The sequence below is a fragment of the Sus scrofa genome, chromosome 1 (genome assembly GCF_054392235.1).
Source record: "Sus scrofa isolate SSC_HxYL_T2T_F1_AM1 chromosome 1, Sscrofa_HxYL_maternal_Yorkshire_Landrace_v2.0, whole genome shotgun sequence".
NCBI lineage: Eukaryota > Metazoa > Chordata > Mammalia > Artiodactyla > Suidae > Sus > Sus scrofa.
Genome location: NC_139383.1, coordinates 234,561,458 through 234,633,546, shown reverse-complemented (window position 1 = coordinate 234,633,546; position 72,089 = coordinate 234,561,458). Strand labels below are relative to the sequence as shown.

At 42.6% G+C, this 72,089-nt stretch overlaps 1 protein-coding gene across 1 annotated transcript; it reads left to right on the top strand.

The window, feature by feature from the left end:
- The first annotated feature begins 32,199 nt into the window (after positions 1-32,199).
- On the top strand, positions 32,200-56,286 carry KLF9 (KLF transcription factor 9). The gene is given in 2 exon segments (NM_001011504.1): positions 32,200-32,704; positions 56,057-56,286. Coding segments are annotated over 2 exon segments (735 nt in total).
- Positions 56,287-72,089: the final 15,803 nt, after the last annotated feature.

The following is a 72,089-nucleotide window of genomic DNA, read 5'->3' as shown; positions in this document are numbered from 1 at the left end:
ACCAATGATTGTTATGACCAGTTGACCACAATCTCACAGAATCATAAGGGCCCAATGAGATTTCTTTGCTATAAATTTAATAATGTCAAAAATTGTATGCCAAATTAGAGAGGAAATCCTTACTATCTTTTCTCTCCCTTACTAGAGAAGACTAACAGAGGCTAGAGTCCTCTGACGTCTTTCATTTTTATTTATTATTTTTATTTTTATTTTTTTGTCTTTTTAGGGCCGCACCCATGGCATGTGGAGGTTCCCAGGCTAGGCGTCTAATCCGAGCTGTAGCCATCTTTCATTTTTATGTTGCATAATGAAACTGTTCACCATAGAGAAGCATAAGAATACAATAAACCCAAAACCCTTTTTTCATCCCTCATCTTCAATAATTATCAACTCAAGGCCAATTGTATGTCTTTTCTTGCCTCCCTTACTTCACCATACATTTAACCCTCACCCTGACCCTTTGGATTATTTTAAAACAAATTTCAGACATCACATCATTTCATCTGTAAATACTTTGGGAGGTATCTCCAAAAGATGAGAAATTGAGAACTCTTTTTATTCAGCATAATCATGATGCCATTCTTATGCCTAAATTTTTAAAAAGAATTCCCTAATATCATCAAAGATCCAATCAATGTTTTATTCCCCACTTGTCTCATGATTTGTTGCGGTTTTTGCACAGTGGGTTTGTCCAAATCAGGATCCAAACAAGGCCTACATGTTGCATTTGGTTGATACGTCTCTCAAATCTGTTTTAATTTAATTCTCCCTCCATCTGCCACTCCCTACTTAGCACACCCTGCACCAGAGGTACATTTTGAGGCAATCTTTCCAACCTTAGTAAACATGCTGTTTTCTGATTTCCACTAGTGACTCATCTCTCCTCAGCCACAAATAACAGCACCCTGGACCCCCTTCTTTAAGATATAACTTTAAGAGGTAAGCTTGAACTTGGGTCCATTTTATCAAAGTATCAAAATTTATCAAGGAGAGATCGTCTGATTACACATTACACTGGAGGAGATAGAAGTCAATTTCACACTACAGTTGATATAACACTTTTAAAAAATGCTACTAGTGGGGGAATGTTTCACGAAAGTCAATATTTTGGTCCGTTGATGCTGCCCTTGCCATAACTTTTAAATAATAAATATGAAACGAGAAATTGTTTCAATAGCAGTTCACATCAGTTATATCAGGCAGCCCTTCTTCTAAACCTCCTTAAGATTTTTCTTATTTTCTCTGAAGTGGGTTAAAATGAATAGCTTCACAGGAAAAAATCTCACTGAGGCCTCTTCCCAAGTTTTTCCCAAATGTTGATGCATCTGTGGAGAGTTGGTGTGAAGTGAAAACACAGGGAGTAACTGATACCTGCGAATTTATTTGGGTCACCATGATGCTATTAACTGCAGGGTTTTGACAGGAATGCTGTGAAATTTCCTCCCAAGCCTGGTGTCGCTTAGGACCCAGGAGGAAGCACATTCTCAGGGCCTGTTTACTCTTCAAACTTGTCCCCCTGGGCTTGCACTTCACCTCTGCACTTAACACTTGACCAGACAGAGCTGGGCACTGCAAACTTGGAGGTGTGAGCCTCATTATGGCTTTTCCCATAGTGCATGCCTGGGATTTGTCCAGCCTTGGAACAGGCAAGAGTTCAAAGCAGATGGCACCTTTTCATGACTTGAGTCAATTAACAAGGGATTCTAAGCCGGCCTGGAAGGTCCGGCTGCCAGAAGGGCCCTGGAGCAACAGCTGGAATAAAACTAATAAAAACAACTACAGAGCAATTTGCGAAAATGTCAAGGCCAGCACAAACACACTGACCCTCATAAACCTTGACCTGAACTTGGAGAGGTTGGCCCAGGCTGCCTTCAGGATGGTAGAGGGGGTGGGGGCTGCTGCCTTCTGACCAATTCTGGGGTCTTTCCAAAACTGTCTAATGTCTTGCTCCACCGCCTAACCCTCTCCTGATAAGGCTTACTCCAGTGGACCAGACATCTGGGTGTCTACCGTTTCCTCTGGGTAGACCGTCTCTCCCTCTATGATGAATGAAAGTTTCGAATATGTCAGAGGTGGCTGGAGCTGGCAATTCTAACAGGCTGTTTAAAAACAAACACACACACACACACACCCCAACCAGCAGCTCCTCAAGCCCATAAAGACACTCAGAACCTAAATAAGTAAATGTTAGGATTCCAGGCTTCTTTTCTCTTCTCCTCCCTCCCTTTAAATGGTCCAGGGTGTACTCACCACTGTTTACACAAAAGCAAATGCCTCTCTCAAGATAAATGAACTTTCTGTGAAGTCACAGCTGTATAAGCTGCAAAAAGTTACAGAGGTGATTAATTGATCAAGACCAGAGCTTAGCTTATATAGACACAGGGCAAAGGGCAGGCCAGTTCACAGCTTTGTAACTACTGTAGGTATTGAACCAAATGACTATTTCAGGACCCCTAAAGTCAGTCAGACTAAGGTGAGAAAAAGTTAACCTAAATAGGAAAATGGAAAACAAGGAGATTTGCTTTTATTTCATATTAATTTGCAAATGGGATTTTTTTTATGAGGATAGGGGTTCTCCTGGGGTCAGAGGGTAGGTGGCAGGACAAGAGGACAGTGGCTGAGAGAGAGCATGAAAGGCGCTGCTGGGATCCTGACAGTGTCACACAATTTCCAGCCCAGCATGATGGTCACACCAAAATTTGCATTGTGATCAATCACAGAGATGTGCATTCCAATTTTGTATGCTTTTCAGTATGTGCAGGTGCTTTGCAATTTTATGTATGTGTGTGTGTGTGTGTGTTCACATATACACACGTATGTACTTTGTTTCCAAGATTAATTGTTCTAAATAATATACAGTCTCTAAGAACAGGTTGCAAAATCTTAAAGTATTTTCTTTCTTCTTATGGACTCTCTGTACCTTAAACTGTGTCCCTTGACCACCTGCTTCTGAGTTATCCGGGATGGCTGTTATAGAAGCAGAAAGATATAGGCTTGGGGGAGGCGAGAGAGGCGGGAGAGAAGAGTAGTGGTATCTTTGGAATTAATTATCCAAGCCAGAAAAGCAAGAACCACCCTTTGCGCCTCCCTCTCCTGCACTAGCCACATCCAGCTATCAGATCCATTCTATCACCCGGTACAAAATACAACCCAGCCTCTCCACTGCTGCCTTTCTTCCCTGACCTGCTATGTTTCTTGGTTCCATTTCTTGCTCTCCACCCATTCAACCTCTGCACTGCTTCCAGGACAGTATCTCTAAAACACAAACATGGCTATCATAAAAGACCCCTTTGCTAACCCTCCCACACACACATAACAGCCCAGGTCCTTAGCCAGATCTACAACTGTGCCGATCCACCCTCCTCTTCCCTGGGTGTACCCATGGCTCCTACATCTCCAGCCTGTTCTGCAGTTCACAAAGGCACCGTGTTCTTTTGCACCTCCTTATCTTAGTTGGTTTTGTCTCCTCTGCCTGGAAGACCTATCCACTCCCCTCTTCTCCAAGCAAAGTCCAATGCAGATGTCTCCTTATCTGCCTTCCTTTCCTGCTGCCTGAGACCCTATAAGTTCCTCCCCTGCCATAGTGTCACCACTAGAAATGTTGCCTCTCTTCTTAGGGAGAACTTCCCTACCAGGTTATAAGTACCTAAAGAAAGAGATCCTGCCTTGTTTCTCTTTGAATTCCTAAAACCTTGCCCAGTTTGAGACACATAGTAGGTGCTCAATATGTTCCTTCCACTGAATATAATTGACTCTATCAAAAAAACAATAAAACCTATCACTTGCTTCCTCAGCCTTGGGATCTCTTCCCTAAACTCTTTGCTTTGGGTTTCTCTCCAATCAATGTGAACACTTGATCATTTCTGGCCTACAAAGATGCTGCCACTAATGCAGTCTCTAGCTACTAAACCTCTTCTCATTGGCCAAGCTTGGGCCTGAGCAGCCAACACTGGTGCCAGCAGCTATAACCATGACACACTTCTCCTGCCAACAGCACCCATGATCCAGGGGTAAGATGAGCATGGTGACTGGAAAGCATTTGGTCTCTGCCAGCCTTCGATGGAGACTTTTCTGGTCATCAGAGAAGCAGCAAGCAATAGATAGAATTACCCTCACCTGGCGCAGAGGTGACTGGCGGGATACTTATCTCCTTCTATAACAAACCACCTTTTCTTCCAACTTTGCAATCTAGACTTCTGCCTCCCTTGCCTGGAACTCACCTTCTTGGAGGTTGATCTTCTAGTCTAAGAAGGCTAGAGAATCATCTTAAAATGCTTCGAATTCTGTGGGCAATTGTACTGACTCAGGCTGAGCACAGCATTCATGCTGCTTGGGTACACACATGACTGAAAACTGTGGGATGGGCACTGGGTCCATAAAGTATTATGTTAAAAGATTAGGATAATGGCTAACATTTTGAATTATACATGTTCACGTCAAAAGGACATTGGGTTAACCTCAAAGCATCACAGAAACAACTTAGAGTTCTATAAGTGCTTCATCCCATTTTACACAGTAGGAAACCGAGGCTCATAGAGGGGGAGTGGCTTGCCCATATCACACAGCAGGTGGATGCTAAGCCTTACTCCATTTAAAGTTCTTTAAAGCATCCTTCAATGCTTAAGCTTGAGGATTTACTGGCAAAAACAGAATCCAGGGTGTCCCAACACCTCTGCCTAGTCCATCTTCCTCTGCTCAGTTGCTTTTAAAAGAGTTGCATTTCTGATCCCTGGCCTGTTTTTAAAATATAGAATCCTAGTCCTTATATTGCTGTTTTCCATTTCAGTAAGATGAGCTCAAGAATCTGTTCTGTTTTGTTTTTGTTTTTGTTTTCAAAAAACAAACAAACAGAAAAACTAAAAACCTAATTCCCCTGTTAGGCAAAATTTCTGGACCACCCTGTTAGCAGCCCTTTTTAGGTCTTTTCCAACCTGAGATTCTATGCTTCTGTGTCATATGGAATCCCTCACCTCTGATATACTGACAATCCATCATTCCTAATTTTAAAAAAGAAATATACAATCAGATGTATGGGTTTGCTCTCCAGACTTTCAGGGAAAAAAAAAAAAAAAGCATCCAGACAGAATGTTAAAGGCATTCAAGGTCACCAGCAGACTGCCTCCAACCATAGAAGAGCCCAGGAGTTTTAACTCACTGACCATGAGGTGATGCTGCCCTATAGAATGAGCAGCAAAAAATGAGACCTGTGACCCTAAATGACTCAGCCATTGCCCTGCAAGGTGAAAGTCAATTAATGTCTGTGCCCCATCTCTTCATCCATGACACGAGAGTGATAATGCTTGCCTCCATTTCAGGTGACAGAGATGCTTATAAAACACCAAAAGTATAAAAGTGTTAAGAGAAGACAGACTGACTGTTTTTTTGTTTTTGTTTTTGTTTTTTTGAGTGACTCGCATGCTCTTCCCTTTTAAGTGGCTGTGTCGAGTAAAACTTCCATCTCGATCCGGCATGGTAATAGGAACTCTGAGAAAACTGACATCTTAAACTACTGTTCATATAACTTGGCCTGCGTGGGTGGCCTCACTCAGTGTGGCTACTTCAATTTATAATTTCTTGAAATCAGTCTAACACCAGAATATGACTTCATCAGGTCAGTTTGTTCTGTTAGTCTCCAGTCAAATCCAACACCCAGTCATAGACCTTGCATTATGGAAGGTGCCTCCAAGGTAAAACCTTTCAATTACAAACACTAGACTCAAGGAGCTGGAAACTGAGAGCTGGCTGAAGACCGTTGCTTACTGATCCAAAGAAAGTTCCTGTAAACCAGTGCAAATCCTTGGGAGAACTTCTGTATTAGCCTTCTGCACCATCTTTGTCCCAGCTCCCACTAACCAAAGAGCCAATGGGAAACACTTAGGCTGTTCAATAAAATGTGTTAGCTTGAAAAGCTAAAAGCTTAAGAAAGTCTTGAATAAAATTAAACCTTAGAGTATGGAATTTCAGTGGCTACTATCTTGTGAGATTTAAGACTCTACAATGCTGAAGTTGTTTTGCAATTTATTATGTTCTTCTAATTCTGCTCATGTAATCCTCCTATTCAGAAATTCCTATGGTTTTCCCATTGGTCTGTGGGATGCGAAACTCTCACCGATCTACACATACATGTAGTGGGAAAATGCAGAGAGAACAAGAGTACAAATAGGCAGAAATGTGAAGGAAATAGAAAAATCTGAAAAAAAAGGGGGGAGCACCAGGACAGACCAGAGAGAGCAAAGTGGACACACAGTGAAACAATAAGGTGATATGTAGAAACCAGAGAAGCAAATGCAAAAACAGAGAAGGGGGAGGAAAAAAAGGCAAAGAGGGGAGAATAAGGTATCCACCTTTCAAGGAACCCACATAGATGGTAGATGGAGATGGAAACAGATCTTTGTTCCCAAATGTTCTGAGGTGAGGCAGTAGAAATAGAGGTGGAGAGTGATGTAGTTTTGTTGACTGCAAGGAAAGTAATGTCAGCCTGTGTACTGACCATAGCAACACAGCCCTGGGACAAGAAAGCTACTGACAGAAGGCCTTAGAGTTATTCATTTATTCATTCAACTTGTATGTTTTCTTTTACATATTAGCAATCCCAGCCTTTGAAAAGTTATACCACTTGATTTATTCATTCTTTGATGTAATAAATTTTGCACTGAAAAATTCACTAAATCAATAATGAACAAGAAGTAATATTTCTTCATTGGGGTTTCAAGCAAAAAACCTCCTCACCAATTTTCTTGACACGGGTTTATTACAGAGAATGTTATTGGGAACTGATTTAAGTTATAAGCCGTGTTTTATAAACCCCAAACATTTTGCTTTGTGTACATGGGCCCAAGAAGAGGACCAAAGAGATCACAGAATCTGTGGCTCTTTGCCCTGTATTTTGAAGCACTCACTCTCATGTTTAACTTTTATTTTGCCATAGAGTATTTTTCCGTACTGTAATTTTATTTTTAACCCCGTGTAAGTGCCAAAGTCACCAAAAGGTTGAAAAAATGAATAAGAAAGAAGAAAAAGGAGTATGTATAAATGTTTAATATGTTATCTTTTATGTAACTTTCCAGTTGTTGGTTATTGCTTACTAAATTTTTCATTGCTAAATTGATATATATATATATTTTTTTTTTCTTTATGGCCACACCTGCAGCATATGGACGTTCCCAGGCTACGGGTCAAACTGGAGCTGCAACTGTGCCTATGCCACAGCCACAGCAACATGGCATCCCAGCTGCTTCTGCAACCTGTGCTGCAGCTTGCAGTAATGCCAGATCCATGACCCACTCAACAACTTTCAGAGGGACTGAACCCAAGTCCTCATGGAGACGACATCAGGTCCTTAGCCCACTGAGCAACAAGAACTCCCAATACATTTTTCTTTATCTGTAAAATTGTTTAGAATCTTGTGATGGAATACAAAATTTTTTCCACTAAAAGGAACAGAATTTTGCTTTTTTTTTTTTTCATGTAACAGCTTTTCACATAGAAATTTTAGTACAAATTAAAACCACTGTGTGAGAGATGGGTATACTCTGTTCAGAGCACCCTAAAAGGTACTATAAATCCAAAGATGAACTGAATACAGATCCTGCCTCAAATTCATAATCTGATAAAAGACACTGGTGAGTTAGTGGACAACTTAGAAAGCAGTGAGATTAATATTGTACTAAAGATTCAGGGAGAAAATTTTGTACAACCAGAAGTAGAAGGGTGAACTCTAGGAAAGCCTATGATTTTGAGGTAGGAGATAGTTCTGGGATTTTAGCCCTCTCTCCTTTAGCAAAACAGAAGAGCTTGTATCTTATTCTTTTAGAACTTTGCAAAGTTAACTAGGTTGTTAATCTGAAATTAGGTATTTTAAGGTGAGGAGTTAGTGGCTAATAATTATCCAACTGTCTAGGCAACTCCACTGGACTTCAGACACTGCAGAATCAATCTCCCCAAACCTAATTCTTTATCTTAACTTATAAATCTGTATTTTCCACAGTTGTCTAATCCAGAAACCTAGGAGACCTCCTTAGCCCTTCCCTTGACCTTCTCTACCAAATCTGATTCCCAGGCCTTGTCAGTTTTCCATACTAACTGTATCCAGAACCTGCCTACTTCTCTCCATTCCTTTGCCACCGTCCTATTCCAGGCTACTTCCATCTGTTCCCTGGACTCTCCTTTCCCTTCCTCTAATCTTGGTTCCCTTCAATTCATTCTTTAGACAGCAGACAGGGTGGTATTTCTAAGATACAGATCCTTTTCTCTTTCCTGGCTAGAGACCTGAATGACTTACCATTGTCCTTAGGTTAAAGGCCATGAGGGTATTTGCCGTCATTTAGTATCTGACCCATGCCTTCCTTCCCAGCCTCACCTCTCTTCACTGCTGCCTTTCCATGCTACACTTCTTTTGGTCCCTTATATGCAGCCTGATCTCTCTCTTAAGGACCTTTGCACTTGCTATTACCTCTTCAAACATTCCTCCACCCAATTCCCCTCCTTGCTTGCCTACTCAGCTTAGCTCTCAATCCTTCCCTGATGCTCTGATAAAGTGAAGGACCCCTATTATGTTGTCTTTGTAGCACCCTTTAATGCTCTTGTCACAGCATTAATTACACTGTACTGCAATTGATTATCCTCTCCATTCCCTTCTAGAATGTAGGATTGGGAAGACAGGGGTCATGTGTGTTCTGTTCACCATTATATCCCTCATGCCAAGCCCAATACTGGCATATATAGTATCCCAATCCATTGAAAAATGAATAATGAATAAATGACTTGCTTTGTTTTTGAGTAAGTTTAGAAAATTACTTATGGGCTCCATGCTTTAGCTCAAGTAATGGATTCTTAAGGAGGACATTTCAGGGAGTTCCCTGGTGGCCTAATGAATTAAGGATCCAACATTGTCACAGCTGTAGCTTGGAGCACTGCTGTAGCATGAGCTTGATTCCTGGCCTGGGGACTTCCACATGTTGCAAAAAAGAAAAAAAAAAAGACATTTCAGGAGTTCCCGTCGTGGCGCAGTGGTTAACGAATCCGACTAGGAACCATGAGGTTGCGGGTTCGGTCCCTGCCCTTGCTCAGTGGGTTAACAATCCGGCGTTGCCGTGAGCTGTGGTGTAGGTTGCAGACGCGGCTCGGATCGCGAGTTGCTGTGGCTCTGGTGTAGGCCGGCGGCTACAGCTCCGATTCAACCCCTAGCCTGGGAACCTCCATATGCCGCAGAAGCGGCCCAAAGAAATAGCAAAAAAAAAAAAAAAAAAAAAAAAAAAAAAAAAAAAAAAAAAGACATTTCAGACAACAGCAGATACAGTAGTCCCCAGTATCCAAGGTTTCACTGTTTGTGGTTTCAGTTACCCACTGTAAGCTACCGTCCGAAAATATTAAATGGAAAGTTCCAGAAATATAAACAATTCTGTTTTAAACTGTGTGACATTCTAAGTAGTGTAATGAAATCTTGTGCTGTCTGCTCCATCACAGCTTGTCCATGAATCATGCTTTTGTCTTGAGTATCCTGCCATCTTGGTTATCATACACAGTGTCTTGGTGCTTAAGCTCAAGTCACCCTTATTTTACTTAATAATGGCCACAAAGCACAAGAGTATTGATGCTGGTAATTTGGATATGCCAAAAAATAAGTCATAAAGTGCTTTCTTTAAGCAAAAAGGTGAAAGTTCATGAATTAATAAGGAAAGAAAAAAGTTCTCACTGTGGCTCATTCATTAAGAACCCAACATAATTCGTATCCCATCCTTGTCACCAAAAAAAAACAACCCAACATAGTGTCCATAGGGATGCAAGTTCCATCCCTGGCCTTGCTCACTGGGTCAAAGATCCAGCATTGCCACAAGCTGTGGTGTAGGTCGCAGATGTGGCTTAGATCCGGCATTGCTGTGGCTATGGTGTAGGCCTGTAGCTACAGCTCTGATACAACCTCCTAGCCTAGGAACTTCCATATGCCACAGGTGTGGCCCTAAAAGGACCAAAAAAAACGGGGTGGGGGGGAGTCATATGCTGAGGTAGCTAAGATCTACAGGTGAGAATGAATCTTCTATCTGTGAAATTGTGAAGAAGGAAAAAGAAATGTGTACTAGTTTTGCTATCACACTTCAAACTGCAAAAGTTACAGCCACAGTGCATGGTAAGTGCTTAGTTAAGATGGAAAAGGCATTAAATTTGTATACTAAGGTATTTTGAGAGAGAGAGGCTACATGCACATAAGTTTTATTACAGTATATTGTTATTATTGTTAATCTCTTACTGTGCCTAATTTATAAATTAAATTTTACCCTAGGTATGTATGTATGTACAGGAAAAAAAAAAACAGTATATATATGGTTCAGTACTACTAACAGTTTCAGGTATCCATTGGCGTCTTTGAATGTATCCCCAGAGATGGGGAGATTACTGTATAGGAGAGGTGGTATTATCTGAAAGTATCTTATCCCCAAATGGGCTCTTCTTGGTCCCTAAAGGGCTGAGGCTTTGGTTCTGGATTCCTTGTAAGGTCTCTCTACTTCCTCTCCACATCACCTTGTCACCTCCTTCAATGACATGGCACCCTCTGGCCCTTCGGTAGTGTAACTGCCCTGCTCTGAACACCTCCTCCATTCCCATAGTGTTGCTGGATTATTCAGGGCCATTATGAAGACTGGTGTCTATCTCCAGCAGCATATCCAGGGGCCCTGCACCTGGAAATCAGCCTTCTGAGCCTCACAAAACCCCAGGTGCTGCTGAGTACCTGAATCACCATTTTCTCTGTACCAACAAAGCATAGAAAGAACAATAAAAGATTAATGTAATGGCAGACCAGATGTACAAATACAAAAGCAATTCTGTGAAGAATTTTATGACGGCCAACACATTCCCCAGTCAAATCTGTTTCCTCCTTGAAGGGGTAAGGTAGGAAAATTACCTATCAAAGCTGAGAGAGGGTTATCTAATCTGACTCTGAGTTGAGAGGCCAGAGAACTAGTTCAACAACTTTTCTGCTGTTGCTTTTAGAACTGTTAGAGACTACTTAGGGGTCTCTAACCTATTGCCTATTAGCACCAAAACTAACTTATGGCTTCCCAGGTAACTCTTTACATTACTAAGTTCAAATTGATATAAACTTTGTAGAGTGAAATTAGGCAACACTTAGCAGTCCTGGCATTTTTCTCATCTGCTCTTAGCTCCATTTTTGTCCTTCCGTGCTTTCCTCTGCAGAACCAAATCCCTAATTTGCAGGGTCAGTGCAAAACAGAAATTCAAGACCCTTTGTTCAAAAAAATTTTTTAAGAGTGACAGCATGAGGCTCTTCTGAGGATGGGGCCCTGTGCAACTGCATAGATCAAATGGCCATGAAGCTGGCCTTGCTTCTCTGTATCAGATGAAGCTGGACTCTGCAAAGTATTTTCCAGACCTCTTTGCCATCTTTCTTGTAATTAGGTTCAGTCATTGTGAAGCATTGGTGGGGCAGGAAGGGTGACTGGAAAGCAGAAAGAAAGAAGACATGCGTATCCCTCTCTGCTTCTGGCTCTATTTCAGGAAGCAGTGGAGCATCATTTGGCCCCAACAGCTGTAGTGGTAGTGACTGTTGTTCCTGCATCCTGCAGTCACTCTAGCTTTAGCATCAGTGGTTTCAGTAGCAAGCACAGTCTTCATCTGTGTTAGCAGTGAGCATGTCCTGGGTTCTGGCAACACCACCTCCTCCTGTTTACTCCTATAGTCCCAGGGATAGTAGTGGTTTCTGGTAGTTACTAATCTAGGGGTTACCTCACGTTCCCCTTTTTGCCCCTTCAGCCCTCCAAGAGTAATAATTACTCCTTAAATTAGGTTTCCTGATTGAAATGTTGACCATGGTTTCTGTTTTCCTGATGGGACACTGGTTTAAAAGTAGCTAAATTCTTAAAAGTATATCTACCCTTTGACCCAGCTATTTGGCATCTAAGGATTTATATTAAGGATATAACCATGGAAAGGGAAAAGATTTAGCCCAAGAACTGTTTATTACAGCATTGTCTGTATTAGCAGGACCCTGGAAAAACCTAATTCCCAAATATCCAACAATGCATCCATTAACAATAATGATAGTGGAAAGACATATTAAGAAACAGACTATAGGAAGTTCCCTGATGTTCTTTCTGGTGGTTAGGATTCGGGGCCTTCACCACTGGGTCCTAAGTTTAATCCCTGGTCTGGGAACTGAGATCCCACATCAAGCCGCTGCATGCCATGGTAAAGAAAGAAAAAAAAAAAGAAACAGAATGTAATATAAAATCCAGGAATGGACTCAAATACTTATGGAAATTTAGTATATGACTAAAGAGAAATCTCAAATCAATACATAGGAAAACCAATATGAGGGGTACAGATCAACGTCCCTTGTGATAATAATGTAAAAATCCTTAACAAAGTTTTAGCAAATAAAATCTAGCTTTAATATGAAAAGGATACTAGACCACAACCAAGTGTGGTTTATTCCGGAAATACAAGCTTGATTTAACATTCAAAAATAAATTAATGTAACTCACCATATCAACAGAATTAAGGTTCTCCCAATATGTATATGAACATCTCCATAGATATAGAAAAAGCACTTGTCAAAGTCATGATAAAAATTCTCAACATAGAAATAGAAGGTATTTTCTCAATCTGATAAAGTGTATCAACAACCTACAGTTATCATCATACTTATCATCATGCTGTGGTTTCCTAGGCAACTCTATACACTGCAGAGTAGTTCATAAACTTGTGAAAATCAATTTGGCAACACAAAGACTGCTGGTCCTTTACCTGTTTGCTCTCAGGTAAAATCAAGAACAAGGCAAAGATGTGCATTCCCCTGCTGCAGTCACCATTTTACTAGAGGTTTTAGCAAGTACAATGAGGTAAGAGAAAGAAATAAAAGGCACAAGGCTAAGAAAAGAGGAAGCAAAACTGTCTTTATTCAGAGATGACATGATTGTATCTTTAAAAAATAAAATCAACACATTGGTTGGAATAATTGTATATCATCTGGAAAAAATTTTAATGGAATACACACTTTAGAAATGTTATCAGAAAAAAAAATTAAATCAATGAAATCATAAGGGCACCAGAGGAAGGCATGGACAATGAGTTGAAAATATGAATGTGGAAGGACTTCCAAATTATGAAATAATATCTAGAGTATAAAAAACTATAAATATTAAAACAATAACCAAAAGAAAACCCTCCACTTCTGCATGGCAAAAGCACAATAAGCAAAGTTAGAAGGCATATGACAAATTTGGAAAATTCATATCACAGAAGGGCTAATATCCTAATACAGAAAGACTCAGAGGGAAAAAGCCTACAGTCCAAAAGAAAATGGGCAATAGCTATTGGTTAAAAAGGGAACTATCAGAAGGTCTCAAACATATGAAAAGGTTCTCCACCTCATCTCTTGTAAGAGAATGAAAATTAAAATCACCCTGGAATACCATTTTTACCAATTAGAGTGGTAAAGATCAAACTCATTGATGAGGATGTGGAGAAATAGGCACTTTTATACATCACTAATTTATACTTATATATGTTGCTATACAGAGTTTGTACACATGCATGGTACATGGTACAAACACTAAGGAAAGCAATTTGACATCCATCAATATTACAAATGCATGTAGCTTTTAACCTAGCATTACACTTCAAGAACTTTACCCTATAGGTATATTGCTCCAAAGTGAAAGAAGTTTATTTTAAAAGTACTCCTTTTTTGAAACTCCAAGACCCAAAGTAACATAAATGAGCAGCAGGGGACTTATTAAATAAATTTGTATCAGAATTCTATGGCAGCCCTTAAACGTGAGGAAACTATAGGTATTGACCTGTAGTGACCCTTAAGATATAGTGTTAGTAAAGGAAGATGCAGAACACTGCTATGATACTAGCCATTTGGGTGAAAATGTGGGCAAGATAATTATATTTGCTTGGATATGTATAAAATATCTTGGGAGGACTTACAAAACAAAAATGTGAAATTTAGTTGCTTCTGGAAAGGATAATTAAATAGCTAAAGGACAGGGTAGGAGAAGTGATTTTTTTCATTACATATCCCTTTAAACTTTTTAAATTGAACCATATGAATCTTATTCATAAGTGACCTGATCTCACTTTTATTATTTTTTTAATGTATAGCTGTGCATAAAAGGACAAAACCAATATATACTGAAATATTAACCGTAGTTACCTCTGGGTTTGTGGAATATGATTGATTTTCGTTTCTTTTCTTTGGGTTTATCTGTATTTTTTAACTCACCTACAACAAAAATATTATTTGCTTTGTAACAAGAAATACAGGTTATTAAGGAAGCCCCACAAATGCATGGTTTACCGTTTCAACCAGGCAGCTGCTGCTGTTTAATGATCCTATTACTCTTATTGAGTAAATTCATTTTTCCAGCAGACAGAAGCTGCCATGTGTCAGGCACAGTGCAGGGAGATGTAAATAAGGTGGCTTATTCCAATGACAGGTGTGCCAAACCCTTGCTACTCTCCCCATGGCCTCTGTCACATTCCCCATCATCTCCCATGCACAGACTACCTTGTTTCTACTTCACAAAGAAAGCAGGCGTGAACTCCCAAGGGCTTTCCTCTTTCCACCTCCAAACGTCTCCACATTTCAGCCAGGCTCACATTCTTTCTGCCTCAGAAAAAAAAAAAAGGGAAGATACAGCTTCCCTTTTTCCTCCTGGGCTCTCAAGAATCTCTTCCCTTCTGTACCTTGTTTTATCAGTGATCTCCTCCTTCACATATTTTTAATTTCTGCCTAACCACCACTAGCTCTTGCTCACCAATGAAACATACTCAAGTATTTACAATCTAGGAAAAAATGTTCCGATCATCTTTCCTTCTCTCAATATACCCCTACATCTGCTTTTCCCCTTAACTTCCCAACTTCTGACAAAACCATGCCATTATCTCTGATAATATGTTTACCTATAGTTCACACCTTAGCTTATTAGAATTTGACTAATGTACTACTAATCTACTGAAACATTTTTTCCCTAAATGTGTCTGTTAGGCTGCAAATAACTAAACATCCAACTGGCAATGGCTTAAACACAAACAGTGTTATTTCTCCTCGTAAACAGTCCCAGAAGTAGGTCACTGCTAGCAATTGAGCACTTAACCGATGACAGAGCTCCGGGCTGGTCCCTCAAATGTCCTCTTGGTCTTCTTCTCACAGTCATAATACATCTAAACATCATAGCCTCACACAATTGTGTGAGGGGATCTGAAGGACTCAATGAACAGACTTTCTCCTCCTGTGCTTGCCTTTCAGCCACCTCACCTGCCTTACACCACAGTGGTCAGAACCAAGTCACGTGCCAACCTCCAGAGCAGAGATAGGCCTACTTTTACTGAGATCAAGAGATCTCTGCCAGGAAGGAGAGGGAAGGAGTAGTTTTCATGTAGGAAATGAAGTGTCTGACTCACCAAGCTACCCCATCACCTCTTAATTTTTAGATCTAGGCCTAACACTATATGACCACTGTGGACCACTCCCTTTCTCTTGAAGCCCTCTTCCTCTGGCTCTTGTGACATACCTTTTCTCCTGTCCTTCTCCACTTCTGCATATACACAACATTTTCTCTTTTCCCTTAACATCTGCTCCCTGCACATTCTCATCCATTACCATAATCCCAGTCTTAGCCTAGGCAATTGACATCTCTAAACCCTAAGACTCTTTGGAGATCCAGTCTTGGCTTTCCAGATGCCCAATGGCTACTTCTATCTAAACAGATCAGTTAAGTTCTTTGTGTTGCAAATACCTAACAAAACTGGCTTTTTAAAATAGAGTGCTGGAGTTCCTGTCGTGGCTCAGTGGTTAACAAATCCAACTAGGAACCATGAGGTGGCAGGTTTGATCCCTGGCCTTGCTCAGTAGGTTAAGGATCTGGCATTGCCATGAGCTGTGGTGTAGGTTGCAGATGTGGCTCGGATCCTGCATTGCTGTGGCTCTGGCGTGGGCTGGCAGCTACAGCTCCGGTTGGACCCCTAGCCTTGGAATCTCCATATGCCACAGGAGCGGCCCAAGAAATGGCAAAAAGACAAAAAAAAAAAAAAAAAAAAAAAAAAAAACTAAAATAAACTACACTAAAATAAAATAAAATAAAATAGAGTGCTTATTGGCTCATGTACCATGAAAATCCACAGGTTGTATAAGCTTTAGGGTCAGTTCAGTTCATCAACTCACTGTCACCAAAGACCCCAACTCCTTTCCAACTCTCTGATCTGACTTCTATCTGTCCAGCTCACCCTAAGACTAGCTTCCCTCATGGTCACAGAATACCTGCAGATCTTCCAGATTCTGTCATCATATATTACTACCTGATCCAAAAGGAAAGAGGCAAAAGGAGCTTCTTTTCTAGAAGCCCCCAGAAGAATCTCTAGGCTAAGTGGTCTCAGATCATATCCCTATTCTTAAAGCACAAGAAGATTAAATTCTTTCAATAAGCTTAGTGTAAAGCAAAATGCCCAAGTTCTATATCTTGACATAGAGTTCAGGTCTCTTGGACTGCCTGAGGAGGCACGGGTACCCAAAGAGAAAATGAGGCCTGATCCCAAGAGAAGGGAGAATTGCTAATGTGGCAGCAGTCAGTGTCCACCCAGTGTCCCTCAGGCTCATCCAAGTGTCAAAACCAAGTTACTTACTCCAGTCCCTGCTCCCGTGTCTGAATTTGCTCCTCTAGAGTTTTTTTCTCTCTTAGTTAACAATCCCCACACTCATAAACCTGAGATTTACTCTGGATCCCTCTCAATATCTAGTTGGTTACTAAGTCTGGCTAGTGACATTTTCTGACCCCCTCCCCCATCATTCCCTCATCCCTCATCCCTGGTCCTACTGCTATAGCCTTTGTTCAGGTCCTCATCACCTTTTATAAGGATTTGTACAATCACCTTCCAATTCTTTTCTTGCCTCCAGCTTCTCTCTGCCTCAATCTGTCCTCCGTATTCACCCTACAATGACCTTTCCTGTTGAGGCCTTTCCTAACAGGTTCAGAGAATTAGATGATTCCTGGTGCCCTAAACACATTCTGAATTATCTTGCTCTCACATCTGTGTTCACACTGTTTGCCATGTGCAGGATGCCTTTCTTCTTCTCATCTTTTAATCATCCTTCATGACCCAGCTCAAATATAACTTCTGCCATGAAGCCTTTACTTAGCTGCCCCCAAGGAGAGCTAATTACAGATCCCCTGGAATCCCAGAACTCTTTGTACAACCTATTTTGTGGGAACATACCACGCTGTGTTGTAATTGTTTGGCCATGTCTTCTTCCACCATACTGTGAACTCTTTGGGAAGGTACTCCATAGTAGTCATCAATTTGCTGTACATCAAATATGTCTGCTTAGAATTAATATTATACCACTTCACATCAAATTTAGAAAACATGTCATATATATGTTCACTTACCCTATCTTTTATGCTATAATTATTATATGTAATACACATATATTATAGTGAGCTACACAAGACAATGTTATAAATTTTGCCTTAAACAATATGTAAAGAAATGCTATAAATCTTTTATATTTACCCTCATATTTTCCATTCCTAATTGTCTTTATTCCTTCCTAAAGATCTAAGTCTCCATAAGGTTTCATTTTCCTTCATCCTGAAGAACTTCCTTTAGCACTTTTTTTTTTTTTTTTTTTGCCATGCTCATGGATCGTGGAAGTTCCTGAGTCAGGAATCAAACCCACACCACAGCAGTGACAATGCTGGATCCTTAACTGCTAGGCCACTAGGGAATTCCTTCCTTTAGAATTTGTTTTTGTTTGGGATTTTTTTGGTCACACCTCAGCATGTGGAACTTCCCTGGTCAGGGATCAAACCCATGCCATAGCAGTTGCACTGTTGTATCCTTAACTGCTAGACCATTAAGGAACTTCCCTTTTTTTTTATTTTATTTTTATTTTCCCACTGTACAGCAAGGGGGTCAGGTTATCCTTACATGTATACATTGCAATTACAGTTTTTCCCCCACCCTTTCTTCTGTTGCAACATGAGTATCTAGACATAGTTCTCAATGCTATTCAGCAGGATCTCCTTGTAGGAACTTCCCTTTAGCATTTCTTGTGGTGCACACCTTCTGGTAGCAAATACTCCTGGTTTTCTTTCATCTGAAATAATCTTTATTTTGCCTTCATTTTGAAGGATATTTTCACTTCATAGAGAAATGTGGTTTCACAGGAGTTTTTTCTTTCAGTACCTTAAAGATATCATATATTGTATTCTGGTCTCTATTGCTTCCAATGAGAAGTCAGTGGTATTCAAATCATTATTCCTCTAGATACAATATGACTTTTTTTTCTGGCAGTTTTTATGATTTTGTTTTTAGGTTTCAGGAATTTGATTATAATGTGCTTAGGTGTTATTTTCTTTGTATTAATGCTGCTTAGTATTATTCACTGACCTTTTTGAATATGTCAATTTATGTCTCGTTATTATTTTTTTCAAGTATAATGCCTGTCTCATTCTCTCTCTCTTTCCCTGGGACTCCAAGTACACATGTATCAGTCTGATATTGACCCACAGGTACCTGAGGCTTTTTCCCCATTTTTTTGTGTATTCTGATTGGTTATTTCTATTGATATCATCAAGTTCACTGACTCATTCTATTGTCATCTCCACCTACTATTTTTAAATTTTACAAATTTCCACTTGAAGCTCCCTGGTAGCTCAGCAGGTTAAGGATCCAGCATTGTCACTGCTATGGCTCAGGTCACTACTGTGGCATGGGTTCAATCCCTGGGTGTAGCCTAAATAAATAAATAAATTTACACTTAATTTTTTTGTTTCTATTTCTCTACTGAGATTTCGTATTCATTCCTTACAGGCATATTTTCCTACAAGTATAATAGCTACTTTAAAATCTGTATCTGCAGTAGCAAACATCTGAATTATCCAGGGGTTGATGTCCATTGACTATCTTTTCAGACATGAATGGGCTTGTTCACCTGTCAAATAACTTTGGAACATATCCTGGATATCGTGGATAGCAGATTGTAGAGACTGTGGATTCTGCTATTTTCCTCCAAAGAGTATTGATTTTTAAAAAAGTTTAGGAGTTCCTGTCGTGGCACAGTGGTTAACGAATCCGACTAGGAACCATGAGGTTGCAGGTTAGATCCCTGCCCCTGCTCAGTGGGTTAAGGATCCGGCGTTGCCGTGAGCTGTGGTGTAGGTCGCAGATGCGGCTTGGATCCCGAGTTGCTGTGGCTCTGGTGTAGGCCGGTGGCTACAGCTCCGATTAGACCCCTAGCCTGGGAACCTCCATATGCCACAGGAGTGGCCCAAAGAAATGGCAAAAAGACAAAATAAATAAATAAATAAATAATTAATTAAAAAGTTTAAGTGAACTGTTAACTTGGCTGAAGTCAAACTGCAAAACTCCATTTGAGTGACTGTTCAAATTTCAATTTGCTCATGTTGTCTTACCTGGGCTGCTTGAGGTTTGCCATGTACATGTATAATTTAGCAGTCAGTCAAAAATTTGGGCAGCGTTTATACTCAGAATTTCAGGATTCCATTTTCCTAGCCCTTTCTTTTCTGAAATTTCTTCCTTTACTTTCTAGCACTTGTAGGCACCCCAGAACTTATCCTCTGGCTCTTCAATAAGACTATTGCCTTTCTATCAGTACTTTGACCATTGTAAATAGTACAAAATAGGACCTACACTCAAGCTAAAAGCAAAATAAATAGGAAATTCTCCTCATGCTATGCCCTTCTTTCAAATGCCAACCCCCTTCCACTATCTACCTGCTATTGTTCACTATCCAGAAACCTCAGGTAATTGTTTGCTATATTTTATCCAGTTATAGTTGGTATTTATAGGTGCTTAGTCATACTGGACATGGACCCAACGAATATTTCTAGCTCTCTGCCACTTGGGCATCTAGAAGGATTGTGCTTCTTCTTGTTCCCCTTATGGATAGGATGGTGACATATGAATTGTAAGTAGAAACTGTGACTTGAATAGTGGCTGTTCCATCAACCTGGGTCCTGAATTAATAGAGACCCCAACCAGTGCTTATTCAAAATGTATGATGAACAAGAAACAAATCTCCTGAACCATACTGCCTCTGTTCTACAAGTATGCACAACATCTTCATAAGTATCCAAAATATTCTAGTGCAAGCTAAATACATGGCCATGTCCTTGTCCATCACCCTCAGTCCCTCTTCAGCACAAACGTCTAGCGTAAGGGACGCTCACTCTAGGTGACCCACCTTGCTTCCATACACTCAGGTGACATCTCCTATCAAAATGTGCTCCTCTACAGCAGGCTGCAGCCACAGCTGAAAGAGCTCACTGTTGGCCTTACAGCTTACTCTTATGCTGGGGCCTGAAATGAGTGCTAAAGAACATGCTCTCTAGGAGTTGCCGTCGTGGCGCAGTGGTTAACGAATCCGAGTAGCAACCATGAGGTTGCGGGTTCAGTCCCTGCCCTTGCTCATTGGGTTAATGGATCCGGCGTTGCCGTGAGCTGTGGTGTAGATTGCAGACGCATCTCGGATCCCGCGTTGCTGTGGCGTTGCTGTGGCGTTGCTGTGGCGTTGCTGTGGGTGGCTCTGGCGTAGGCCAGTGGCTACAGCTCCGACTCGACCCCTAGCCTGGGAACCTCCATATGCCGCGGGAGCTGCCCAAAGAAATAGCAAACAGACAAAAAAATTAAAAAAAAAATTTTTTTTTAATTAAAAAAAAAAAAAAAAAAGAACATGGTCTCTAGATTCAGAGTCCTGAGATAAAATTCTATCTTTGCCACCAGGTGAACGCGGATTTGTCATTTATTCTCTCTGTACCTTTTCTAATTTCCTCAACTATAAACTGGGAGTACTAAGACTACACAGAGTATATTTTGGAGTGTCTGGCACATAGCAAGCTTTCAAAAAAATTATAGATGTTTAACTCCTGTTTATTCAACATTCAGCAAAATTTACTGAGAGCTTATTAATCTGCCAGTTCCTGTTCTAGACACTAAGAATACATGAGTGAACAAACAGGTTGTATTTAGTAGGAGATAGACCATAAACAACAAATACAATAAATAAACAAACTATGGAGCATTGCAGAATATGCCAAATGCCAGGGGAAAAGAAAGGTAGAAAAGGACAAGTGTAGGAGTTGCAACTACAAATAGGATAGCCAAGGCAGACCTCTCTTAGAAGGGACATTGGAGCAAAGGCTTGCAGAAGGTGAGACAGTGAGCCATGCAGATATCTTGGAGAAGAGGGTCCAAGTAGAAGAAGGAGCCACTGCAAGTGCTTTAAGGTAGGAATGTGGCTGGAAAGTTTGCGGCTGAGCAAGGTGGGCAGTGTAGCTGGGGTGGAGTAAGGAGGCAGGTGCAAGGAGGAGAGGAGGTCAGAGAGCCACCTTTCAGGCAGTTAGTATGGGTCCTGTCCCCATTGTGAGGACTTTGGCAGTTATTCTAAGATGGGAGTCACAGTGGAGTTTTGAGCAGAGAAGAGATGTGACCTGACATGTATTTTTAAAAGAGCTCTCTGGCAGTTGTGTTGAGAAAAGAAGCCAGGGCAGGGGGGAAGCACTTAGACCACTGAAGTTATCCATGCAAGAGGTAAGGGTGGTAGCAGGAAAGGTGACCAGCAGTGTCAAATTCTGGCTGTATTTGGAAAATGCAGCTAATGGCAGTTCCTAATGAGTTATCTGTGAGTATAAATAAAAGAGAGGAATAAAGAATTACTCCTTGGTTTTGGGCCTGAACAACCTGAAGCACAGGAATGCCTTTCTCTAAGATGGGGACAGCTTGGGAGAAAGACTCAGTAGTTTGATTTATTTTTATTGAAGTATAGTTAATTTACAATGTTGTGTTGTGTTCGTTTCAGGTACACAGCAAAGCAATTCAGTTTGTACATATATACTTTTTCAGATTTTTTTCCATTATATGTTATTACAAAATATTGGGTACAGTTCCCTGTGCTATACTCAGGCATTCACTTTTAATATATTAAATTTGAGATGCCTGATAGATATTCAGGTGGAGATGATGAATAGATGGTTGGATAGTCAAGTGTGACATTCAGGAGAGAGGTCTGGACTGAAGGTAAAACTTGGGAGTCACTGGCACACAGAAAGTATTAACGCTTCAAGGGTGGATAAAGTTACAAAGACAGGGAATGTAAATGTAGAAAAGGGTGAAGGCTAGGGCCCTGGGGCACTCCAACTCTTAGAGAGCCAGGAGAAGAGTTGAAAAGGAGTCCAACAAGAAGACTAAGAAGAAATTAAACTGTTTCTTCCTTGAAACAGTTTCTCTTGGCGACCAGGATTCCATATTTTCCTGTTTTCCTCTTACTTTGCTGCCCAATCTTTCTTAATTTTCTTTGCTTCAAGATGGATGAAATGAAATAATGGTCCAGTAGATTTGATAGGGTGGCGATCATTTGTGACCTTGACAAGAGCAGTCTTGGTGGAGCAATGGGAGTGAAAGTCTGATTGGCATTAATCAAGAGAGAATAGGAGGTATGGACATACAAGGAGCTCTGAAAGTGCTTGCAGCCAAGGAAAAATGGCTAATAGTAATATTGGTGGGGAATATAGGGCTAAAGGGATATGTACACACACATATACATGTAAACAGGAGGGACCACCACTGTGTTTTGTTTTTTTGGTTTTTTGCTTAAGTGAATTATTTAGGAGAGACAATCAATGAGCAGGAGATGAGGACCTAATTTAAGGAGTGGTCATCAAATAGTCAAGAGGGGAAGGGACTGTGGTGCCAAATAGAAGGGCTTACCTTAGATAAGAGCAAGGACACTACACATATGAGACAGGAGAGGAGGCAGGGTCTGAACAGAGAGGCAGGTAGGATGGAAGCCACGGTGGTAGGAAAATGAAGCAGTTCTTCTGAAACTGCTTTTATTTTTCTCAGTAAAAGGAGAAGTAAGGTTTTCAGCTTCCAGAGTGAGGAAGGGGAGAAGTGTTGGATATTTGAGGATAGAAGGTGCGATGTAGTCATTTCAGAGTGTGGGAAAGTAAACTGACCGGGGAAAAGCAGAAGGACAGTGTTGAGAGCCCACTTGAGATTTATGATCATAAATCTAGTGACAACAGTTAGCACTGTTATTTTTGTCCATTGTGTTAAGCTGGCCAAGATCAGGGTTTTGCCAGGCAGGTGGTCCCAAGAACAAGGAAGTGAGTGTATACAAAGGAATGATACAGTGATTGACTCTGAAATCTAAAGTGGGTAGGAGAGATGTGAGACTATAAGGGCAGTGATGAACGGTGGGAAAGTACGTTGGAGATCATATGAGGGGCAAAGAATTGTGCAAATGGCGTTATTAAAAGAAGCTGGAAGAGAAAGAGGTATTGACCAGGGAACAGGATACTTGAAATGAGAAGTTCAGAAGTGGTGTTGTTATTTGCTGATGCAGAGGTCCAGGGTACCCGTGCGACAGGAGGGTAGAGGGAGAAATGAGTACAGTTTAGATACTAGGGTTTCAGGTGCCCCCTTATTCACAGGGATAATACATTCACAGAAAATGTTGACAGGAATGAGATGGGGGTGGGGGACTGTGAATCAAGTATTGGAATATCCAGGGTATCAGGGGGAGAGTTTCACAGGAGAGAGATCTGGCAGAATGCAGCAAAAAGCAAGATATGGTGTAGTCTGATGGTGGCAGGTACTTCGGAGTAGCTTGGGGCTTTAAAGCTGGAGGGCAGAGGGGAAAAATAGTCTCACTTGGGTGGAAGTAATTCTCCAGCTGTAGGTGGATCTGCTCTGCTCTGAATTCCACTCTCTTGCATTTCAATAAGCTCTCTTCCTTCCCTTGGCTCTGAGAGGCCTTCCAGAGTGAGGGATTTATTGGGGGTTATAGGGTCAGAAGGAAACCAGGGAACTGTTGGGACTTTCATTCCCTCTTGTCTGCTACCAAAATACCAAGGCAGTGTTTTGGATATTTAAAAGAACATTTAAGAAGCCCTTGTTTGTTTCTGCCACTGTGCAACATTTGTGCTTCTGAAGGACAGGGAGCTGGTAACCATGGCAGTGGTGTAGAGCAGTGGCGAAGAGGTGGCTTTTAAATGGGGGAACTTCAGGCAGGGAGCACCCCAGAGCTCAACCCTCATGGCCTCGTCAGAGCTCTGTGTTCATTCAGCTTACTTAGGGAGAGAGGTTGAATCCTTCCCCACTGGGAAGCAAGCTTTGAAAGGGAAGGTTTTGCCAGACTCCATATGGAGAGGGTGTGTGCCTGTAAGCAGGTTTCAGGGATCCGCCTGAAAACCTTGGGTCAGCAGGGAAGTTTGGGCACTCTTTCACGAACAGGACAGCCTGTGATGGCAAATGAGGCAGCACTGCGGCATCCTGGATGCCGAAATCTTACACACTGTCAGCTCTCACTGCCCAGCCCTGGACAGGTGGCCACTCACGGGGGTGGCCCAGAGCCCTGGCCAAAAAGGCAGCCAGGCCATCCCCCACAGGATGATATCTTGTGCCAAGGGGGGGAGAGGAAGAGGGAAAAAAGGAGGAAGGGAGGCCTCTTCCACATTCCTTGACAGGGAGCCCCAAGAGCCTTTCCAGGACAAAGAAGTGCCCCAAGTGGATCCAGGGCAAGGCAGGGCAAGGCAGGGCAAGGCAGGCCAGGGCAGGGCAAACCCGGGCCACAGCTCCGGTCCAGGGAAATCTCATGACTGCAGTGTTTTGCTGCAGGTTTCCCAGCTGCTGGGGCGGGTGGAGGCAGCATGGGGTGGTGGGGGTGAGGAGGAGGGAAGTAAACAGGAGACCACAGAGAGAGCCAGTTCCCTGTGTTCAGAGAACACCAGCCGCCTCCGGTCCCCGGTGGGTGGCTGTATGTGTGGAAACGAAACTGGGAGGGGAAGGGAGAGCGGGAAGAGTAAGCAAGGGCTTCTCGGCTGTTATCCACCCACCTCGCCTTTCCTGACCCACCAGCCCACTCCCCTCAGTGGTGAGAGGGAGACGGTTCACAAAGCGCCCACCCCCAAGTATGCGCAGCTGGTTCAGCTGTCGGTGATTCAGACACTGTCTCAGCAGCTTGTCACCCGCGCTCAGGAGGGGAAAGGGGGGGGGGGGCTTGGGAAGGGGAAGGAAGGGTGAGTGGTACTCACCAGCATTGGCCTGGGCATGGGGTGCCGCCTGGGGCTGGGAACAAGGGGTATCTACCTTCCAACACCTACACATTTCTCCGCCGGGTCCCCACGACCACGGGGTAGCAAGGGTGGGATGAGAGCATGGGGTCACATCCTAAGGGGGAACTGAAAACAAGGAAGGCGATGGGAGGGAGGTGGGGGTGTACTGCAGCGGGAAGCAATGCGGTGCGGGGCTGGCGGGGGCCGCAGGGCAGGCGGCTGCCCGCCGCCTGCCCGCGCGGGGTTATGCGAGGTAACCGCGAGCCGGGAGAGGGAGGGAGGCGGCGGGGGCCGCGGGCCGGGGTGTCTGGCGCTCGTTGGACAAAGAGATGATGAAACGTGAGCGCTATATTTACCAAGGGGGTGGAGACTGGGCGGGGGGCGGGGGTAAAAAGGACAAACTGTTCCACAACAACCACAGGAAACACAGCCCATCTGACTCACCGGGAGGGCCGCGCCGACCCCCTCGCAGGCTTAGCCTAGAGGCTGGCGCGGGACTGGAGGGCGCACAGGGTTCCCGACCGACCAAACCAGGCACTACCGCTGGGGGATGGGTTGGCTTATATAAATAAAGGCACCTTAGATCCTAGAGCTGCTTGCGTGTGTGTGGCTTTTGTGGGGCAGGTTAGAGCGCGGAACGGCACGAATGTTTCCTAACCTCGTGGCCCGGCCATCGCGGGAGAGGTTGGCCTGCAAACTCTGCGAGCACGATTCCTGCAAAGTCATCTCCTCCCGCACAGCCCGGCCAGCCGGCCTGCCCCGCCCGCGGCCAACAGTACACGCCTCCCCCGCTTCCCTCTCCCTCGCCTGCCGGAGCCCTGCTCGCGCGCTCAGAGTTGGGGTGCGGTATGGGCTATGTTTAGAAGCTGATGTCATCCGACACCCTACTCCGCAATGTTCCCAGGGGGACCGCAGGGAAGGTTTTCCTCTTCCTCGCGGGCTTGGGTGATGGAAAAGGTGCCTCACCCCCTTGACCCCCCCCCCCCACATACCTATCTTACCCCGAATCAAAAAAAAAAAAAATCACTGCAACCCCGCCAGAGTTATAAAACAGGGTAGTGAGGGCTGTATAAGCACACAGAGGGCACAAACCTTATTTGGGGCTTCGGCCGCGAGGGCCAGTCAACCAGTTCCCCCCTCCCTCCCAGGGGTGCGGGGGCTAATCTCAAGGTTAGCTCACGTGGGCGCGGGCGCCCGGAGCTTCTTGCACGAGTTTGGGGCGGGTTCCTCATCCCCCAATCTAGGGCAGTTTGTTCAACTGCAGTAAAGGGAGCTTGATGTTCCAGCAGGGAAGGGATTTCTGAGAACTGGGACTGTCCTCAGATGAACTCGCCTCCTCCGGCTGCTGCTGCTGCGGCGGCCGCCTGCGGAAGACTTTTTAAAAGGGCGATGCCAGGCCGAAGCGCGCGGCCGGCGAGTGGCTGCGCCGCCCGCCAGTCTGCGGCCCCAGCCGAGCGCCCGCCCCCGAGCTAGGGTGATTCACCGTACGCGGCGCGCGGAGCTCCTCGGAGCGCTGGGGGCTGTGAGCTAAACTTATCCTGCTGCATATGCATGAACGGGTGGCCTTTCTGCTCGGTAGAGGAGAGGCCTGGAGTTTTGCGGAAGGCTGTTAAGTGGAACGAGAGCAAAGTAGGGCGTCGTGCAAGTTTTCGCGCGGCCCGGAGCCCCCCCCTCCCGCCCCCGCTCCAGCCCCTGGGTGTTAATTGTTGTTATGACCAAGGGCGTTTCCCCGATAGGAATCTACCTTGATTGTATTTCAGATTCAGGCGCAACGCCATTGTTGGAAGCCCATTCTCTTCAGCCCCTCCTTCCTCCTCCCCAAACTCGCCACCTTCCCCTGATTCTCCAGCTTTCACTAAAATGAACACTGCTTCTCTCCTCACCCCACATATTCCCAGTACGCCAAAGTGGGATCAGTGAAGCCGAAGGGCCTGGGTCCTGAAAGAAGTCTGGATCCAGCCCAGAGTGAGGTCCGACACGTGATCCCCTACCCCCAGCGGGCCATCTGTTCTCCTTCCTTCCCGCCTGGAGGCTGGCAGCTCTGCCCAGCACCGTCCACGCCTCTCAGCAGGAAAGAGTGACAAAAACCAGCGTTGGCGGAACCCACTACCTACAGAGTGCGATTTTAACCTAAACCTCTCTGGGTCTTGGGCAGGGGTGAGACTGAGCAATGTATATTTTAGATTAAACTCCAGGTGATTAGCTCACCGGGAAGTTGGGGAAATTGCCTGGGGCTCCAGGTGAATTAAAACCTGCCAGGGAGGGGCCTGGGAATGGGCTGCATTTGCCTAGAATCACCTCACTTAGAGCTAGGGTGAAACACTTGCCTAGGAAGAAGGGTGGGATTCTGTGACCCCTTCCCCACCCCAGGCCTCTTCCCACAAACTAACTTGAAGAAAGAAAAATCAGTAAATTAAGGAGTAAAGAATTTAAGGGATTTTGGATGAGTTTATATTTGTGCCTGCTATCCCATTAATTTTTGATTTAAGGTCTTCTGTCTTTCACTGCCTTAAAGAGCCGTGTTTGTAAATGCACAGCAGATGAGGTTATACGGTGTTTAAAAAAACCCAAGTCTTGCCCAGCTTTTTCCCCTAGAATTTGTTTGGAGGGTTGGGGGACCCTTAGACTATTTGGAGTTTGGAAGGGAGTACAAGATGTATTAATCTAATCCCATTAACTCATGGATAAGGAAATAGCTCTAAGAGGTTGCCTGAGGTCATAAAGCCCTGCTCAGGCCCTGGAGGCCAGTTCCCTGCCCCTTGCTGGCCTAATCATCTGCTAAAAATCAGCTCACTGTAGGCACTATCTCTTAGGAGAGGTGATAATGATAATAATTACTTTAAGAGGCACAGAAAATCTGGACTTAGATATTCTAGCTACAGGCCATTGTTCTTGAGAACTTGGATAATAAAGCCAAGGTTTAGGCATAATTTAGGGGGGAACCCATACCTATAAACTGTAAGACTCTACTACAGCTTTGAATGCTTGTGCTTCTCCCAGTTGGTTTGTGTGGATTTGAAATGTGTATTTACAAGGACTAACTTGGGAGAAAACAGACCTCTGATGTATTTATGTGGAGTAATATATACTTTACTGATAAATTATTCATTGTAATTGGGAATGATTCACATTAATCTGGGATAATTTATTTTGCCAGAATTTTAATTGGGACAGCCACATGCTGGCAAAACAGCATAAATTGGTTTTGATCACAAAACTATTATAATATGCATCCCCGAACAGAAAGGAAACCCTGTTGTTGAAAATACAAGAGAAAAATATTCTGATATACGACTTATTACATGTGAGATATCTATCTTTTAACATATAAGCCTCAGTGAGGACAGACTGTCTTTTCATTTTTGTATTCCCCCATGCCTAGCTCATTGACAAACAAATATCTGCAGAATAGAAGAGAAAGGAGAAAGCATTCTGCAATTCCAGAATTGCTGGGTAGGCTCTTACAAAAATAAATAAATAAAGGACATTAGCGGTAGAATAGGCTCTGTTTGTGAATATGTTGTATGTGATAGCAATGAATTATATCACTTCTGTTTAAATGAAACAAAAATCCATAATTCTATACTGATATATATTTGATATATATTAGAGAGATTTAATTATACACATAGACATGAAAGAATAAATAAACGGTATAGAAGCTAAGTGGCAACTATTAACTAAAGAAGGAATAATGTATTTAAATTATAACAGATGCTAAAAATGGAAGTTTGATGAGAAATATAGCTGTAGAAATTATACATGTTTATGTTCACTGATAGATACATTTTGTGTGATAGATACATTTTGTGTGTATTCTCAACTACTTACATAAACAGAGTCTGAGTTGATTGACTATTTCAGTTGATACATTATATACAAATGCAAATAAACATAAGAAACTTAAAAGTCTTAAGTAGCAATTATGTTTGTAAATGTATGAGAGAAATTCATGTGGATGAAATCTCGGTTTAATTTTATTACTTTCTTGTATAACTCTGAAATGAATGAGTTGGAAGAGTTCAGGTTTATGTCCCCTCCAAACACAATTAAAGGGAGTTAGAGAGGGCAGGAAGTAAGGAAAGGGAAAGTCTGTATTGAAAAAAAAAATAAACCTATGATGGTTGACTTATTCAAGTTCCTGGATTACAATCTTAAAGGAAAGACAGAGACATTCCTCCTCTTAGGGTTACCCTGATGATAACTCTAGGGTTATCTGAAGCTGCCTAGGACAGTGCCAGTTACAATGCAAGTCTGTGAGACTGTACAGGCCATGATCGTAGGAGGCCTGGAGATACCCTTCTAATTTCTGTGCTGGACCTTAAAGAGGCAAGCAAGTGTGAAATTTCCAAGTGATCATATATATATCCCTGGATACAGAGTTTGTCCCAGAAAAAAATCATGAAGTAGGGAAACTCCTTTGGGCTTTAGTGAATTCTTTTCTAAAATTAACAGGATTAGAATTCAAGAACTCTAATTCAGCTTCACTTTACATGTAACTACCTTACTACATGTAGGTGATGGTGATGATATTCTTGGTTGACTAGAACTTTCTTTCTTTTCTTTTTTCCCACTTTTAAGGCCATACCCGCAGCATGTGGAGGTTCCCAGGCTAGGGGTTGCGTCAGAGCCACAGATACCCACTTACGCCACAGCCACAGCAACACAGGATACAAGCCATGTCTGTGACCTACACCACAGCTCACAGCAATGCTCACAGTGAGGCCAGGGATCAACCTGGCAACCTCGTTTCCACTGAGCCACAATGGGACCTCCAGCACTTTCTTTCTAAGCTTCCCTTTCCCACGTAATACCCCTTTCTCTTCCCGAAATATCTTTCTTTCCCACTCCAAAAACAAAGTAGAAATAAACTGCACTTGCCTTCATACTAGGAGGGTAAATTTGAGACCCTTCCTTTAGAGACCAGGAACCTGGTGTCACATTCCTGAAGGCTAATAGCCAGCGGGGTTATAGTTGGACCTCCTGGATCTACATCACATAGAAGCAGGTACCTCCCACACCCACTTAGGAAAGTAAACATATTTTTAATCAATTCTGCTGACGGTACACCTCCTGCAAGAGACATTGGCCTTAGCTTCTTTTTCCAGCTATCAAGATGGAAAACAACTCCATCATTTCTTCAGAGGGAGAGGCAGACCTAGTTAATCAGACTCCAAGAGCTGTACTAATTGTTGATCAAGTAATGCCACAATATTCAATGTCTAAAGATCTCTGGCTGGTTCCAGTTTTCTAGAATCTGTTTAGCAAAGTTAATATTTCACAAAACCAAAGAATTCAGTTGTAAAGCCCAAAGAGCTAGGAATCAGATTTATGTTTTCAATGGAGTTCTTTATCTACCTGATAATGCAGACAAGTCACTTCCTTACATCTCAGTCTTCACATCTGTTAAGTGAGGGAAAGGAAACGCCCTAACATCCCCCAGGGGTCTGTGGAAAGGAAATGAGCTAAGAATAATGTTGGTTTTTAAATTATACAGATGAGGGATTTTAGTCTCCATTTATTTGAGGGAGGTTACAATAGTTTCAAAGCAAAATGAAGACAGCTTATTTAGAATAAATTGCACGAGGGAAGGAGAGGAATTAAGAGGTATCACAAAAGTAAAGATGGGGTGTTTCAAAGTAAGGATAGCCAGGCAGTATAAAAACTATGCTTTAAAACAGAACTTTTGTCAGCTCTGCATTTATAAGAGGAATTAGTCATAGTTAATGCATTGGACGGAAAAATCTTCCCCAAAGTATTCTGTATCCCAAAACAGAAAAACAAAACAAAACAAAACCAGATTGATGTTTTCTCATTTGTGTTTATTCTTGAGCAACTTGGCCTGACATATTTAGTTGTTTTTTTTAATTATAAACTCACGATGCACTTATTCATCACCCATGCTTTCCCATACATATCTCAGTTTTACTACTAACAACACAAAGTACAAGGATATGTTCAGTTTCACTACAGCTCTTCGCGTTTACAAGAGTGGAGCGCTTGCCTTCAGAACGCCCTTCTGATTGGCTGAGCCTATGTTAGTGACATCAACCAACTTACTTTTGATTGGAAGGTTGGTTGCTGGGACTGTAGCGTTTGCAGGAAGTCACTTAACTCTTTGAGAGCTGGAAAACAAACTGAAGTTCTCTTTTGTCATTAAGAACAAGCGCAACTGAGTAGGGAAGGTGTGTCCCACAGCTCCGAAAGCTGGATTGTGAGCCAGGAGGTCTGGACCAGCTAAGGGGTTGAGAAGCACTCCAGAAGATGCGCGACTGCTTTTTTGCAACCTCTCGGCTGTTACCCTTTTAAATGTCAGCGTTCGAGGCTGTAGGGGTAGCACGAGGCATCGAAACGGAACAGTCGGATTGGCCGCATGTCTCAGTTCTAGACGCACCTCTCCACCGAAAGGCCGTTCTGACTGGCAGGGGGAGAAAGTAAACAGAGTTGAATCACCCTCCCCACTGGCCAATTGGAGGGGGTTTGGATTGTGACGTGATGGGATTCTGCGAAATTGTTACTGAGCGAGAGAATGCCGGAACGGTGCGGACCGGCAAGAGCAGGGTCTCAGAAGCCGTCAGTGGACTGGGGGAAAAGTGTCTCTTAGACCTGGCGCTAGGTCCGGCCGTTGCCACCCGCATCCAGGTGGTCGGGTGAATGTCCTGGGGCTTTGGCTCGACGGAGAGGCGGCTGAGGGCGTGTACCTCTCTTGCAGTTTCCTCTCTCAGCGCCTCGGGGGCGTTTTTGGTCGAATAAACTTGCGACCGCCACGTGTGGCACCTTTCCAAGGGAGCCGGCTCGGAGCGGCCGGCGCGCCCGTCGGGGGTATAGCGCCCGGCGCGGGGCACCATCGGCGGCGAGAAGCGGCGGCGCAGCGAAGCCCGGGGCCGTGGATGCTGCGTGCGGAGGCGCTGCCGGTTACGTAAAGATGAGGGGCTGAGGTCGCCTCGGCGCTCCTGCGAGTCGGAAGCGCCCCGCGCCCCCGCCCCCTTGGCCACCGCGCAGCGCCGCGCTCATCGTCCGAGGCCAGGGCACAGCGAGCCGAACCTCTGCAGCCACCACCAAGTTTGGCCGCGTCGCTGGGGCTGCTGTCGCCCGCACCATGTCTGCGGCCGCCTACATGGACTTCGTGGCTGCCCAGTGTCTGGTTTCCATTTCGAACCGCGCTGCGGTGCCGGAGCATGGGGGCGCTCCGGACGCCGAGCGGCTGCGACTACCTGAGCGTGAGGTGACCAAGGAGCACGGTGACCCGGGGGACACCTGGAAGGATTATTGCACGCTGGTCACCATCGCCAAGAGCTTGTTGGACCTGAACAAGTACCGACCCATCCAGACCCCTTCGGTGTGCAGCGACAGCCTGGAGAGTCCTGATGAGGATATGGGATCCGACAGCGACGTGACCACCGAATCTGGGTCGAGTCCTTCCCACAGCCCGGAGGAGAGACAGGATCCTGGCAGCGCGCCCAGCCCGCTCTCCCTCCTCCACCCTGGAGTGGCTGCGAAGGGGAAACACGCCTCCGAAAAGAGGCACAAGTGCCCCTACAGTGGCTGTGGGAAAGTCTATGGAAAATCCTCCCATCTCAAAGCCCATTACAGAGTGCATACAGGTTAGCGGCGTCTCCTTCTTCCCGCAAGCTCTGGGGTTAGTTAACCTTTGGCCGGGCAGCCTTTCTGGGAGTTAACAACGCACTTGGCCGAAAGGGTGCAAAAATTTTGGATAAGATGCTGTTTAACTCTTAAAAAAATTGAACTGTGTAGAGACAGAAAGCTCACTCTCTTCTTAATCGTCCCCAGCCTCTAGAAGCCATGGAGAGCATTAACCTGGCGGGGCGGAGTGAGTGCTGAGCGCCAGCCCCCGTGCGTGGCCACGCGGGGAGTGGTGCCTCCCCTCCCTGTCCCGCCCCGCCCCCCCGCCGGACTCCAGCACCCGGCGGCAGTGGGGCCACCCCACCTGGGCAGACGCTGACGGGGGTTGAGGGACACAGTCAAACCACTGTGTTATCTTTTATTTTATTCTCTTGTGGGATTGCAGCGAAGTGGCCAAACCTGGGGAGAAGCGGCGCACTTTACAGGGAACCTTTTAGGAATGACTAAGGGTTCGCTGGTTTAGCTGTATGCTTGCTACTTTTCAGGCCTTGCCAAGGTGCTTTTAAATTTGGCCAAGAATCCCCAGAGAGCTTTAAAATAATACTGCTTCAGGCAGCAGATGAGTTTGATCAAGTGATGGTTTGTTAACTTCACGACTAGTTAGCCTTTTAAATGAGAGATTCAGAGAGGATTTTTCTCCACGTGATTTAGGTCGCACCGGGCGGCCCTTAGCAAGGAGGTGTGGTCCTTGCCGAGGTCAAGGCTGATAATGAAGGTTGGGATGTTCTGGAGGCCCCAAGGAAGGTTATTTCCCAGGGAAAGCGAAAGGCAGGGCTGACCAGAGGCATGTGGCTGAGACATCCGCAGTATAAAATGAGCTTTAGAGACTTACAGGGGCCTTGGTCAGCCAATTCTATTGGTTCTGTTTAACATATTCAGAAAAAGTTGGAAAGCATTCACACTTGGCCATGCTGTCTCACCATCTTTAGTAAGGGTCCTTTACAGTGCTGTTCCAGTAAGGAAGCACAGTGCTTGGTCTTCTCATGAAACTCCTTTTCCCTCTGTCCTATGACACCATGTTTAAGAGGAGGTTATTGGAGTTACTTGGAAAGTATTGTCGTTTTTTGGGATAATTGTTGGTACTTTTAAGATGAGGCCCTGGGCTTGTGGTTTCAACATGATCATTGGTTGGTTTGGTTCTGTTTTGCTTTTTTTAAAAAAGGCCACGTAACTGCATCTCGTATTTTATTTCCTTTGGAAAGTGTTTCTTGTGGAGGTGGCTGCTGGCACAGGAGTAAAGCTGAATTTCCTCCGTGGTTAGTGCAAAATCAGGTTCTGTTTGGGGTAGTCATCTAGGTTGCCGTAAAACAGCACATTTCAAAGTTTCTATCTGTAAGTGTTGTTGTGCCTGAATTGGGGCATGTGACCTTTAGAGTGGCTCCCGGGGTGAAGCAGGGGTATATTAACTGGAGGGTGTTACTCACCAACAGCTGTTGGGCGGGCCTGGCTGTGTCAGCCATGTTCCCGAAGTTCAGTTCACAGGGACACCCACTGCCACCTTGAGCAAAGGCACTTTCTCCTTCAGGGAGCTGCCCAGTCGTGCAGTTGGGGAGGCCTGCAGGGCTTCTGTGTGAGCTCCCTGAGTCTGTCCAACTCAAAAACGATTCCGGCATTCTGGACCACTCGGCTGAGTGATTTTCTCAGGCATTTATAGAAATGGCTGCTTATGTGTGCGTGCATGCGTGGTGCTCTTTAATTCTCCATGAGGCAAGTCAGCTCCGCTGTTTCAGGAGAACCTTTTACACAGTCCAAAGTGGAAAACGAAGTAAATGTTAATCCCATTTTAAATGCTACAGTCTTTTGAAACTAGTGATACGGCGATTGCAGGTGTCTTATTTGTTTGAGGGCTTTGTAATGCTAGGACACAGTTCAACAAAAACCTTGGCCTCCACAGAGACTAACAGAAGTGTACTCCTGCTAGAGAAGGTATGTGTAAAGGATACTCTAAATAAGAGACTTGAAGGAGGGCTCACGCATTTAGAAGTTTCCATTCAGCTTCGAGGTAGATTGTCTTTGGGATGGCATATCAGCTTGATTGGGGTGGGGGGGGGCAGGTATTAAACCCAAAAGGTAGCCAAGAGATAGCAGTTGAAATGTCTGCATTCTGTGAAGATTTTAAGAATTAAAATTCCAGCCACGCCCCCTGCTCATGGCCCAAAGAATCCCTCCTATTGCTTACTCACCTCCTCCTAGATAGGGCCTGACACAGCTGCCACTTCTGTAGAACCAATGGCTTTAGGAGTTGAGCCACTTAAACAAAATTGTGTTTAATTCAGTGCAGTTAATTCTAGAGTACCTAAGAGAAAAAAACAGTTTTGAGGTGGACTGAGCTAGGTTCTTGATTTGTCTTCCTCTTTCCCAGTTGTGAGACCTTAAGCAAGTTCCTTGAATTCTGAGTTTGTAAGCTACAGGTCTGAGGCTGAATTTTCTTTACAAATTTGTTTGGCCTGGCCAGCCCAGGGTTTATAAAAATTCAGTTACTAACATGGGAAAAAATCAGGATTTCCGGACAAATCCAGATTTCTGGCTTGGAAAATCCAGTGATCTGGCAGTAGTGGGCCTGAATTCCTGCCCAGCAACAGTTGGCTTGAACTGACCATTCTTTATGTGGGGCAGTGTCCCTTACTGTTCATCATTAACGTGGTCTCTGTTGGCAGTTAAGTTTGTAGTCTCTTTGTTTGAGCCTCAGTTTTTTAATCCACAAAACAGGGTACTATCTCTGAATTCAGGTTCTTGTACAAAGATGAGATCATAGTTTGTATGTAATAGGCAGAGCTTAAAAGCAGGAGACCTAGGAGAAACATTTTTAAGTAGCATGATACCTTACATTTTCTAACACTATGCTTACCTTGTTTTTCTTCAGCCTCTAGATCAGATATCTTCTTGGGTGATGTATCTCTAAAGTTTAAGCAGTGAATCCATGGTTAATCTGAAAAAAAAGGGCAACAAATACGAGCTTTTCTGTCTCCAGACTTTTTGGACACCTTAGGATATATTTATTGTTTCAGATTAAGTATTAGACTCACTGGAATACTTTGCCTGAAAAAATATTGAGCTTATTAATTGAAAATACAGCCAACTTTATCTTGGCATACCCACATCCACACCCACATGCTACCCCCACCTCTGGGCACACACCCCAGATTCGCCTACTCAAACTCACTCCCAAACCCACCTATCCCATGTCCTCTTAACCTCTCTAAGAGCATGACAAAGAAAAGAAGAATAGAATTACCCTAAGTTTCCTGACTTTGCAGTCACCTTGCACAGAGAGAGAGGGAATCTTTTGGAGAAGTAAACAACTACATCCACATTCCAGATTGGAAGTCATCAGAACCAGCTGATATATAGAGTCATGCTAGGTGGACGTCCCAGTGATGGAAACCTTAGCCCTTATTTCCACACCAGGTACCATTTTATGGTCTGTTTGGAGGGACTTAAACCCCCAGATGGTGACAGTGGGTAGAGCTTAAGGGTACTGGTTACAGGATTCTGAAAACCAGAAAGCCCTCAATCCCAATCCTCACACCCCAGTTCTAGAGAAACAAAATTTTTTTAAATGGTACTTTTTTTTTTTTTAAATAGAACAGAAGGAAGTTTATGTAAAACAAGAAGAGAAAAGAGCTCCAAAAAGCCAAACAGTGGCTGTTTATATTTCTGTTTCTCCTATTTAAACATTCCCCTGGGCTACTTAGACTATCTGGTGGAGGAGGCCTTGGGAGGTCCCACCACGGAAGTTATCCTCTGAAAAGGAAATGGATTTTCTGGCCTCTCCAGGAATGCCCATCACTGACTAGCTCTAGCTCAGGTGGACTTCCTCCCCTGAAACTAAAGTTTTAAAATTTTGCTCATGGAGTTCCCATTGTGGCACAGCGGAACCGAATCTGGTGTTGGCTGTGAGCTGTGGTGTGGGTCACAGACATGGCTCGGATCCTGTGTTGCTCTGGCTGTGGTGTAGGCCGGCAGCTGTAGCTCTCATTAGCCCTCTAGCCTGGGAACCTCCATATGCTTCAAGTGCAGCCCCCTGCCCCCAAAAAAGCAAAATTTTGCTCACATAGGAGCCAGGCCTGCTCTGTGCCTCATGAACTCCTCTTCCTAAATTGCTGCAAAAAGATTTGGCTTTTTGGTTCAGGACTATCTAGTACCATCAGAGGTATGAGAAGGATCTACTTCCACTACCCAGTAGGCAGGAGTTCAGGGACAGGGCAAGGTCTTGAAGTGGCCCCTGGGCAGCCCATTAATTAGCACCTGCCAATTTGTTACCATTTTACCACTTCTCTTCATGAGTAGAAAGGAAGCCCTGTGCCTTGATCCTTAAGGAAACATCCTCTCTGCCCGATTCTTCTTTCCAGAAGGCTGCCCGAAGTGATGTGAGTGGTATTTCATAGCCTGACATGCTTCATCCAAGAGGGGCCTGCACAGATGATTGTTTTCCTACTCTTTTTTCCACTTTCTCTTCTCCAAGGAGATTAACTTTCCTCCCCCATAATTCCCCCCATCCCATGACGTTTTAGTACCACAGATATACTGTAGAGGTGTTTCTGTACTGTGCACCTTTAGAAGGCCACAAACCATTCTAGCAGCCAAGACTTTTCACCTGCCAAAAATTCAACTTTTGCCCCAATGGGGGCAATTTCACTCCTTGCAGCAAAACTGTCTAGACATAGTCTCATGTACCCTGTCAGGAAAAAAATGAGAGCAAAGGACTGCAAATGGGCTCTAGTTGTAGATTTCATGGATGGCCTGAGAGGTTTGCTTCTGGGTTTCAGACAAGAGGCTAGAAACTTGCTTGATTCTAGGGAAGGATGGCCCACAGCTGCTTGAGCCCAGGCCCACTGCTGCTGGACTCTTCCCCATGGATTGAGGACTGTGGGAAGACCTAACAGTCTGGTCCTGGAGGTGGAAAGGACTGGTTGCTTCCACTTTACTTCCCCGTCTTGGCCTTCGTCATCCACCATCTAGGGCCCTAGCAAAGGCGATGTGTCTCGGAAGACCTGCTGCTGCTGCTGGCAGGATGACTGTTTCACAACAGTAAAGATAAGTAGAGTAGAATTACAGAGTAAAACCATTATTTCCCATGATTTTCCTCCCAAATCTTCTGTGAGTGGTGAGAAGAGAGAGGGGAGGTATGCAAGTGGGGCCCTGGTCAGGGAGGGAGGCACAAGAGTGCATATAGTGCTATTTTGATGGTAACACCCCATTACCTTCAGATGCAAAGATGTAACCTGAGGGAAATAAATTCTTGGGACTCTGAACATAGGGTCAGGTTTACATTCCTGGCTCAATTGTTGATGCTTATCCCAAGAACTAGTCATTCCGCAATGTCTGTGGGAAATTCCCAGATTGAACTTCCCAGGGAGAAACATCATATGACATATCGGGAAAGTGGCTGACAATGGTCTTCCTTAATAAGCTCATTGAGAAGAAAAGTGGGTGGGTGATTTCCCAGTATTCACTTGTTCAGGAGTCCCCAAAACAACCTGACATCGTGCCCTGGGTAGAGTCGGATTTCTTGACCATCATTTTGATTTCTGAATGCCTTATAATCATTAGCATTCTTGATTTAAAAAAAAAAAAAAGAAGCCAGCTTTGTCATTTTCCTTAGTCTTGACTTCCAAAATTTTTCCTTTTTTTTTTTTTTCCCCTTTCCTCTCGGTAGCTGTTCTCTGGCTTGGAGAAAAAGCTTGCAGCATTCCAGGCCTCTGCTGCTAGAATCCTCCCCCACATCCGACCCTCCCACCTTTTCCTAATGTTTCTCCAGCAAGCCCAGCGCCCACTGAAGAACGTAAATTAGTGCCTAGTAATTGGTACAAAAGCACTTTCTGTTTCTATGCAACACACGCAAATAGGAGGGGCAAAGGGAAGGAAAAAACCCACAGATGGTTAAAAGGGAAAGAAATGGGATCCTCTGCAGTGGTCTTTGAGCATGCCTGTTTCTTGCTCCGCCCCACTTTTTGTTGGGAAGTTAGTCACAGGCCTAAGCCTAACTGAGAGCACTTGGTGGCGGCTGTTGTTAGTATCAAAAGAATAGAATTTGGAGGTCGAATATGACCTTGAGGGGTCATCACATCCATCATTTTGTCTGTTAAAAAAAAAAAAAAGTGTATGCTTTTCTTTTCTCTTCTTTTCTTCCTCTTTTTTTTTTTTTTTTTTTTTTTTTTTTTTTTTTTTTTAAATCCTCTCTGATAGACCAGGATTGTTCCACTGAAACTTGGGAGGCAAGGGGAAGGGCCTGGAGGGTTTGAGAACATACCACCTGGATTCAGAGGCTGGCTGTCTGTCCTCTTTGCCCGTGACATTGGACAGAGTCCTGGAATCTTCTGGAGCTTCAGTTTCCTCAGAGGTACCATGAGTACCACGAAGTCCTTTGAAGATGAAGTGCTCCAGGCCAGAGCTTAGCCAAATGGAGATCTTCTTCGTGAATTCTTGGCAATTCTTAGATTTGAATTCTTTTCTGCCGTGGTCTCCTGAGGATTTCAATCTGGTTAACTTTTTTTTTTTTTTTTTTTTTTCTAACTGGTTTAGAGGGCTGCTTTGCATTAACCAAATCAGTGGAGTGAAAGGGCAGAGGTAAAGTCAGCCCAGGGGACCTCTGCCCTCTTATTATGGAAGCAGCACTCTGAAACAGCCCAAGGCCAGCGCCTGTGAGATTTCTTCCTCCTCCCTTCCTGGACCCCTCCTGAAACTTTAATACCTTTTTGGTGCATTAAGGCCAAGAGTAGACATTTGTCTTACCCCAGCCTCAAGCAAATAATAGAACTAATGTTATTATTCCTAGAGAATGCCTTCCCCACTAAGGGAATGAGATGCATCCATTTTTTATGTGTGGGATCTTCTGAGACCTCCTTGCCATTTGTGCTTAATCATGTTTATGATCGTGCACCCACAGGCTTCCCTTATAATCTCGGTTTATCACAAGGTATGTCAGCCTTTGGAGGCCTGAGATGAGAACTGAACATCTGGATCTACAGTCCAAAGGTTCTAGAGCTGTAAGAACCAGTAAGATCACCATCTATGCCCAGGGCCACTGGGCCTTTGAAATTTTTTTTTTAACTGAAATTGAAAATGATCACAGATTTGAACAGCAAAATGAAGTTCATCCCTGATTGAGCCTTTTTTAAAAAGTGAGAAGGTTATTTAAATAGATTAAAATAAAGAGATGGGCCCTTAAGCCGTACAAAATTAATGACAAGGATTTGAAAAGCAGGCAGCAGTATTTCATATTAAACAAAGTGTAAATGTTTTTCCAAGGCGAGTCTCCATACTTTTGGAAGTGAGTGCCTCTCAAAGGACCTGACTTGAACCAAAGTGGGAACCCGTGAGTCAGGCAATGGACAAAAACACAAAGATCCTGCCTAAGAATTATGGACATTTCAGAACTGGAAGGAATCTCTTTTTTTTTTTTTTTTTTGGCTTTTTGGCTTTTTGGCTTTTCTAGGGCCACTTCCACAGCACATGGAGGTTCCCAGGCTAGGGGTCTAATCGGAGCTGTTGCTGCTGTCCTATGCCAGAGCCACAGCAATTCGGGATCCGAGCCATGTCTGCGACCCACACCACAGCTCATGGCAACGCCAGATTCTTAACCCACTGAGTGAGGCCAGGGATCGAACCTGCAACCTCATGGTTCCTAGTTGGATTCATTAACCACTGTGCCATGACAGGAACTCTTGGAAGGAATCTTATAGATCCTTTTTGTTCAAATAGATGGAGGGCAGGGGGTTTTTACCATCTCTCCCTTCTAGGGAGCCAGCTTGGATGAGACAGGCAGTCAGAAAAGCAGAATAAGGCTGTGATAAGGAAGCCAGTGCACCGTAAGGAGCTTGAATGTGAGGGTTCTCCAGAGAAGTCTTTACCTTTAGCAGGGAGGCAGGTGGAGCCAGTAGAACATGGGCTTTGGGGTCCCCCAGACTTGTGTTTGAATCCTGCCTCTGCCACTTTCTAATTATGAGAATTCTCTGAGCCTCATTTTTCCCATCTGTAAAATAGAGCTCAGTAATTATATGCCCCTGGATTTTTATGAGACTTAGTCCAGATGAGGTATTCAAAGCATTTAGGACAGTGTCTCCCTATACCATGTATTATAATTAAAAATAATTTACATGTGTTGCCCAGACGCCCTTGATTTTGTCTGCAATTCCACATTTATCCAGCAGCAGCTCGTGCATTTAAATGGTACTTATTCATTGGGTGACTGTTCCATGCAAATAACTGTTCTAGATGTTGATAGCAGGCACTGTGAATGTTGTGAATAACAGAGATGATGATAGGAGTTCCCACTGTAGTGCAGCGGGATTAGCTGTGTGTGTTAGGTGTGCTGGGATGTGGATTTGAGCCACACAGTGGGTTAAGTGGTTTAGGCTACAACTGTGGCTCGATTCTGATCATTGGCCTGGGAGTGCTATGTGCCTCAGGACAGCCAAGAAAGAAAAAAGTGATAATGATAGTGATAATTATAAATTATTAATATTAGTGGTAACTATATTAATTGTATTAATAATGATAACATCCGGCATGTATTACATGCCAAGATCCAAGCCAAATGGTTTACATACATTGTCACATTTAAACTCCCAGAAGTCCTATGAGATGGGGAAAGTACTCATTCTTATTTTACAGGAGGAATTGTAGTTAGTTAACTTAGTCCAAGGTTACTCTGAAGTTTTCCTAATATGTTTCTAGGTGCTTGGAGCTGCACATGAATGCTTGTTGACCAGGACCCTTTGGGTTTTTGCCAGTGGGAAGAGACCCTGTGTTTTTGCAAGACTCTCTTGGATTTGCCCCAAAGCCACCATTGTCTCAACTCTTGAGGCCTAGCTCTGACTTGGGATTGGTTTTTATGAACCTTGGTAGCAATATCTGCAGAAACCATAGACCTGACCAAACCTATCCTGTATTTCCCAACAGCTATCCAAAACATGGGACCTTCCACTTGAAAAAGACTCAGTTCTGGATCCACAGCTCTTTTAATCAGGCCTTTTGGTTGTAAGCAACAGAACTCCAACTTGGACTGGCTTAGTAAAAATTAGCACTTTATTGGTTGCAGTTACTCTTGCTTTTGGGGGTAGCTCTTGCTTCAGGGATCTCTGGATGCAAGTGCTCAGTGTCTGCCTCTCTTCCTGGCTCAGCTTTGCTGTCCTCTGCTTTGGCTTCATTCATGGGCTGACTGTCTCTGAATGGCGGTAAGATGGCTGCCAGCAGTTCAGACTCCCATTCTGCCAATTCAGCAAGCCCAGTGGAAAGTCAGCTCCCCTTTCCTAATGATTCTAGCAAAGTCCCGGGCTTCAAGCTTCATAAATGAATTTGAATTTTGTGCCTGTTTCTGAAACTCAGTCACTGTGGCACGGCTGGGTCACAGCCAACCTCTGGGCCTGGGGTATGGAGTCACCACCCCTGAGATTACATAGACTCAGAGTGGAACAAGGGTGCTTTCCAAAAGGAAATTCAAGGTGTGCTTTTTATTGCCAGAGAGGCAAAACCAATGGCTGGTCACTCTGTCTACACATTTGGAAATAAACTGAACTACTGGGTTTTCTTGCTTGCTTTCTTTTTTTTTACCACCTGGTAGTATATGGAGTTATTTCTTTTTTTTTTTTTTTACCACCCGGTGGTATATGGACTTCCCTCAGTTGAGACCTACGCATGTCAGATCCTTGTCTCACTGTCCCACTGTGCCCCACCAGGCCTCAAACCTGTGACACAGAGCTCCAGAGATGCTGCCAATCTCTTTGTGCCACAGTGGGAACTCCTGGAACTACTGTCTTTTTGGGGGTTTTTTTTGTTTGTTTGTTATTCCAAAAGACAATGACAATGTTTTTCCTCCACATTTCGTGTTTGAAGAGAAAGAGCTCTGAACTATCTCTGTAGTTCAACCAGTAATATAGCTACCAGGACATATACTAAGTGGTCTTTGTAGAAGATGGATTATTATTGTTATTATTATTTGTCTTTTTGCCTTTTCTTGAGCCGCTCCCGCGGCATATGGAGGTTCCCAGGCTAGGGGTCGAATTGGAGCTGTAGCCACCGGCCTATGCCAGAGCCACAGCAGTGCAGGATCCAAGCCGCATCTGCGACCCACACCAGAGCTCACGGCAACGCCGGATCCTTAACCTTCTGAGCAAGGCCAGGGATTGAACCCGTAACCTCATGGTTCCTAGTCGGATTCATTAACCACTGTGCCACGATGGGAACTCCAGAAGATGGATTATTTCAACAAGTATTTCTTAGGCTCAGGCTCAGGCCCAGAGGCCCTCCTCAGTGGATGTTCTAAGCTGGTACCCAAAGCCTCACATGGAACATGTGTGGTGACAGCAATGTGATCCGCAGAACCATTCACTGGGTCTTAATTCCAGTCTGTCTATTTTAATGCCCAGAGAAATAAATTGTGTTTACAGGAATGTCTGTCCCCCTGTGTGCTAATGGATAGAGGTCTTGTCTTTACAAAGATGAGCTGTTTATATGGTGGTTCCCATTGGGATTCAGAAGTCTATTCAGTGTGCATAATGCCCAACAAAAACACCATAATAAATCGTAAGAGGCAAAAATTAGATCTTAAAAATAACTTACAAAAACACATAAAAATGACTTAAATCCCCATGCTGCCATCATTCTCCAGTGCTTTTGTACCATTGCTGTTTTAATGAAAATAAGCAGAATGACAACCAAACAGCTGCTTTCTCTCTTTGGCGTTGCAAATCATAGCCTAGGCCAGCCATAGGATGCTTGTCTGCTGAGCATTAGCCACTGAAGCAGGGGTTCCCTGGTGTGAAAGAAACATGGGCTGTGCCCCTCTGACCTGTGTCATTTCTTCTCAATGTCCTGCTTGTGCCCAGATTTTAAAGTACTGTCCAGGCATGCCTGCCCCCAGAGGGCTGAGAGAGTTAGGCGGGGGCTGTTTGGTAAGAGTTGGACAGCTCAACCCTGCCATTCTTCATGGTCTTTCGTGACCATTAGTGGCTCACTCTGTTAAAGCTAGAAAGATCTGCTTTATGGTGACCCATGTGGCATGTATGAATAGGATCTATAGTCATTGCAGCCTTACTCTGGTGCTAGCAGTGTCAGAGGTTGAGCCCAGAGAGAAAAAGCTGGACACACGTGCTGGAGCAACAGCAATGGTCACCCTGAGTGCCATGACCTGGCTGGCAGGTAGAGGAGGTATTCGCCGACCAGGCAATGGTCTTGTCTCTTGTGTTTTCCTGTTTTGCTTGTCGTCTTTTCTGAGTCAAAGGCTTCAGCTCTCTGGATGGCAGTTGCCACCAGGCTGGAAGCTGTGGGTGCTACATATAATGTTACCTAAATACATACACAGAGAGGTTATCCTTGTGTTTGCTAAGGCTGCCAAAAGTCTCGGTGGCCCTTGGAAGGCAACCATGTGCATTGGGTAAGAATTTCCCAGTCATAAGCCTGCGGTGTACAAAATGGGAACTGCTAGTAGCCAGAACTGAGTTCTCAAGCCCTCCCACCCCACCACCATTTCTGCTTTTGGTTGACCAACTTTATTTTGGCAATTCAGGGTCCCTCAGTCTCTTTGTGTTGTTTTATTCTCTTTTGGGTACATGTTGACAAGATCAGAGTTCTCTGTCCCTCTCCTTTTGCCTTTCTTCCTGGGAGTGAACTGTTTGATGGGCAAGAGCCTCACCTCTTAGCATCAGTGGAGGGCTGTCCACTTGCGTGGCATTCTTTGACCTTGGCGGTCTCCCCCAGGTTATCATGCACCAGGTGGGGGTCCCGGTCCGCACATGTAGGCGTCTTCTGTACAGAGGTGCAGGCATTAGATCCCTGCTGTGTGCCTCATCCTCTTGTGGCATCCTCCCAACTTGTACCATCTCAGGAACACACAGTCCCCTCCCCCACCCACATGAGGAGGGATGGGAGAGAAACTTTGAGGCATCCACTTGAGACCCTTTTCTCAGCATGACTGCCCAACTCCTTGCATGCCCTGGCGTGGGTGGGGACTTCCCTATGGGGACAGGCTGCAGGCATGGGGTGGGCCATGCAGCACTGGCTGCTCTGCCTGGTGCTACCCAAGCCTGTTTCTAAAAGGAGAGCAGAGAACACCTGCACTTCTCAAGAAACCTCTGCCTCTGTTCCCTAAACACAGCCCCTCCAATTTCTCTCTCTCCGGCTCAGATCTCAATAGGAAGCTCTGGCATATTAAGAGAGTTTAAGGATTTCAAGGTCTGCCTAACATTTTTAAAACTCTGTCTTGAAACTTCATGCATAGCAACAACTTACTTGTTTTAACCTGTCTTTGCCCTCCCCGAGGCAATGTATGTGGAAGGGAGAGCCTAGGAGTAAGATGTTTAGAGAAATAGGAAAAAGGCTCTCTCTACACTTAGTTAGGTCTTGTGTTCTTCTTTCACTTCTAAACTCAATACTAAAGCAGGAATTTGAAAACTGGTTCTGATTTAAAGTTGTCCTGGGAAAGTCAGCAGCCCTCTGACTGGGCTTCATCTGAAACAGGACAGATTTGAATTAGATGTCATTAAAAAAAAAAAAAATCACTCAAAATGCAAAGATTCTAAGAATCTACCTTCCTCAGCCTTATTTTGGCATCAAACATATGTCCTGTTCAACATTTAGTGCCTAGTAGATTATTTATTTATTATCTCTCTTTCCCACAAAGAACTGGGCAGAGGCAGCACAGTCTGAGATAGGAGCAAGAACGCACATGTAGGAATTGGCCAATCTGGGCCTGGACCTAGCCGTGTGGACATGGGGCGTGGTCCCCTCACCTCTCTGCCATTGCGGAGTTGCTGAGGTGGGGGCCAGGTAACAGAGACATCAAGTCACAATAATACACAGGAGGTCCTGCCATGGCTCAGCAGTAACGAACCCCACTAGTATCCATGAGGATGCGGATTCGATCCCTAGGTTTGCTCAGTGAGTTAAGGATCTGGTGTTGCTGTGAGCTGTGGTGTAGGTCACTGACACAGCTTGGATCCCACATGGCTGTGGCTGTGGCCTAGGCCAGCCGCTACAGCTCCAATTCAACCCCTAGCCTGAGAACTTCGATATGCTGCATGTGTGACCCTAAAAAAAAAAAAAAAAAAAAAAAAAGTAATGGTATATAAAAAAATTTTTTAACTTATAAAAAGAAAAAAGGCATAATGACATATGTCTTGCTGACCTAAACAGTCAAGACTCTATTGTCTGCCACCTTTATTTCTGAGTTTCTGGCATCATCTCATAGGTAAGTTGAGTTTGGGGATGTGGAAGCAATACTTGGACAGACTTGCTTCCGAATACCTAGACACCAGCTTCCAGTGAGGAAGTACTGCGGGACAGATGTTACAGACGCCCACTTCTCAGTGCAGAACCTCAAGAATGGGACGGGCTGCTTTCCACAGATAAACACAGGGACCAGGAAGTAAAATCTCACATCCAAACTCTATAGTGACTCTGTTGTATCAACAAATGAAATGTAAAAGGAAACCAAATCACAATAAGGATTCAGAGAGAGAGGCCAGAGGCAAGTGGTAATGGAATGAGATGACATTGGGGCAGGCATTTATTCTTCTAAAGCTATCAAGAATTTTTACTTTTTTAGGACATCAACCTGTGTAGGTAGTAGCAAATATTTCTGGAAAACAGGAGGTTTTTACTTCTTGATTTTTTTTTTTTTTTTTTTTTTTAGGGCCACACCTGCGGCTTATGGAGGGTCCTAGGCTAGGGGTCAAATCAGAGCTGTAGCTGCTGGCCACAGCCACAGCCACAGCCACAGCAATGCAGTGATCCAAGCCATCACCTACATCATAACTCACAGCAATGCCAGATCCTTAACCCACTGAGTGAGGCCAGGGATCGAACCTGAGTCCTCAGGCGTACTAGTCAGATTCGTTTGTGCTGAGCCACAATGAGGACTCCTACTTTCTTTTCTTTTTTCTTTTTTTTTTTTTTTTTTTTTTGTCTTTTTGCCATTTCTTGGGCCGCTCCTGCGGCATATGGAGGTTCCCGGGCTAGGGGTCGAATCGGAACTGTAGCTGCCAGCCTACGCCAGAGCCACAGCAACGCAGGATCCGAGCCACGTCTGCGACCTACACTACAGCTCATGGCAACGCCGGAACCTTGACCCACTGAGCAAGGCCAGGGATGGAACCCGCAACCTCATGGTTCCTAGTCAGATTCGTTTCTGCTGAGCCACGATGGGAACTCCAGGACTCCTACTTTCTTGATTTTTGAGCTCTATATTAATTGGGACAATTTATGTAGGGCAATGCAGAGTTGGCCGAATGCAGATGATGCCTACCTCCTATCAAGTGAGTGTGTGCTTCTGCATGTGGGTAATGGAAATGAAAAACAGTAAAGCAAAGGCTCACATTTTGTACCTGCAAGTTAGTATTGCTTTATTTTGGGGAATGAGGACTGATGGTAATGGACAAGGGGGTTTCAGTGGCCTGGGGAGAGGACTAGTGCCCCCCACCCCGGAACACTGCACAGGGCTGTGGGCTTTGCATGTCTGCTCCTCTCCCTCCCCCTACTTCCTAAGTAGCACACTCCTTGGTAAGGCAGTCCTGCCATCTCTGCCTGTATCACTCAGTATTTGAAGAGAGATTCCTGTTTGTTCTGTAGGGGCCATTTTCCTTTCACATATGGAAGAAGCAGGAGAGGAAGAGTGAGAAAACATGTAGTTTATCCTGAAAGTTTCTCACTTTCTAGCAATTTAAGAAGGAAACAGAACTATTCTCCTTCCTTTGGTTTTGGACACTGGAGTCTATTTCGCAGTAGCGTGTAAACTCTCCCTCCCCCACCGCCCTTGTCGCCACCCGACTCCCCACATGGAGTAGATTCTTGATCAACACATTCGTGGAAAAATCTGAACTCGTATGCATCACTGTTGCCTTTGTTTTGTGTAAGGCTTTTCTGACTTCTCATTATAAAAGCAGTTTGTACTTTTGCTTTTAAAGAAATCAAAAAATATAGGGGAAATATTATAAAAAAGAGGTTATCTCTTCATCTGTAGATAATTACAGTTCATATTTTGTATATGTTCTTCCAATATTTTTTTTCTCCGTAGATATTCATAATATACATACACAGCCAATCATACACTTCTTCCTTCCTTCCTCTCTCTTTTTCTTTTTCAGCCACACCCATGGCATATGGAAGTTCCTGGGCCAGGGATTGAATCCGATCTGGAGCTGCGACTTAAACCACAGCTGCAGCAATTTCGGAGCCTTAGCCCACTGCGCCAGCTGGGGATCGAAACTGCACTGCTGCAGAGACAATGCCACATCATTAACCCAGTGCGCCACATCAGGAACTCCGCTGCTCCTTTCACTTAGCTGTGAAAAGATTGTTCATATCTTTTGTACAGAACAGTCTAGTACTTTTTTGAACAGGTATGTATTATTCTGCTGTATGGATCACTATCAAGTATTAAGGTAGTTCCTTACTGTTAGACATTTAGGCTGTTACCAAGTTTTACTTTTCATAAACAATGCTGCTATCCTTGTATATTTCTGTGATCCTGTCTAATTGTTACCACAAATAATTCCTGGGCAAATATATTGCCAGATGGTCCTAGAACAATTATAAATCCCGCTCATGCAGTAGGGGGCTCTTTTCTCAGGTCACCACCAATGACAGGTACATGAACATACTTTTTAACATTTTCACCAGCCTGATTTCATTGGTGTCTTGAATGGCATGTTTTGATTACTTCTGTGATTGAGTGTATCTCATGTTTATATTATTTGGTCATTATTTGTTATTTTATAAATTATTTGCATCCTTGCCCAATTTTATTAAGTTGGGCTATTTAATTTGCTAGTGTTCTTTTTTTTACTACAGATTTAACTTTTTGTCATATGCTGCAATTTCCTTTATTCACTGATTTGGTTCTTAACTTTTTTGACTGTATATATATATATATTTTGCCATGAGGTTTTAATTTTTTTTTAATATTTCAAAACTACCCTTCAGCTAAGATTCTACCATTGGTTTTATGTTTAGAAAATCTTTCCCCATTCCAGGATTCTAAAAATACTCACCTATATTTTCTTTTACCTTTATGGTTTTATTTTTTACACTTATATATATAGCCCATTTGGAATTTAAGTGAAAGGTATAAGGTAGGGATCCAGATTTAATTTTTTTTTAACCAGATATCTATGCCATTTATCATATTAAACATTCCTTTTTCTTCACTAATTTGAAATGAAGTCTTGGATTTATTTTCAGGCTTGACTCTGCTCCACTGATTTGTCTTTTCCTGTGCTGGTATCACACTATCTTAATTATTACAGCTTTAATCATACATTTTAATAACTGGTATTGTAAGTGCTCATTTATTATTATTCTACTGCAAAATTTTCTTGGCAAGTTGAACATATTTATTCTTCCCAATGAACTTTAAAATGATTTTGTCAAGTTCAAGAAAAAGAATTTCTATGGTGTGTGTTAATTTCATAGATGAATTTCTGCAGAATTGCCATAGTCACACCACTGGGCCTTACCATCCAAGAACATGGGAAATGTCCCATTTATTCATTTCCTTTTGTATCATAGTTTTGTGGTTTTCTTCACACAGGTCCTGAACTTTATTGTTAGACTTATCCTGACTGACTATGGTTAGCATATAAGAAAACCATTGCTGTTTCAGACGCTTAACACCTATGAATGCCTTTTTAATTTTTACTAGTTTTTCAGTTATTTAAGACTTTGCAAATAGGAAGTTGTATCCATTTGCAAGTAATTCTTTTTTGTTGTTTTTACTTTTGCTGACAAAGCAGAAGACTTTATTGGGAAGGGGTGCCCAAGTGGAGAGCAGCAGGGTAAAGGATCCCAGGAGAACTGCTCCGCTTGAGGCTTGTAGTCTCAAGTTTTCTGGGAATGGAGTTAGTTTTTGGGTTGTCTGCTTGGTCCGTACTTGGTCTGGTTCAGGGTCCTTCTTGGTGTCATGTGCATCTCTCAGCCAATTGCACGTCATTCTTATTTTGCCTCCTCCTTGCCACAGTTTACTTCTTATTTTGTTATCTGATTGCACCCACTATATTACCTGAACAACATTAAATAGCTGTAATGTTTGGAGCAGGAGTCCATTCCTGCCTTGAGCTTGACCTCAGTGAGAATGCTATCTTCATTTTAACTATTTGACCTTGCCGGAGAAAGGTTTAGATCTGTTTTTTATCCTGTTGAGAATTTATTTTTCTGATGCCCCAAAAGCTTTTATTAGGGATGTATGTTGAATTTTATGAAATACTGTGCTGGATTTATGAAGGCGGGATGTGTGTGGAGGGTGGAGGTTGGGGTGTGAATTTAGCCTGCGAAAATGAGGCGTAATATCGGCATGATTTTCAAATGTCAAATTATCCTTTTATCACTGGAATCCTAGTAGCTTTTTTGTAATTAAGAAAAACACAGTTTTTCCTCAAGAAACAGCCTTGATTTTGTACATCTGTGAGGAGAAGCTATGATTATTAATTGGCATTTTTAGAGTCCTGTTCTGAAAAGGAGGCCTAATTCCCTTAGATTTGTTTTACTAGATTGAGTTACTTTTGCTTGAAGCAATGGAAGCTTCAGAGTTTGTATTTTTAACCCTCTTGCCCATTTTAAGTTTAGGCCATTTTAGGCTCTTCCATAAAATTGTGGAAGGAGGAATGAAAGAACCAGATGGGGGAGGGGGGGTCAGGAGAACAGGTGCTCTGACCCCAGGCCAGGACCTCAGTGGCAGTCCATCTGAACTCTTGGGGGCCTGGACAGTGTTGGGTATAGCTAGTTAGCAGTCCCTACACTTGCCCTTTCTCCCTCTGTATGGACAACTCACCACTGTTTATTTCAAGACTTTACTGAGAATAAGCTTCACTTGGTATTGTCAACGAATCACCAGGTAAAGTGGAGGCTCCTTAAAGGCAATGAGTCATCGTTTGTGCTAAGTCAGCACGTGCAAAGCCAGCAGACCCCACTCCTCTTCTCTTGAACCCACTGGAGGCCCAGGAGACTTCTGGAGGCCTGACGTGTCTCTGCACAGAAAGTCTTTTACACGTTTGGTACAGTGTTCAGTAGCCGTTTTGATCCAGTTTATTTTATACTCAGAGCTGCGTCTGTCAGTGAGAGGTGCTTAGCTTGTTGCTTAAAGGGGAGGGGAGTGGTGTACAAATAATGAGAATGCAGAGAAACTTGTGCCGTTAACAGCTCTGCTCCAGTAAAGCAGACTTTATTGTGTCACTGCCTCTGGGTGTGTTTTCCTGTGAGGGCCAGAAATAAAGCACTAGGACTTGTCTGTTCTTTTTTATTTATTTATTTTTTTCCTCTAGGAGAATGGTAACTCTCTCATTAATACAAAAGACAAGTTTAAATATTCTTTAGCTGGCACTTGCTTTGTTCTATATGAAGAAGGTTAACCATTCTTTTGGGGCCCTTAGCCCTGAGCTGAAAGGGAGGATTGGACTTGATTTTCTGCCAACTTCAGGATGAAGGGCAGATCACAGCCCCTCCAAGCCCTCTCTTTTCCTCTCTACACATCATTTCTGGTTCCATTCAGCCTTAAATTCTCTTTCTTCTTTACATATGATTTCCCCATTCCATACTTTTTTAGGTTGAAAACATGTATCATTTTCTAGATATCTTCAATTGTTTGTATCTGTCACTAACCAACATGCAGGAATGTATCCCATAGTAGCTTGTATAGACTCGCCACTGACTTAACGAGGTGGATGACTGGGAGTTCCCTGGTTGTCTAGTGGTTAGGATTCAGCACTTCTATCACTGAGGCCCTGCTCTGGGAACTGAGATTCTGCATCAGGCTGCAACACAGACAAAAAGAAGTAAATAAATAAAGAAGTGGATGATTTGAAAGGGCTGCAAACTGTAAATCCCCAAGAAGAATCCAGGTCCCCTGCCCACACAACTGCTTGGCTGGAGCAGTGTTTTATCAGGTGTTGATCTGAGTGCTTTTCCATGGGGAAGACACTCCCCACTTGGCCCAGGATTCCTCCAAAACCCATGAGCTAACATACTTGGCTTTTATTCACCCACTTTTATTATGCATCTGTCTCCTGAAAACATTTGGATTTACAAATTCTAGGCAACACCGGATAGAAGTTCAGGTCTTCAGCTTGAGATCAGGAGTCAGCCAGCTTTCTACGAAGGACCAGATAGTAAATATTTTAGGTCTTATGGTCTCTGTTACAGCTACTCTGCACTGCTGTTGTAGTGGAAAAGCAGCCATAGATAATACATAAACAAAGGAGCGTGACTTTGTTCTAGTAAAACTTTGTATATGGACGTGAACACTTGAACTTTGTATAACTTTCCCCTGTGGCAAAATATTATTCTTCGCTTTGTTTCAACCATTTGGTAAAAACCAAGTTTAAGAGTAGTGTTTATTCCAGGTCAGATTTGGCCTGTGGATTTGCTAACCCTTAATTTAGATCATTGACCAAAAAGCCCCTAATGCTTCTCCAAAGGGTTGGAGAAAAATCAAAATGTTCCTTGAGCTCTTATACTAGCATCTCACTTCCAAGTAGATCTATTTTTAAATGCTTGGAAAATGTAAGCTTGAATTATACACATTGTATGACTCTAACAAAGGGTACAGTTGGCTCTCATTTGCTCTAGGCTCTGTGGGTGGCCCTCTCCTCTTTGAAGCACTCAGGGGAAAAGGATGCTAGGTCAACGAAAGCACCTGGATTAGAAGCAGTAAGAACAGTTACATGACAATTCTGAGGGGCAGTGAAGAGAGTGTAGCCATAAGCTAGATTGAAAGTGAATTCATTGGGAATGGACCCTGATTATATTTGAAATACATGTAAATCTAAGCATAAGTACTTAATAGTTTTCCATCATACACAGCTGATTCAGGTTTCATGACAATTTTCTACTGACTGTCACTTCCAACTTCCTAAAACAGGAAGTGCCTTATTTCTTTTCCAATCTTAGCACACAGTAGAGTGGTCTTCTGACCCACTTTTCCCACAGTGGACATAGATTCATTCAGATAAATTAATCTTCCCTCATGACTCACTTGAAAGAAACATGCGCCAGTGAATAACTAAACCACATTACCACTCCTTCGAGAAAACCACCTCTGATGGCATTGAGAAAACACAGAGGTTTTCCTTTGCATCGCTTTCCTCCCCACCAAATTATCAAGCAGCGGAAAGAGGACTCTAATATAGAAGAAACAGAGAGGGGCTTTTGGTTTGTTTTGGTTGGGTTTTTTACACCTTATGCTGTGAATTCTGACCATTCCTCGTATTTTTTAACAGAATATGTTTAAAAGAACATTTCTTCCATCCATTCTTCATTAGGGTTAGAGAGGACTTTGCTGTAGTCTGATTCTGAAATTCCCAGTGATTCAGGAACTTGAGAGCAAGCTTTGGTCATATGAGTGATCCGAAGGATGAGCAAATGCAGTGCGTGCCCCCACACCCCCACCACACACAGTTGAGGCATTTACTAAATGCTTGGCAGCACAAGTAGCCAAAGTCAGTTGTGACCTTGTCCTTGCCCCAAGAAGCTCAGCCTTGTTGGATTATGACCACCTGCATTTCTCCTTTTGCTCAAATTTCTGCTTAATTGGGTAAAAATGCATTTTGATCCAACATAAATTGCAAAAGTACAGTTTTCAACTCCATGTCATTGGGTTTTTCAAAGGGTTCTGTTTGAAGCTCTTTCTCTTCTCTCCTTTTGGCCCTACCAGAAACTCTTGAGCGTCCTCATGCGTCATCCACCTTGGGTAGGGCCCGGCATTCATCGGCTCGCTATTGCCTTTTGCTGCTGTGGCTTTCAGCTTAGAGCTCTGTGAGGAAATATTTATATCTAGACCTACCTATAGGGAATCCGCTTATACAGATTTGTTTTGCCCACTTCAGGTTTCCCATAGGAGCAAGCAGGTTATATATGGCACGGTGACCATTGCTCTGCTTAGAGAACAGCAACTAACACCTTAGTTATGTATAGATTGTCACGAAGGTGATAGAGGTATTTTGTTGTTGCTATTGTTGTTTTCAAATCTCCGGCCCAGGTTAGGAGAAGCTGGGAGGACAGAATCGTTTCTGGATGACTCACATGCACTACGCTGGACAGCTCCCAGCCCTTTGAGTCTCTCTCTGGTTCCGAAAGGTGGGAACAGGAGTGACAAAATATTCGCTCTTCCCACCTACCTAAAGAGTGTCTGGAGAGTTCTCCAGAAACAAGAGTCTGTGAAGCAGCTGCAATGGGCTGTGCTTGGACAGGTTTGAAGAGTAGGCAGGCAGGTTCTCAGAGCTAGGGGGCAGGGGGTGATACTCACAAGACAAGCAAGCAAGACACCCATCTTAGCAGCTCTTTCTGCTTGTGTGTATTCCCCACAAACATGGACACAGATCCTCCCCTGCCAATCCAGGGATCAAGAAGCCCCTAATGCTAGCCTGATGGTGTCTACAGGGCGGGGCTTAGCTGTGTTTAAAAGGGTCAAGGAGGAGTTCCCATCGTGGCGCAGTGGTTAACGAATCCAACTAGGAACCATGAAGTTGCGGGTTCGGTCCCTGCCCTTGCTCAGTGGGTTAACGATTCGGCAGTTGCCGTGAGCTGTGGTGTAGGTTGCAGACGCGGCTCGGATCCCGCGTTGCTGTGGCTCTGGTGTAGGCCAGTGGCTACAGCTCCGATTTGACCCCTAGCCTGGGAACCTCCATATGCCAAGGGAGCAGCCCAAAGAAATAGCAAAAAGACAGAAAAAAAATAAAAAGGGTCAAGGAGACAAAAGCATGAATCTGAGGCAAGCAGCCAGAATGGGGAGGGATGTGGAAACACTGAAAAGTGTTAAGCCTCTGTCTCCTCATCTGTAAAAATGGGTCACATCTGTGGAGTGTCCTCTAAAAATTCAGTGAGATAATCCATGTAAACCCCTTAACTCTGTGCCTGCACTTGTTACTTTAGAATAATGTTAGTTATTTTATGAGAAATACAGAAGAAAGTAGGACGGTTCATTGGGACAAGAGAAGCTTAGAGAAAGGCATGATAGCATTCTTCAGATAGTTAAGGAATCCTCACGTGGCAAAGGGAATACACTACTTTTTAGTGTTTATTTTTTAAGCTATTTTATTTTATTTATTTTGTGGCTGTACCACAGCATATGGAAGTTCCCGGGGCAGGAATTGAACCTGTGCCTCTCCAGCAACCCGAGCCACTGCAGTTGGATTCTTAACCCACTGTGCCATAGCAGGAACTCAAATTTTTAGTGTTTAGACAATATGATTTAAAATATGGCCTTTGCAGGGAGGCAGGTTTCACATCAGTAAGAGTGTGCTCAGAGATGCTCAGAAACAAGCAGGCTTCCTGGTCAGGTGTGGGGTTCTGCCACCAGACTTGTTCAGGCAGAGGCTGGGTGGCCAAGCACTCAGGAGCTTGAGAGGAAATGCCTGCCTCTGCTGGGAGGCTAGTTGGATGAGATGCCTCAGTTCTTGCCCATCTGTATGACGCCGGGAAATTTAGCAAAGGGCTAAGTATTTTGACTCCTTGGAGAGAATGTGTGAAACCACCAACCACATAGGAAAAAAACTGGAAAATTTAGCTTCCAAGTCTCTTGGGGATCCATTGGGTACAAAATAGCAAGCTCACATTCTTCACTTGGAGAAGATGATTCTCAGCCATCAGTGTTAGTTTATTTGGGGTGCCACAACAGAGTACCACACAGTAAAGTACCTGGGTGGCTTAAACAATGGAAATTTATCTTTCACAGTATTGGAGGCTGGAAGTCCAAGATTAAGATGTTGGCAAACAGAATTCCCATTGTGGCACAGCAGAAATGAATCTGACTAGTATCGACGAGGATGCGGGTTCGATCCCTGGCTTTGTTCAGTGGGTTGGGTATCTGGCGCTGCCGTGAGCTGTGCTTCAGGTCAAGATGCTGTGGCTGTGATATAGGCCAGCAGCTGTAGCTCCGATTTAGCCCTTAGCCTGGGAACTTGCACATGCTGCAGGTATGGCCCTAAAAAGCCAAAAGAAAAAAAAAAAAAAAAGATGTTGGCAGAGTCAGTTTCTTCTGAGGCAGGTCTCCTTGGCTTAGCTTATAGATGGCCATCTTCTCCCAGTATCTTCACAGAGCCTTTGTTCTATGTATCTGTGACCTAACCTTTTCCTATAAGGACACCAGTCATTGGATTAGGACCCAGGCTAATAACCTCGTGCAACCTCAGTCACCTCAGTAAATACAGACACATCCTGGGGTACTGGGGGTTAGGGCTTCAGCATATGCGGTGGGGAAGAGGCACACAATTCAGCCCAGAACGCTGGTGTACAAAGGATTTATCCTGAGTGGTGGGGATTATTGACCAGGACCAACCTTGAGCATCCAGGTTCTTTAACCTGCATCCTTGATTCCCTTCTTTTAGGTGAACGGCCCTTTCCTTGCACGTGGCCAGACTGCCTTAAAAAGTTCTCACGCTCAGATGAGCTGACCCGCCACTACCGGACCCACACTGGGGAGAAGCAGTTCCGCTGTCCGCTGTGTGAGAAGCGCTTCATGCGGAGTGACCACCTGACCAAGCACGCCCGGAGGCACACGGAGTTCCACCCCAGCATGATCAAGCGATCAAAAAAGGCGCTGGCCAACCCTTTGTGAGGTGCTGCCCCCCCGAAGCCAGGGAGGGACTGACCGGGAAGGACAGAGCTACTCCCAGCAAATGGACAGACACGTGGGAATCACGGCCCGAAGAGGCACACAGCCCGCACAGGAAGTCACTGTTCTTTGGTCACTAGTCTAATTTTCCTCTCCCTGCGTTGTTTTTAAAAAGCACATTGTAGCCTAAGATCAAAGTCAACACTTGGTCCCCTTGCAGAGGCAACTTGGAACCACCGTCTCTGACTGTTGGAGGGAAGGCAAATGTTCTTTGTTTTTTTTCCTCTCTCCTTCAATTTTTTTTTTTTTTTTTTTGGCAGGGGCGGTGGGTGGGGGTGGGGGGAGGGGTTAGGCCAAGTCTGGGGTAGAATTTTAAAGATTCAACACTGGTGTACATATGTCTGACTGGGTGAATTGACCTGTGGCGTCACACAGTGATTCTGGGCCCTTTCTGCTTGCTGTCTCAAAATTGTTTTCTTACCTTCTAATGTAATGACGAGTGTGCTTCGGTTTCTTTAGCAAAACCACTCTCTTGAATCACGTTACCTTTTGAGATACAAAACGCCATAGCACAGCTGTCTTTATGCAAGCAAGAGCACATCTACTCCAGCATGATCTGTCATCTAAAGACTTGAAAACAAAAGTTACTTCTAGTCAATGGGTAAGCAGTCTGAATTTATACTAATCAAGACAAACCTTTGAAAGGTTACACTAAGTACAGAACTTTCAAACCTTGCTTTGTATGAATTGTACTTTTTGAACATAAGCTGCACTTTTATTTTCTAACGCAGAGGATAAGTTAAATACATGCTTTAAGGGTAGAAGCAGACATTCTGTTTGGAACCACGTTATAATCTGCTTATTTTATAGTATACACGTTTTCCTAGGAAATCATGGCAGAGATGTGAGGGCAGAAGATATACAACAGATGCTAAAGGAGAAGGAGGGTAGTATTTGTTTATTTAAAAAAGAGCAAACAATTCTAACTCTATTAACTTTTCCAAATTTTCCAATCCTTTTAATTAACCTCATCTTACTGTACCATAATGCCACGGAGGGAGAGGGCTTTGACTCTGTTGGGTTTTATTTGAATGGGTGCAAAACAGTCACTAGCTGTGGAAATGTCTGTTTTGGGGGGGAAATGTTTATTGGTTACTTTCCCATATTCCTACAAAACTCCCACTAACAGTGCAAGAGTTATGTAAAAGGAAAAGGGAGCTGCAATGTGAAAAGAAAAATAAGATACCCCTATTGGTAGTGAGTGCTAAGGGAAAATGCCACGATGATTTCAGAGAAGACTGCAAAATTATCCCTTCTGGAGAAGGAAGGCACATGGAATCTGTAGGAATGAGAAGGCATCACTGTATCTTTCGCGTCAGTAGCCTCACCACTATAGATCTTCTATCCAGGTGTCTAAAATGGCCTCAACCACTACATCCATAATATGCCATTTACCTGAAAACTTCATTTTGGCCTTTACATGGTCAGAAAAATGAACTGAGTTCTCATCGTTAAAAGAAACCTCAAATAGAGGAGTCAGCAGTGATCGTGGGGGAAATGTTTACATTTTTTTTTTTTTCATCAGAAACGATGTTTTCTGACAATTTTATCTGATATTTAAAACAGGGAGCTCTGATGCACTCTTGTTTTTACGTGTGCTATAAGATGTGGTGTGTAAACGTGTGGGGTGCCCACCTATGGGTAATTTCACCTGACACATGCGAGTTTCCAGTTCAGAACCAGCATGGGCGCCTGCAGCCGGCATGGGTCACAGCTGACTCCAACTTCCAATACAATAGCCATCACTAGCACGGTGTGTTTTCTCTTTTTGTTTGTTTAACCAACGTAGTTGTATTAGCAGTTCTATAAAGAGAACCGCTTTTAACATTAGGGACTGGGAGCAGTCCATGGGGTAAAAAGGAAAGTGTTTTCTCACGGGAAAACATGTCAGGAAAAATAAAGAACACTTTCTACCTCTGTTTCAGATTTTTGAAACGCTTATTTTAAACCAAATTTTAATTTCTGTGTCCAAAATAAGTTTTAAGGACATCTGTTCTTCCATATGAAATAGGTTAGGCTGCCTATTTCTTACTGAACTCATGGAATGGTTCTGCTTGTGATCCTCTGCACGCTGCCTTTTAGTGAGTGAGGAGTTTGGGGTTGCCTTAGCAACCCACTAACTTATACAAACTCATCTTTCCCTCACAGAATGAAAGGAAGGAAAACCAAGCAAAGTCAGTGAAAGACAATCCTTGTAGTTTCAGGAGTAAATCTATATGTGGCTTTTGTCCAGCACTTAGATGGATGTAAGTGCAGCAACTTGTTTAAAAAAAAAAAATGCACAATTTACTTCCCAAAAAAAGTTGCTACTTGCCTTTTCGAGTTGTTAAGGAACACACATTTGATATTCTCTTATATGTTATAGTAACGTAACGTATAAACTCAAGGCTTTTTATTCTTTGTGATAAATCCTGTTTTAAAATGTCACAAAACAGGAACCAGCATTCTAATTAGATTTACTCTATCAAGATATGGTTCAAATAGGACTACTAGAGTTCGTTGAACACTAAAACTATGAAACAATTACTTTTTATATTAAAAAGACCATGGATTTAACTTAAAAAAATCCAAATGCAGGATAGTAATTTTTGTTTACTTTTTTAACCAAACTGAATTTTTTGAAAGACTATTGCAGGTGTTTAAAAAGAAAGAAAAATTGTTTTATCTAATACTGTAAGTAGTTGTCATATTCTGGACAATTTCCTAGTTTTAGAGTTAAGATAACTCCTCTCCTTGGTTAGGGAAGAAGAAAGCCCTTCACCACTGTGGAATGATGCCCTGGCTTTAAGGTGTAGCTCTACATCATGCTTCTTTTGAGAATTATATTTGGTAGTTATACTTACAGACACTGATTAGTTGTCAGTTTGCAGGTAGATTTAGCACAGTACTCATCACTCTGGATAGATTGAGATGTTCTTTCACAACAGATGAACGATCTGTATCACTGTAAGACACGGATCTTTACAACTGTTTAATCAGTTTTATTTTTGTACAGTATTAGTGACCTAAGTTATTTTGTTGTCCCGTTTTTGTAAATCAAATGAAATTATAAAAGAGGATTCTGACAGTAGGTATTTTGTACATATGTATATATGTTGTCCAAATAAAAACAATAAATGATAAAGATTGACTTGCTCCAGCCATTATGTGTTGTAAAAGGGCCATACTTTGGTCATAATGGGGGTTCCTTTTTAACCTGTGCTCACAGGATTATTTGCATTTGATCCATTTTATCAAGCATCTCTTAAGTGCCATGCATTGTGGTCAGTGAGGACACAAGAGTGACAAAAACAGACAAGCTCTCTACATTCAAGGGGTTTATATGTTAGTGGATGGAAACACATAAACAAGTAAGCAAATTATCCATGTAATTTTGGATAGTGATAAGCATTATGATGAAAACAGAGTTGGGTGACTTGAGTGTTGTAGAAAGACTACTTTGAATTGAGTCTCCCTGTGGGGAATTTCAACATTTGAGCTGGGACCAGGGTGACACAGAGGACCCTGGCCTGCAGATGTTGAGGAAGTGGGGAGAGCCAGTGTGAGGCATTCAGCAGGAAGGCGATCAGGGTTTGGGGAGAACTCGAAGATGGGGTGGCTGGAGTATAAACAGGGAAGCCGAGGTAGATAGGCATTTGGGTGGTTGGCAAGGGCCAGGTCATGGGGCCTTGCTTTGCAGGATATAATGAGGTGTTTGATTTTGATTCTAAGGGCAGAGGAATCTTATGGGAGCTTATGAGCAGAAGAAGGCTATTATCATATATATTTCAAGAAGTGCTTTCCGGGTGCTGTGTGGAAAATAGATTTTAGAGGGGCAGGAGTAGAAGCAGGGAGACTAGTGTTTGTCCAGGGAAGAGACAGGTATTAACAGTGGAGGTATGAATACGAATAACTGAGGCAGAATCACTTAGACTTGGAGATGTTAGGACGTTGGGGAGAATGATAAAAAGGTCCAGTCATGACCCTTGGGTTATTATGGCCTGAGAAACAGGTTAATGTCGTTTGATGTGATGGAGGAAGGGAAAGGGCTGGTGTGAAGGGAAGTCATGTGCTCATCTGTGGATGTGTCAAGGTTGCTATGCCCATCGGACGTAACCTGGGCATGTTGAGGAAACAATGATGTCCAATGGTATAGACTGGAGATTTGGAAGTCATGGTCATGTTTGATGGTTATTGAAGCCACAAAAGTGGGTGAAATCTCCTGTGGTAGAATAGAGGGTTAGAACCTGGGATGGAGGAAAAGGAGGAAGGGGAGAAGAAGTGAGGGGCTTGGGGACAGAAAGGTGGTTCAAGAAGCAACAAAACTTAGAAAACTGCAGGATCCTAGAATAAGGGGCAGTGAAGGAGGCAGAGTAACCCATTTTGTTATGTCACTGGGGGCTGTAGTAAAATTAGTGCTGAAATGTGTCCAGTGTATTTAGGTATCTGAGGTTATTGGTGATTTATTAGAGCTACGTTAGAATGGTGGAAATAGGCATCTTGTTGTGTAGAGAGAAGAGTAACGAGGTAGAAAATCATAGGAAGTATAGTCATTGTTTGCACAACCTGCAGAAAATGAAAACAAAAGCAGCCTTGATCAATACACAGTACAAGTTAGGGGAGAAAAAAAAGAGGAAACACAAGGAAAACAGACAAAATAAGAAGGAAAATAGAATCCACATGTTACCCAAATCTCTTTATTTAGATTTTTCAATTTGTATCAAAAATCGTGCGCGTGTGTGTGTGTGCGTGCACATGGTTGTGCACGTGTGTCTGTGTGAGTGTATGCATATTTCACTAGAAGCTCACCTGAAATGGTAAGAATTAAACAAAGTGACTAGTATAAAGATAAGCAAGGCAGAGGTCAGTCAACAAAAAATAATTCAGGAATAGTCATATTGAAATCAGAAAAGAATAGAATGTAATGAATAAAACTGGATGAAAGGGGATTAGTTTATATTGGCACATTCTATGTTGAAGGTGTAACAGTGGCTAGTAACATTCCATCAAAAATACATAAAGCAAAAGTGCAAAAAAGAAAAAACTAGGAAAATTTAATGAAAACTACAGTTTTACCCAAAATAGAGATAGGGGATTTCAGGTATATGGATATTCTTTTCAAATATCCATAGAATATGTACACAAATATAAGTAAAATTAAAGTGGGATTGACCTATAAACCTAAGAGGTGGATCTTTGAAAAGGCAAATAAAAGTAACTTTTGACAAAGTCAAACCAGAAAAATAGAAATCCCAAGCATAATATATATTATTAGTGAAAAGAAAGATTAACTACAGATATAATCTAATAATTTTGGATGTTTTGAATAAATGGCTTTCCTATGAAAGGAGCAATTTTAATGGATAGTACAGTATAGACCAATAACTATAAAAAGAAGATGACAAATGTCAGAGAATTTCAGCACCCAGATAATTTTATAGGCAAAATCTTTCAAACCTTTAAGGAACCAATATCTCTTTTAGAATTTAAACTGTCATAACATACAGCATAGAAAATGAGAGGAAACATCTCAATTCACTGTGGGAAACTAGTTTAGCCCTGACTTATAAGAACAGTAGAGAATATTCTGAAGAACAAAGGTAAGTAGGCAAATTTGCCCTACCAGGAATTATAGCCTATTTTGAAGACATTAGAATTTAATGTATTGGAGTTCCCGTCGTGGCGCAGTGGTTAACGAATCCGACTAGGAACCATGAGGTTGCGGGTTCGGTCCCTGCCCTTGCTCAGTGGGTTAACGATCCGGCGTTGCCGTGAGCTGTGGTGTAGGTTGCAGACGCGGCTCGGATCCTGCGTTGCTGTGGCTCTGGCGTAGGCCGGTGGCTACAGCTCCGATTCAACCCCTAGCCTGGGAACCTCCATATGCCGCGGGAGCGGCCCAAGAAATAGCAACAATAACAACAACAAAAAAGACCAAAAAAAAAAAAAAAAAGAATTTAATGTATTTTGTAAGAGTGGTCTTCCAAATCAATGGGGAAAGCATAAATTATCCATTTTGTTTAGCCAATTGACTATCTGAAAACAATTAAGGTACATCATACCATATCAAATTAAATCCTATCTCAGTTAAAGATTTAAATAAAATGATTAAAGCACTTGAAGGAAGTATAGGTGAAGATTCATAAATCATGATTTGGGGAAGAACTCAAACATACAAATCTAAAGGTAGAAACTAATAACAGAAAGATGAATAGATTTGGCTATTTAATAGTGTGGAACTACTATAAATAAAATTTTTGCTTAAACAAAATTAAAAGGCATAGCTATGGAAAAATGCACTTTGAAAGAGTATCTTTAACATATAACTTCTTACAAGTCAGTATAAAAAAACATATACTTGGGAAAATCCAGCAAGTGACATGAATTGACATTTTATAAAATGAGAAAAACAAACATTAAAAAATGTTCACTGTGCTTTCCATCAGAAACACAATATATAACACTGTAATGAGGTACAATTATATTTGTCTATACAATTAACAAACATTTAAAGAATAAAGCACCCATTTTGTCAAGAGTTGGGGTAGACAAACATATTATTAGTGGGAATCCAGATTGGCACATCTTTTCCAGGGGACAATTAGGTGATAAGAATTTAAAATTATAAAAATGTTCTTAAGACTTTAGTTAGAGGAGTTCCCATTGTGGCTCAGCAGTTAACGAACCCAACTAGTATCCATGAGGACACGGGTTCAATCCCTGGCCTCGCTCAGTGGGTTAAGGATCTGGTATTGCCGTGAGCTGTGGTGTAGGTCACAGACTTGGCTTGGATCCCATGTTGCTGATTTGACCCCCTAGCCAGGGAAACTCCATGTGCCATAGGTGCAAACCTAAAAAGAAAAATTAAATTAAATTTAAAAAAAGATTTTAGTTAGCAATGTCTGCAAGGGAGGTGGCTAAGTGACATCCATGCTGCCCTGTTGTTCCTCTTCCTCTTCACCCAAGCTAATTCAGGCTCCCATCATCTCTCACCTGTGTTTAGATAGCCACCTAACTAGTCTAGTTTCCTACATAATTTCCTTTTTAAAATTTTTTTAATTTCCTCTTTTTAAATATCATCTTCTACTTTTCACTGTCACTGACCCCAACTATGAACTGTCCATGTTCTTCCTTTTGTAAGGACCTCCCATGTCCCCATCACCTACTGGATTAAGGTCCATCTTCTTAATATGACTTGCAAAGTTCTCCATGTTCTAACCCCTGTCAAATTCGCTAGGCACAGCTTTTTCCCCACTGCTTTCCATCCATGTGTAATACTCATCTTCTTATAATTTTTGCATATATATTACCTCTGTTCATTATATTCTTTCAATTTTAAATTCATGCCTGTCCTCCCATCCCCCCACCACTCACTCTTTTTGCAGTGAAAGATGTACCTTCTCTGAGAAAGCTTTCTATGATTTTCTGGGCTTGGTTAGGTACCCCTCCATTTGCTCCCATAAAACACTGTTATTATCTGCTTACTCAACATTATATTTGTAAGATTCATTAATGTCATAAGCAGTTATAGATTGTTCACTCTCATTTCTGTATGCAATTATAAGAATATTCCACAATTGTTGTTGAATAATTTCTCTAGATTTTGGTTAAGATGAGTAGTGCTTCTGTTAGCATTCTTGTGCATGTATTTTGGGGAACATGTGTACTCATTTCCGTCAAGTATAAATCTAGGACTGGAACTGCTCAGTCGTGGGAAGAGGTAGTCAAAATACTAAAAATAGCCCCCCAGAATCCATGCCCTAATGATAGGGAGATTTTCCAGGTGGGCTTTATAATGGGGAGATATCCAGGTGTGCCTAATATAATCACACCACCTTTAAAATCGAGTTTTCTCAGCTGGGAGCAGAAGAGGTTGTCGGATCTCAAGTATGGGGGAGGCTTGCTGCCACAGAGGTCCACCTGCAAGGGCTGGAAAGTGGCCTCAAGGAGCTGAGGGTGGCCCTCAGTTGAGAGCCAGCAAGGAAATGGCCTCAGTCCTACAACCTCAAGGACCTGAATTTTGTCCACAGTGAGCTAGGATGTGGATTTCTCCCCAACGCCTCTAGATGAGAAATCAATCCTCCCAGTGCCTTGATTTCAGCCTTGTGATAACGTGAGCAGTTAACTCAGCCACACTGTGTTGGACTTCTGATCTACAGAACCGTGAGCTAATAATGATTTTGTTTTAAGTTTGTGGTAATTTTGTATACAGCAATAGAATACTAATACAGTACAGTTTGCATGTATTCGTTTTAGTAGATGCTGCCAAAAGCTGTGTATGAGAGTTTCAGTTGCTCTGTAAAATCGACACATACTGTTGTTAGCATCTAGAATACAGATGCATCTGTATTCAACAGAATACAAAGCATCTAGTAAAAATTTGTGTGATTAAAAGCCTAAATGTTAATCATTTGTGAAATAAAAAGTGAAATACAGCATTCAGTTTCTCATGTAAAACAAGGAAAATTCTATAAATTATAACACTCATTTCTTAAAAGCTATAAAAAAAAGTTCATATCCTTGATCAAGAAATTGTATGTCCAAAGAATTATCATGAATGTCTGTGAAGATTTAGTTGCAATAATGTATGTGGTGGTATTGTTTATAAGAGTGAAGATTTGAAAAATCTCAATATTTAGTTCAAACGGATCCTTTAAATAACAATGAGATACGGATGCATCCATTACAAATGATATAGAACAGCTTTTCACCAAGGATATTCTGTAGAACATTAATTTTCCAAATGTAACATTATTGAAGGATCCCATGCATGATTAAATAAGTTAAATAAGGTGGAGCAGTTCTCTCAATTGGAGCTCTTTGTAAGCCTTTGCTCTCTAATCTGATAGGCATTGTTAACAGCTGAGGCTCTGACAGTGGAGAATTGCAGGAACCTATTTGATTATCGTCAGTTTGCTTCGTTTTTGGAGGGACATTTTGCAAATGTATGGCACAAAAAAAAAACTGGCATGAATAGCATAGTCCCACTTTAAAACACATAGAAGACAGCTAGAAGAATTTAAAGGATATTACACAAAAAATGCTAAATGTAATTATCTTGATGGACAATTTTTATATTCCTTATCTATACTTTGCTAAAGTTTCTATAAAGTGAATATAGATTACATTCGGAAAAAGGGGGAAAAAGGAAATGCCAGAAGTCAATCTAAATAACATCTCTCTGAATAGCAATGTTAAAGCCCTAGCTCTTGTACTGGGGTTAACTTGCTACATGACCTGGGGGGTGGGGGGACACACACCCCCAGTCGGTTTCGGTTGATTTGGGCAGGCCTCTAAGGACGCTGAGCTAGCAAAGCAGTGAATTCTCGCGTTTTCTCACCTGTGCTCTAATTTAGCTGTTCACTCTGACATCTAAGCTCTTGTTTCTTGAGTTTCATCTCTTCCCAGTGCAGCTTCTGCTCCTCCCTCTTCACTATCAACTCAGTTCTTCCCAGGTCATGTTACCACCGTGAAGCTTTTCTGCAAAGATGAACCCATGTTCAAATCCTAGCTGGGAACCTGTGGAGGCAGGACACTTCCGTTTTCTGAGTCTCACTTTCCTTGACTATGAAAAGTGTGCATACATATGTAATACCCCCTAGAATTGTTAGGAAGATTTAAGCACAGTGCTAGGTTTGCAAGAAACATTTGTTCTTTCCATCTCTCACCCCTAGAGTTACCATGGCCTTCAGTTAATGCTAGGAGTTACCACCCTGTTTCTCCCTTGTGGGTGGGTCCTGTTTTCTTACCACAGCCTTTGCTTATTGAAAGAGCATCCTTATTGGATGGGCAGATGGTGTTGGTGTTGGCAAACAGCGACCCTTGGTCAAATCCGATCCACAACCCATTTTATAGAGCCAGCAAGCTAAGAATGGCTGCTACAGTTTTACATGGTTGAAGAAATCAAGAAGAATTTGATATCAGACACATGAAAATTATATAAAATTCAAAATTTCAGTGTTTGTGAATAAATTTTTCTTGATACACAACCACTCATTTATTTACATGTTGTCTCTGGTTGCTGTCACAACCTGTCATCATTGGGTATTGGTGACAGATACTGTGCAGCCTACAAAGCCACATTTATGATCTGCCTCTTTCCAGAAAATGTCTGTCACATCCATTTTAGCCTATTTCTTATCTAAGTATTTCTTGAAGATAAGCTTTAAGTATGAGATGTGTTGCTTATTGGATTGCATTCTTATTTTTAAATTTTTTATTTTATTTAAAATTTTTTAAATAGGTTATTACAAGATACTGAATATGGTTCCCTATGCTGTATAGTACATTGCTGTTTATTTTATATATAGTGGTGTATAGATTGCATTTTTATCATTAATCAAAGTAAATTTATGTAAATCAACTATAATGGAAAAAATGAAAATCATTAAAATATAAATGAAAATTGGATAATTTTTAAAAAGTAAATATCTTTAGAAGGGTTAAGTTTTGAAGTTTCCATGTCCATCCCTTTTCTTCAACCCTGGTGAAGTCTGTGATAGGTTTGGGTTCACAAGTCTGACACAGCTAAGGCTACATGTTTCTTTCTAGACATTCTGCCTGTCCTTTGGTTAAGAGCCACCAGGCTAGTGGTCCAGACTACCTTTTAGGTTATATTCCTATTTTAAAATAATCAATTCAGATTTTTTTTATCATGGGTTCTAGTTGATTTTGATTAGCAGTGCCTTAGGACATTTCCTTTGTCACCGATCTCCCTTGTTATGTAATTTATAAACTGGCATTTGAGAGCGGTGCTGCTTTTTTTTTTTTTTGCTATTTCTTGGGCCACTCCCTCGGCATATGGAGGTTCCCAAGCTAGGGGTTGAATCGGAGCTGCAGCCGCCGGCCTACACCAGAGCCACAGCAACGCGGGATCCGAGCCGCGTCTGCAATCTGCACCACAGCTCACGGCAATGTCAGATCCTTAACCCACTGAGCAAGGGCAGGGACTGAACCCGCAACCTCAGGTTCCTAGTCGGATTCGTTAACCACTGCGCCACGACGGGAACTCCGAATAGTGCTGCTTTAAAGGGACACAGTGATCACTCTGTTAAGTGAGGAATCCTGTGTAGTGTGACTACTGTCACCTTCATGTTTCTCGGTGGGTGAGATGTTCAGATAGTAATGCTAAGTATTCTGTTGTATGGTGCAAAAGGCAGTGGCCTAACAGGGATAGCAGAGTGTCTTGGGTAGAGCCTCTGCAGAAAGATTTTCTTTTTCTCCTTTCCTCTCTGAGAATGGGTATTTTGGTGGAGACTGTCTGCAACCTGGCCAGCTCTGGCTGTGTAACTTATAGCTACAGTGCACCTAAGAAATTAGAGGGATAGTCTAGCACATCATCCATCTGTTAGGTTCTTCTGTAAAAGTAAAAATCTTTATTGAATACACCTAAATCTAAGTGGTACAAATGAGAGCAGAATTTAAAGGGCCACAGCTCCTGTGTTCAAATGATGAAATAACACCAAACCAAATTCAATTTTGCTTATTCTACTAGAGACCTTTTTCTTGTTATCAGGCAAAATAAACCACGCCCTCAGGAATGGGATGCAGGTTTTCTTCTGAACCTAGGTTTCAACACACAAACTTATCAAGTTTTAGGGTACATATGTTCACTTTCTATTAGTCCTAGACCTTAGGGTCTTATATCTTTTTTAAATTTTATTTATTAATTTTAAAAAATTTTATTGGTGTATAGTTGACTTACAATGTTGAATTACAGCAAAGTAAATCTGTTATACATATATCTGTTATTTTCTCCCTTATAGGTTATTACAAACTATTAGGTACATTTCCATGTGCTGTACAGAAAGTTCATATTAATAATTATCTATTTTATGCAGTAGTGTGTGTATGTTATTCCCATCCTCCTAATTCACCCCCCACAACAAGGTTTCCCCTTTGGTAACCATGTTTGATTTCAAAATCTGTGTTTGTTTCTATTTTATAAATAAGTTCTTTTGTATCATTTTTATTAGATTCCACATATGTGATATCATATGGTATTTGACTTTCTCTGACTTAACTTAGTATGATAATCTCTAGGACCACCATGTTGCTGCAGATGGTATTATTTCATTCCTTTTTTTTTTTTTTTCCGGTCTTTTTGTCTTTTTAGGGCCTCATCCGCGGCATATGGAGGTTCCCAGGCTAGGGGTTTAATTGGAGCTGTTGCTGCCGGCCTATGCCACAGCCACAGCAATGCCAGATCTGAGCCATGTCTGCGACCTACATCACAGCTCACAGCAACGCTGGATCCTCCACCCACTGAATGAGGCCAGGGATCGAACCCGCAACCTCATGGTTCCTAGTCAGATTCGTTTCCACTGCGCCACCACAGGAACTCCTCTTTCACACTTTTTCATTGCTGAGTAACATTGCATTGTATATATGTACCACATCATCTTTCTTTGTTGCTCTGTTGATGGATATTTATATTGCTTATACTTGGCTATTGTAAATAGTCCAGCTGTGACCATTGGGGTACATGTACTTTTTGAATTATGGTTTTCTCCAGAGAGATGCCCAGGAGTGGGATTGATGGATCATATGGTAGTTCTATATTCAGTTTTTTAAAAACCTCCCTACTGTCCTCCATCATGGTTGCATCAATATACATTCCCACTAACTGTAAGGGAGATCCCTCTTTTCTCCACACCCTCTCCAGCATTTACTGCATGAAGACTTTTTGATTATGGCCATTTTGACTGATGTGAGGTTATATCTCATTGCTGTTTTGATTGGCATTTCTCTAATAATTAGTAATGCTAAGCATCTTTTCATGTGTTTTTTGGCCACCTGTCTTCTTTGGAGAAATGTCTATTTAGATCTTCTGCCCATTTTTGATTGTGTTCTTGTTGTTGTTGTTGTTTTGACATAAAGCTGCAGTCATCAAAACAGTATGGTATGGGAGTTCCCGTCATGGTGCAGTGGTTAATGAATTGACTAGGAACTATGAGGTTGCAGTTTCGATCCCTGGCCTTGCTCAGTGGGTTAAGGATCTGGCATTGCCATGAGCTGTGGTGTAGGTCGCAGACACAGCTCAGATCCCGCATTGCTGTGGCTCTGGCATAGGCCAGCGGGTACAGCTCCGATTGGACGCCTAGCCTGGAAACCTCCATATGCTGTGGGTTTGGCCCTAAAAAGCAAAACAACAAAAACAAAACAAACAAAAAAAACCAGTATGGTACTGTCACAAAAACAGAAATATAGATCAGTGAAACAGCATAAAAAGTCCAGAAATAAACCCACACACATTTGGTCAACTAATCTATGACAAAAAAGGCAAGAATATACAATGGAGGAAAGACAGTCTCTTCAAGTGGTCCTCAGAAAACTAGACAGCTGCATGTAAAAGAATGAAATTAGAACATTCTCTTATACCATACACAAAAATAAACTCAAAACAAATTAAAGACCTAAATGTAAGGCTGGTTACTATAACTTCTAGAGGAAAACATAGACAGAACACTCTTTGACATAAAATTGCAGCAATGCCTTTTTTGACCCACCTCCTAGAGTAATAAAAATAAAAAACAAAAATTAACAAATGAGGAAATTAAACTCAAAAAGGTTTTGCATAGCAAAAGAAACCACAAAACAAAACAAAACAAAAAGACAACCCATGGAATGAGAGAAAAATCTTTCCAAATGAAACAGCAGACAAGGGATTAATCTCCAAAATACAAAAACATCTCTTGTATCTTCTTGGCATTTTCACTAGCTTCAAACCATCAATGGTTGCAGAATTTCCCCATTTTACTACAGCAGCAGGATACTAGCCTTTCCCAACTCCTTCAGCCCCTTCCATTTCAGTGTCTTGTCTCTATTAGGGTCCTTCCTTAGTAATTCCTGCAGATTTTATTTATTTTTGTTTATTTAAGTGAAGTATAGTTGATTAAAAATATTGTGTTATTTTCAGGTATAAGCAAGTGATTCATATTTTTTTCAGATTATTTTCCATTATAGATTATTACAAGATATTGAATATTGTTCCCTGTGCTGTACAGTACATCCTTGTTGCTATTGGGGTCCTTCCCTAGCAGTTCCTATAGATTTTAGACCCCTGCATAGGCCAGACTTTTTCTTCTTTTGCTTAGCAGTTCTAAATGGACAGGGATCTCCTACAGAGAAGTACTAAGTTGTTTATAGCTTCTCCAAGCTTTTATTATTTTCTAGGACGAATTGAGTAATTTTATTATATAGTGTTTATGGTGCCCAAGATTCCAGCTATATTCCCCCATTTTTAAGGGACCCATGGGTAAGTGCATTCTAAATGGCTTGTATTTCTATCTTTCTTGGTCAAGATCAGTGTTGATGTACAATGTATTGTTCCCAACTACCTCTGGTAATGGTTAAAAATATGTTTTCTTTTTCTATAGAAATCAAAGTCACTTTTTAAAAGCCTACAATTGCTTTCTATCTTTCTCTGCTGGTCTTAGGTAATCAGCTTTGGGCATCCTAAAAAAATGATTTTCTGTCCCATCACCCATGAAATACCAATTGTTCTCTTAGAAATTTACCTAAATGAATCAACCTTTATGCATGTTTCAGTTCTATTTATTTTTATTATCAAGGCATATCATTTGTATTTTTTTTCCTCTTCAGAGTCCTATGAAGGAATGTCTCAACATTTAAATATTTACTTTTTAAGTGTCTTCCAATTTAAATATCTGAGATTTTATATGTACTCCAAAAGACATTTCAGAATGAGGCTGCTTGAAGTTTACTTTTGAAACTAGCATTTATTTAGTTTTTCTTGTTCTTCTGTATCCCACCCCCTTCCTCCTCAAATACTATTTGAAATCTTAGTGGATGATAACATATACAGAAACACAACTGAAAAAATAAACTCAACATATTCTGGGGAAATAAATCAACTAGCAAACATTGCTCATTTGGAAGTCAGAATAAGCATCTTTTATCTTCTTGAGATGGGGCAGTGGAGAATGGGAGTGAAAGTGGAGGAAGGGGGCTGAGTAAACTACTATGCAGTGTATTACGAGAAAGTGTCGCACCTAAGAGAAATGAAGTGTAAAGGTCAAAGGACTCTTTGCATTTACTCAGAAAAGGCAGCATTGATATTAACCAGGGAAGGTTGTGTCCATTTTTAAAACAAAGATTTGGCTGCCCATTCTTCTGGGCATCTGAGCACACAGACTCATGAAATTAAAGCATTGTTGACTCTTGTCTTTCTCCAAAGGGCCTTAGTTCCTTGACTGTAATTTAAGCTTCCCAGGCCATCCCTCCACCCCATCCTCTGGAGACTCCCATACTCTGACTCTCTCAGATGCTCAGATTGGCCCCACCAGCGTTGGGAAAGAGAAGTGATTTTGTCTGCCGCATTTGCTAAGTTGAGCTGTATGAGTCTGGGACTGCAAGGGGCCCTCTTTTCTGGCTACATGAAAAGAAATGTGTGCACAGGAGACTAAGAGGTAACATACAGAGGGAGAAGAGCTCAGAAACAGAACCAGAGTGAGCTCTGAAGACCTGTGAAAACTTGGCTACAGCTGCGCCTGTTCCACCCCTAGTATGCAGCGGTGTGTAAGTGAATATCCTATTTTGTCTAAGCTAGTTTGAGTTTGGCTTCCATTACTTTTTCAATCTTAATAAAGTGGTAAACTAAGCCAAGTTTATTCTGGAATAGCAGAAGAACTTTAGTTTGGGGAACACTTGTTCTAGCAAGCTACAGCCAGTCTATTGAGGATTGGAGGTGGGCTGTATTTAGGGGTGTGGAGGGGGGGCGGGGTCCAGCCAGAGTCCAAGTAGTGAGT